Source organism: Bombina bombina, chromosome 1, assembly GCF_027579735.1.
Source record: "Bombina bombina isolate aBomBom1 chromosome 1, aBomBom1.pri, whole genome shotgun sequence".
Classification (NCBI taxonomy): Eukaryota; Metazoa; Chordata; class Amphibia; order Anura; family Bombinatoridae; genus Bombina; species Bombina bombina.
Window position 1 is genome coordinate 1,129,612,652 of NC_069499.1, and position 72,089 is coordinate 1,129,684,740.

At 36.2% G+C, this 72,089-nt stretch overlaps 2 protein-coding genes across 2 annotated transcripts; both read right to left on the bottom strand.

Annotated features, from left to right (window-relative positions):
• Positions 1–524: 524 nt before the first annotated feature.
• LOC128641544 (keratin, type I cytoskeletal 10-like) lies at positions 525–8,377 on the bottom strand. Its single transcript, XM_053694104.1, has 8 exons — positions 7,828–8,377; positions 6,479–6,561; positions 3,896–4,049; positions 2,701–2,862; positions 2,495–2,620; positions 1,888–2,102; positions 1,304–1,407; positions 525–1,135 (listed from the first exon to the last, which is right to left on the bottom strand). The coding sequence occupies exons 1-8, from the start codon at positions 8,341–8,343 to the stop codon at positions 1,107–1,109; spliced, it is 1,389 nt and encodes a 462-aa protein (XP_053550079.1). The 5' UTR covers positions 8,344–8,377; the 3' UTR covers positions 525–1,106.
• A 14,536-nt stretch (positions 8,378–22,913) lies between these two features.
• On the bottom strand, positions 22,914–31,261 carry LOC128641560 (keratin, type I cytoskeletal 10-like). Its single transcript, XM_053694105.1, has 8 exons — positions 30,713–31,261; positions 29,289–29,371; positions 26,739–26,892; positions 25,067–25,228; positions 24,861–24,986; positions 24,247–24,461; positions 23,697–23,797; positions 22,914–23,525 (listed from the first exon to the last, which is right to left on the bottom strand). Exons 1-8 carry the CDS (start codon positions 31,226–31,228, stop codon positions 23,497–23,499), a joined length of 1,386 nt encoding a protein of 461 aa, XP_053550080.1. The 5' UTR covers positions 31,229–31,261; the 3' UTR covers positions 22,914–23,496.
• Positions 31,262–72,089: the final 40,828 nt, after the last annotated feature.

Below are 72,089 nucleotides of genomic sequence, written 5' to 3' on the forward strand. Positions count from 1 at the left end.
ATACATACATGCAATTGCATGTGCTGGTATTACGAGTGGAGTGCAAATATCGTGCTTGTGAAAGCGCAATTTTGTGCTCCACTCGTTATCTGACCCTTTATGTTTACACCAGAAATTCTGTTTAACAGCATATTGTAAATATAGGGGCATATCTATCAAGCTCTGTATGGAGCTTGATGCCCGGTGTTTCTGGTGAGCCTTCAGACTTGCCAGAAACACAAGTTATGGAGCATCCTGCTCTGAGGGTTGATTGATACCCCCTGCCAGCGGCCGATTGGCCGTGAATCTGCAGGGGAGGTGTTGCACCAGCAGTTTACAAGAGCTGCTGGTGCAATGCTGAATGCGGAGAGCGTATTGCTCTCCGCATTCAGCGAGGTCTGTCGGACATGATCCGCAATGTCGGATCATGTCTGACAGGCCTTTCATAAATAGGCCCCATAGGATTTATTTGTTTTGAAAAAAATGTTGACATAAAGTTTAAGCAAAAGTTTATGCTTCCTGAAATAATTACTGTACACCAAGTATATCTTGCATCATGAAAAGTATTTATTGGGTAAATATTGCAGACAGAAGGACACCAAAATAACCTGAAAGTGCAATATATTGTATAAAGAAATACAAAAAAACAGAAGATGTAATCAAATTAGTATATAACATTTAAAACAGGGATGTTCAACCAAAGACACAGATCTATTTCATGTAGCTTGTTCTTTCTATATATGTGTGTTTGTGGCACTTATCTGGCCAATGAAGAGTTTGAGTACATTGAATTTTATATTTTGTTTGAAATTATATAACTTTTTTTAAATGTACTCACAGCCCTTCAAGTAGAAAAATTGCAATGTGTCCATCACTTGTAATAAATTGGACACCCCTGATTTAAACTGTTCTCCTTCACACCGATGTGCAGTAGAAGGGTAACCAGATGCTCTACCCAGGCTTCAAAGTAGTGTTCTTTTGTAATCTCTTTTATACTATGTGACCATATCACAGTGACATAAGATAAGAAACAAATTGGCTTAAGCAGAAATATTTGGCAGTTATGTAGCAGGTAACTCCATTCATCGCAATGACCTGTCAACATCAGATTTCCATCAACTGTGTCTTCAGTTCCTTGTGGTGGGTCTTTTAACTGCTACAATTAAACAAAATGATACACAATGTTATTGATTATAGAAACACAAACCATAATGATATGTGTGTGTCTGTTAATTATGGATCAAAAACAGATGTGTACGCAACATTTCAAACTTAATTCTACGGTTGGATTATGAAGCAACTTCTTTGCCTGAGCTTCCTTTACCTGGTCCAGTGGTATATCCTCCAGTACCAGGGTTGGTTTGTCCTGAACCAGTTCCTCTGGATCCTGAACCACTCTGCCCAGAGCCACCGCTTTGATCTGTTTTACTGTGATTATGAACAACAAAAAATATCATTTAAAAAACCTAGCATCAGGACAACTGAGTTATCATAGCGAAAATACAACTATTAAGCACAAAGCTGCAGAAATATGTTTTTTAAGTGTAATAAAAAATGTTACTACAAATTAGTTAACCAGAATGCAGCAAGTACTTCTTATGAATCTGGCTTGTTCTGTGTAAATAAATATTAAAGCTGAAGGGCACCTCTCTAGACAAAATTACTTCTACCCTACATTCAAGACCTCGCTTTGGTGTCAGATCAGTCTCAATGTAATGTTAGAAGCAGCAGTAGAATGTTATGAAACAAACCATGGCAATTAATAGGATATAATTCTCTCAGATAATTTAGGGCTTAGCGATTTGATGATACTGTACATTTACTCAGGAGATATTATGGATACATCCTATTCTAACTATACCACTTTATTGTACACTAAACTCAATTAAATAAAAAAACGGTCCTCACCCAAGTTCCTCGATCAGTTTGTTGTATGTGCTTATTTCTTGCTCTACCCTACTCTTGAGGTCAAGTAGGGACTCATACTCCGTAGTGTTGCACTCAGTTTCAGCTTTGATCTGCTCCAGTTGCTCCTCTAAGGCAGAGACTTGAGCCTGAAGCTGTGATAACTTCTGACAGTAACGGCCCTCTGTCTCTGCTATGGTTTCTTCCAGGGACTTTTTCTGTAATAATCAATACATGAAAATACTGTAAAGATTTAACATAACATTTTAATATACATTTTATAGCCCCTACAGTTTACTGTATATTATATCTTACAACAATTTTTCCTGTACAACAATTAACTTTCGATTATACCTTGCAATGTTTTTATATATATATATATATATATATATATATATATATATATATATATATATATATATATATATATATATGTATATATTTATATCTATCTTAAGACCCCATAATGGTTTTAATAGTGTACACTTATTCCAACACCTTCCAATGCTTTTTCTTTTCTTCCTAGCAAACATACACAGAAGGGAAAGGAACAAGTTTATAGTGCACTACTTAGGTGTAGGCTTAGTATCCATTGTGCAAGGTACTTTACCAAGGAAAGTTGTGACTGAAGTTCAATCTGCAATGTTTGAACTGTTTTCCTAAGTTCCGAAATTTCACTCTTGGTTGTTGTCACCACTTCAACTTCTTTAGTTATTTGTGCACTCAGTTCCTTGCTCTGAAAAACAGGGATTTGTTAAACTTTGACAAAGTATATCAGGTCTAATATAAAATAAAACTTGTGTGTTTCCATCTTACAATTTTGTTGAAGTTGTCTTCAGCTTCCTTCCTGTTTTTCTCAGCCAGGGCCTCATATTTTTCCCTCATGTCAGTCAGCACTTTGGTCAGATCGATACCTGGAGCTGCATTCATTTCCACTTTAACATCACCCACAGTGGTTTGTTGGGTATCAGTTGGCTCCTAAATAATTCATTTTCAAATAATGTGTTTAATTGAATTTGTAAAGTAACTGTCCTGCCAGTTAAACAGACATTTTGTATTTCAGATCCCGGCTAGCTTTAGGATTGACCACAATCTATCAACACGTCAACAGAATCACAATCATTCATTTCATTGCTTATTGGCTCCCCTTTTTACATTATAATTTGGTAAAAAAAAAACTGTCCCTATGCTTAACATTTGCTAGTCCTGTTTGTTCTGATCACAATGTAAATTCTCAATACTTAATGACACATGTTCATGTCCATTTTTACTAATGGATTTACACAACTAAAATAATCCACACACACAACACTCTTCGGCTTATTAACAATGTTCTCAAAATGTTTTTAATTGCCATGTTGGATGGCATTGGAAAGTCCCCAAATACATTTAAAGGCTACCGTTAGCATTACTAAACACTATTAAAAGAGATCAGTCTACATTAAGGACTTTTAGCTTGTGATGTTAATATAAACCCCTTGAATTTGCCATATAATTTGTTGTTAAATGAGTGCTTTTTTATAAATAATTTTTTTTTAGATATTTTGCAAGATTAAAAAGGCTAATAAGGATTTTGGGATATTAACGGCAGTGGCATTTTGAGATCGAGGCTGTAGGTGTTCAGAAATGGTTATCTCTAAAGAACAAGCACAAAAATGTTTCTCCACAATTGGACTTTACATATATGTTTAACCCCTCTCTGAGGGTTACAAATATAGGGGTTTTTCATCACAAGCATTGCAGTTCCCAAGCAGTCCACCAGGAACAGCAGTTACAAGAATTACCACACTCTATGCTCTACTTTGGAGCTGCAATGATTTTCATTCCTGAGCTGGACTTTACTTATATATTTAAATTTTTGTGGGGCTAAAAACATACTTATCTGGGGTCATTAGTGTAAAAAGTATATGCTGTAACAAATGAGAGCAAGTCATTTTTGCTTTAGATTGTCACTTTAAATAGTAACCCCTTAGAATACAGTGGAGATCACTCATATGCAAAGCAATGCTACCTGAAGGCTCTTCTTGAGAGAATCCAATTCCTCTTGCAGACTACCAACTTGACTTTCATAGTCAGACGTAGAAAGTTTCAGTTCATCCAGGACTTTGCGCAGACCATTAATATCAGCCTCCACTGTGTGGCGAAGAGTCAACTCATTCTCATACCTGAATAAAAAATATATATATGTAAATCATGAAAGAAAATTGCACTCACTGGGTTTAAATAAAAAAAAAATTACTATTGTGATGTTTTGGGTATATTAACTTTAATAATGGATTAATAATATTAATAATAGAGAATATAAGAAATGTTCAGTATCAAGAGGTAACTCAAAAAAATGAGTGCCTGGAATATAGTAAATCCATTGCAAATCAGTTTAAAATGATTTACAAACAGTTGATGTGAATGCTGTTTTGGTTTTATAAAAATATGCAGCACAGTAAAAAATAAAGAATCATTGCTTATATTTCATATTCTTCCTGCTAAACCATAACTAGGTCTACAGAATTAAATTAGTTAAATCTATTATGCTGAATTGTTAAGAATGAAATACATATATTTATCAATATTTTTGTTACACTATGACTCTTTAGTGACAAGTTCTAATACGTATGTATAATTATATGAGTGATATTTACTAATACACTTTTGTTGATATCTTTCTTTCATAAGCATATACACAAGAAGGAAGATCTTCCTTCCCAATAATTAAGCATCTGTTTACAATACATATATACGAGTATATCCTTTAATGTTTGGATATTGTATCCTTTCTTTATATTGTTTTTTAATTAGGTTAAAAGTAGCAAGGTTTGTTTTAGAAAAATGTCATTTTGTGCATCTGTTGTCATGGAGAGGGGAGGAGCAGGGTCTCCTTTTAGAGTGACCATCTATTCTTGGGATCATTGTGATTGTGGAGGAATCCTCCTCCGTTCATTTACTGCCACCTATCAGAATGCTTTTTTTTCAGCTCTTAAGGCAGTAGCTGGCTAAGGCAATGTGAAGCCGTACCATACAGGCCATTGCAAATAATGGGTGTGCATTACCGGGCCTTAGGGAAACCACAGGAAAAGATTTCATTGGAGTTAATGAACATGCCAGGTGCATGAGTAATATTCCATGTATAGAGCGGGTAAGCCGGCTTTATATGTCACTGAACTTCAGAAAGAAATAGGAAGGGTACAATACAGTAGGAAATATATAATTAAATATTTAAAAAAGCTAAAATGTTAAACATAAAATAGAAGCTTTTTGGTTTGCTAAGAAGAGTATATAGGCAACATTTCGAAACTGTTTATTTACCACCACTTTAAATAGATATTTCAATACTGGTGAATTGTTAAAGCAAAAAATGTAGATTTTAAGATCTGTAAATGAGAATCTTAAAGGGATATTAAACACTAAATAAATGCTAGATAGTATGATGCATTCCAAGAAAGGATTATTCAGAGAATAACATGTAAATGTATTTTTTAAAGTTTCATTAGTTGTTTAAATATTGACAAAATAAGTTTAAAGTTTAAGTGTCTATAAAACAATGAGAGCTGCCATGTTGTAACTTAGGTTACCTTCTCTGCTGTGGCCAATTAGGGACCATTATAAATAGATCACTAGAGTGTGCAGCCAATCTTACACTTCTATTTTTAACAGGAACTGAAAAGCTCACAGAATGGAATTACAGGAAAAAGGGACAAAATAAATAAAGTATACACAGTGTATATGTATGATTTATCAATTTACATTACTATCTCAAAGTGTTTAATGTCCCTTTAAAGGGACAGTAAACCTCAAAAATAATGTTATATAATTCTGCACACAGTGCAGAATTATATAACATTATATTAGCCTTATCTTTATAAAACATAATATTCCCTTTGATTTTTTTAAAACAATGGCTGTTTTTCACACAGCGCATCGGGCCAGCTGTATAGTCACAGCCCGGCCCGACCGCGCCATTATACACAGTGCAGCTCGCTCCTGCTCTGTCTGACAGCGTGCACGTGTCTGCTGCACCATATGCCAGCAGTTTTTGCAAGAATATTATCCATTTGCAAGAGCACTAGATTGCAGGACTATTTCCTGCCATGTAGTGCTCTAGACACATATCTCGGTATCTCTTAACCCTTTCGTGACAGGGTTAAAGTGCCTACATCGGAACAACTGTTCCGATGTAGACAAATTGAAACTACGCGATCGTGCATACGATCGCGAGATTTCAATTATTGGATCGCATCTGGGGGGCGTCCCTACAATCCTAGGAACGCCCTCCAGACCGCGATTAAATCCCTGAAGCACAGAAGGCTTCAGGACAGCCGTTAGTTATGACGTTCCATTCCGTCATAACGGCTTTAAAGCCCAGTCTAATTATGACGGAATGGAACGGCATAACGGCTTTAAAAGGTTAAACAAAGAATTCCATGGGAACGAAGCAAATTTGATAATAGAAGTAAAATGGAAACTTTTTTAAATTTGTATGCTCCGTCTTAATCACAAACAACCTTTTGTGTTTTATACAGCTTTAGATTGAAGCATAGCAGTTTAATAGGTTGCAATATAATTGCCATAAACATATTATACATTGAAACAAACTCACTTCAGTTTGAAGTCATCAGCAGCCAGACGGGAATTATCAATCACTAGGATTATAGATGCATTGTCACTGGTAGCTTTAAGGATCTGTAGAAAAAAAAAATATATATATATATAGAGGAAGTCATAGGAAACTGTTTAGCCTTTTATTATAGAATACAACAAATAATACTACTGCATTCTACATGAGGAATATTTAATGCTTCAGTTTGCTATTGTGTTTTATATAAGTGATTTAATGCTTCCTTTTTGTAAATGTTCATTGATTGATTATATGGGATCTTAACTGCGCAGAAAAGGATAATTTAGGCAGAAATTACTATGCAGAGTTTAGCAAATGAATCAAAGATTCAAAATTAAACTGCTTCCTATAACAGTACTTAAGATCAACTTTGATGAATTTGCAGTTGCCAATAAATCATATAATTTTATTTTATGTGCCATTCCACCAGCACCTATAAATAATTACTGTGAAATCTAGTATAAAAATATATATATATGTGTGTGTATTTATATGCAAAGAAACTGAAATCTAAACTGATAAAATCTTACATTTAATAAAGTATTTTTTTCCACCTGATGAAATAGATCTTAACCCCCTTAAGGACCAGCGACGTACCCTGTATGTCGCTGGCCTTTTTTTGGGACTTGTTTGTTTTATAGTGCGGTCTTGCCACCAGCGTTGAGACTGCTCTATTCCACAAAGCCTGCTGGAGGGATGGCATTAATAGCGTGTTCTTGCTAGACTTGTGCTATTATGCCCTGAACAAACCCTTAACGACCAGTGACATACAGGATACATTGTGGTCATTAAGGGGTTAACCTAAAATGTACCCATTAGTGAGATATAGAGCTTTTAAAATACAATTTCCTCTCATCAAATGCTGTGAGGGACCACATAATTCTATCTTGCAGGCTTGCAGGCATTAATTAGCTGAGTGAATTGCCTCAGGAGAAAATACACTGATGGATTCCTCCATAACTTGGGAGAGATGTTATAGGTAACTCGGCATCATAGTATTTTTGCAGCAGTAAAAACTATTCTCTGCTATCAGCTGTGAATAGCAAATTAACTGCAAATTGTTTTCTAAACACTTTGACTATTTAAAAACTCCAACTGAGCTTGTGTGCTGCAGCAAAACAGATGTGATTACTACAGTATACAAAAAAAATCAACCCTATTTTTTAACAGCTGGAAAAATTCTGTTTTACAGGCAAAAGATATGTAAGCATAAGGATGCTAGGAATATTCTTTTTTATTCACACTTTTAGCAAACTAAATAAATGTAACATGTTTTCTAGTTTAGTAAATTGTAGTAAATTGTTATGACTTACTGTAGTTTTTAATCATACCTGAGCTTGTAGATCTTCAATTGTTTTAAAATATTTGCTGTAGTCAATTTTTTCCCCTGTGCTGCTGGTGCCAGGACTCTGCTTGTCATACCATTCCTTAATCTTGCGCTCAAGTTCAGCATTTGCCTGCTCTAAAGCTCGAACTTTGTCCAGGTAGGAGGCCAAGCGGTCATTGAGATTCTGCAATGTTTGTTTTCCATTGCCAGACAAGATACTGTCACCACCACCAAAACTACCACCAAAGCCAGCATTGCCACCAAAGCCAGCATTGCCACCAAAGCCAGCATTGCCACCAAATCCACCTCCATAAGAACCACCACCATATCCAGCTACACCTCCAGAGCTTTCTCCGAAACCACCATAGCAACCTCCAGATCCACCACCTGCACTACCACCATATTGACCTCCCCAACTGTCACCTCCTCCCATACCACATTCTCCATAGTTCCCTCCACTAACACTGCCATAACCCCTAGAAACAGTTTTCTGACATGACTGTTTATAGCTGAAAGACATGATAAATGATGACACTCTTTACAGGTATAGAGAATGGAGACTCAAGAAAAGAGTGTGATAGATTAGTAATCTTTATTCCCTATATATAGATGATTGAAAGGGTGTGCCTTTTTAATAACATATTTGTTTGCCAACTAATTTAGCTTCTGGTTTCAGCACCCCTCAGATGAAACTAACATGGTTACAGGGTGGAGTTCCAAAAATTGTTCCTCATGTATTCAACATGCTTGATTAAAACAAATGACATATTTCAGAATATTAGCAATAATAGTAGTAGTTAATCTATGTCTGTTAAAATTATAAGTCAATAAGAAGCCTGATGTAAATAAATAAAATGTGATAAAAAATTAGATTACAGATCATGTACTTTTTTATTTTTGAGGACAGGTAGGTTTTTACATCTTTTAGAAAGTAAATTTTTTAATTTTAGAGACATCCATATATGGAAAATGGAAATTTAACAGCATAGTGGTATTTAATAACAATATCTGTACAATTTCTGCAATTCCTCCAAAATGGTGAAGAAATGGGAAGCAGGCTTTCTCAGTCACCAATCTCTTAATCCATTGGAATGATGTTTTCAACTAGATTGAAGATCAATGGTGTCTACCTGCAATGGATCTGATGGCTTCTCCTCATTTGAACAACAAACTTCCCAGGTATTTTTCAAGATCCAGGGATCCTCAGACAGAGTTTTAAATGCTCTAGCAGCTCCATGATCACCGCTACTTGCTTAAATATTTCTTCTAACTGTTTTGCTTTCATGAGTGATAGCTCACATTAAACAAGAGCTCTCATCAGTAATTCTGATTGCTCCTTTTGGCCATGCAGAACTTGGTTTCCAGATCTGGTTCAGATATTCAATTCTCTTCTGTTGTTTATTCCATTACGACACAACCTGTTATCTCTAGGTCCCTTCTTTCATCAAAATCTTAAGTCTTACAACTTCAAGGTTCCGAGGTTGAACGCATAATTTCAAAACATAATGGGTTTATTTTATGTGGTTGTTGAAATCTTATTTCAGGCCTGAAAGCCTATTATGAGAAAGATCTATCACAAGATTTGGAAATTTTTCTTTCCTGGTATAGTAAACAAGAATTTAGCTGACATTCTTTTAGAATTCCTAGAGTTTTTCAATTTTTACAAGAGGACTTAGATAAGGTTTTATCTGCTATCTCTTTAAGAGGTCAGATTTCAGTGCTTTCTGTGTTATCTCACAAGAAAATATACTAATATTAAGAGCTTTGTTCTAGCTTTAGTCAAGATACATTTAGTAAGGCTAGGTCTATTCATAGCTTGGACATTCAGCTCCTGTCTTGGAAGGTATTGCTTCTTTCAGAAATATCTTCTGCTAGAAGTATTTCTAAATTGTTTGTTCTTTCTTGCCATTTGACATTTATAAAAAAAAAAAATTCTTCTTTTTATCTAATAACTGAGTTGTTTCTAGGTCCATAATTTTATTTAAAATTAAGAACTATTTGTTACTTTGAAAACATAAAGTTTTGGGGCAAACAAGCACAAGCTGTTTTACTGTTGTGTGGTCATTTTTTTCTCTGGCTGTGGAAATATTTCTAAATCTTGGAAATGAGTTTAACTTCATGCCAGTGGCCATTAAATATAACTCTATCACTTCCCAGTTAGGCAGAATGATTTTGTTTAAGATAATTAGCTCAGTTTTGATTATGCTGACCAGGTGTGGAACTACCATAGGTGCAGCAGGTGCAGTCACACCAGCCCCCATGTGCTAGGGGGCCCTTAGCAGCCAGTCTATACATATGCATGTGCCTGTATATAGATAATCATAATCATTATACTGTACAGGATACTCTTAAGTGTATAAATGCATCATTATACAGTGCAACATGTTCACTATTAGTGTAAAGATATTTCATTGTTGTAAAACGCAGCATATTCAGAGTATACAGTATATATTCATTAAATATATACAGAGCAAAGTGCTCATCAGGGTATAGAAACTTACATCATTATACAGTGTATGTATATATATATATATATATATATATATATATATATATATATATGAGCTATGATTATGGCCTAGTGCCGAAAAATGTCAGCAGTGCACACGCTGTGTCTCTGTGTTTTACTTGCTTTATGATGTACCCCATGGATTTTTAATTAAGTTTGGAATAAACATTGAAGATTTTAAAAGATGCCTTCTCTTCCACCTTCTTCTTTGGAACTATGTGTATATATATATATATATATATATATATACATGGGGGGTCTAAAAATGTTTTGCACCAGGGCCCTTTGTTGACTAGCTACGCTACTGCTCCAGGTAGCAGTGTCAGTTACCTGATAAATTAATATCTTTCTTGGAGGGGAGAGACCACAAGGCCTGCCCGAGTTTATTAAATTATTTTTTTCTGGTGGCAGTTCTAGTTTGCACCTCATTTTCCCTGCTTTGTCCTTTTCTTTCTTTATGTAAGACTAACATACCAGAGAAGTGGGAGTGATTAAGTACTTATGGTCACTAAATTATCTTGCCAGCTGTATGCAGGTGAAGTTTGCTCAAAATTCACAATACACTTATTTAAGTGACAGAAAAGTAATATACACTAAACTATAGGCAAAAGCAAGTTAAATCATAGTGAAAACATTTCAGTTTAATTTGTAATTGATGCAAATTGATGGCCAGATTACGAGTTTTGCGGTAAGAGGGGTGCGTTGCTAACTTGCACATTATTGTCACCACTCACTTACCTACAGCGCTGGTATTACAGGTTTTTATAAACCCGGCGTTAAAAGACAAGAAGTGAGCATAGAGCAAAATTGTGCTCCATACCGCACTCTAATACCAGCGCTGCTTAAGTCAGCGGTGAGCTGGTTGTACGTGCTAGTGCACGATTTCCCCATAGACATCAATGGGGAGAGCCGGCTGAGAAAAAGTCTAACACCTGCAATAAAGGAGCGTAAAGCTCTGTAACGCAGCCCCTTTGATTCCTATGGGGAAACAAATTTTATATTTACACCTAACACCCTAACATGAATCCGAGTCTAAACACCCCTAATCTTACACTTATTAACCCCTAATCTGCTGCCTCCGACATCGCTGACACCTACATTATACTTATTAACCCCTAATCTGCCGCTCTGGACATCGCCGCCACTATAATAAACATATTAACCCCTAAACCGCCATACTACTGCATGGCAAACACTAGTTAAATAGTATTAACCCCTAATCTGCGGCCCCTAACATCGCTGCCACTATACTAAAGTTATTAACCCCTATGCCTAAGTCTAACCCTAACACCCCCTAACTTAAATATAATTAAATTAAATCTAAATAAAACCTACTATTAATAACTAAATAATTCCTATTTAAAATTAAATACCTATAAAATTAACCCTAAGCTAGCTACAATGTAAATAATAGTTACATTGTATCTAACTTAGGGTTTATTTTTATTTTACAGGCAAGTTTGTATTTATTTTAACAAGGTAGAATAGTTAATAAATAGTTATTAACTATTTACTAACTACCTAGCTAAAATAAATACAAATTTACCTGTAAAATAAAACCTAACCTGAGTTACACTAACACCTAGCCTTACACTACAATAAAATACATTACCTAATACAATTAACTAATTCAATACAATTAGCTAAATTACAAAAAAACAAACACTAAATTACAGAAAATAAAAAACAAATTACAAGATCTTTAAACTAATTACAACTAATCTAATAGCCCTATCAAAATAAAAAAAAAACACCCAAAATAAAAAAAAAACCTAGCCTAAACTACCAATAGCCCTTAAAAGGGCCTTTTGTGGGGCATTGCCCCAAAGAAATCAGCCCTTTTACCTGTAAAAAAAAATACAAACAACCCCCCCAAAAGTAAAACCCACCACCCACACAACCAACCCCCCAAATAAAAGCCTAACTAAAAAAAACTAATCTCCCCATTGCCCTGAAAAGGGCATTTTGATGGGCATTGTCCTTAAAAGGGCATTTAGCTCTTTTGCAGTCCAAACCCCTAATCTAAAAATAATACCCACCCAATAAACCCTTTAAAAATCCTATCACTAACCCCGAAGATCCCCTTACAATTTTGAAGAGCAGACATCCATCGTCAACGAAGCCGGGAGAAGTCTTTATCCAAGTGGCAAGATGTCCTCAACAAAGCCGGCAGAAGTGGTCCTCCAGATTGAGCTTGCATTCTATTGGCTGATTGGAACAGCCAATAGAATGTGACCTCAATCCTATTGGCTGATTGGATCCATGCTGGATGTCTTGAAGATGGAGCCGCTCCATGCCAGATGGACGAAGATAGAAGATGCCATCTGGGTGAAGATTTCTGCCCGTCTGGAGGACCACTTCTGCCGGCTTCATTGAGGACTTCTTGCCACTTGGATGAAGACATCTTCCGGCTTCGTTGATGATGGATGTCGGCCCTTCACAACTGTAAGTGGATCTTTGGAGGTTAGTGTTAGGATTATTTAAGGGTGTATTGGGTGGGTTTTATTTTTAGATTAGGGGTTTGAGTTGCAAAAGAGCTAAATGCCATTTTAAGGGCAATGCCCATCCAAATGCCCCTTCAGGGCAATGGGGAGATCATGGTTTTTTTAGTTAGGCTTTTATTTGGGGGTTTGGTGGGTTTTACTACTGGGGGTGTTTGCATTTTTTTTTACAGGTAAAAGAGCTGATTTCTTTGGGGCAATGCCCCGCAAAAGGCCCTTTTAAGGGCTATTGGTAGTTTAGTTTAGACTAGGGTTTTTTATTTTTTATTTTGATAGGGCTATTAGATTAGGTTTTTTTTTTTTGGGGGGGGGCTTTTTTTATTTTGATAGGGCTATTAGATTAGATGTAATTAGTTTAAAAATCTTGTCATTTGTTTTTTATTTTGTGTAATTTAGTGTTTGTTTGTTTGTTTTTTTGTAATTTAGGTAATTGTATTGAATTTATTTAATTATATTTAATTTAGGTAATTTAATTTAGGTAATTTAATTGTAGTGTAAGGTTAGGTTTTATTGTAAGGCAGGTTAGGTTTTATTATACAGGTAAATTTGTATTTATTTTAGCTAGGTAGTTAGTAAATAGTTAATAACTATTTAGTAACTATTCTACCTAGTTAAAATAAATACAAACTTGCCTGTAAAATAAAAATAAACCCTAAGTTGGATACAATGTAATTATTAGCTATATTGTAGCTAGCTTAGGGTTTTATTTTAGGTAAGTATTTAGTTTTAAATAGGTATAATTTAGTTATTAATAGTAGGTTTTATTTAGATTTATTATAATTATATTTAAGTTAGGGGGTGTTAGGGTTAGGGTTAGACTTAGGTTTAGGGGTTAATAAATTTTAGTATAGTGGCGGCGACGTTGGGGTGGCAGATTAGGGGTTAATAAATGAAGATAGGTGGCCACGAAGTAAGGGCGGCAGATTAGGGGTCAATAATATTTAACTAGTGTTTGCGAGGCGGAAGTGCGGCGGTTTATGGGTTAATATGTTTATTATAGTGGCGGCGATGTCCAGAGTGGCAGATTAGGGGTTAATAATTTTATTTTAGTGTTTGCAATGCGTGAGGGCCTTGGTTTAGTGATTAACAGGTTGATTATGGGTGTTAGTGTACTTTTTAGCACTTTAGTTATGACTTTTATGCTATAGCTTTGTAGTGTAAAACTCATAACTACTGACTTTAGAATGCATTACGAATCTTGACGGGATAGGGTGTACCGCTCACTTTTTGGCCTCCCAGGACAAGCTTGGAATACCGGCCCTATTAAAATCCCATTGAAAAAAGACTTTACGCAATTTGCGTAAGTTTATTTGTGTTGTCTAAAAAAGTGTGCGGTGCCCCTAAACCTGCAAGACTCGTAATAGCAGAGGTAGTGAAAAAGCAGCCTTATAACCTGATAACGCTGCTTTTTGACCTTAATGCAAAGCTCATAATCTAGCCGTGAGATTTTAAATCAGCCCCAAGTTTTCTCCAGTTACCTTCTCTCTCCCGTGGTACATTCTGTATCCTAGAGAGCTCCATTACTTTATGGAGAACATATTTCATCTCTCTGGGACTTCTAGGTTCCGCCCTTTTTCGTATAGAATATCAGACTAGAGAATCTTTGCTGATTGCCTACATAAAGTAATGAAGCTCTCTGGGATACTGAAGCTGTCAGTTATTCAGTTTTATTTTAAATACAAGAAAAACAAAGGGCAATGTAATTTGTAAAATATACTCATAAATATACAAAGTATGATCCTAATTTGGCAAATTTACCCAGAAACTGTGAAAGCATAATCAGAATTTGTAAAATCGCAATCCTAAATACACTGCTGTATACAAAATAAAATACAAAATAGAAAGTGCAAAGTTTAATGTAGTAAATTTTAATCTGAAGTGTAAAGTAATATAAAATACAAAGCACAAAGTACTATATTGCCCTGGGTTTGTCTCTCCTTCACATACAGAAATGCAGGGAACACCCATTGAAAAAGTTTACCAAAATCTGCCTTTTGAGTTCTACAGAATCATTTGACATTGTCTAATCTGAGAGGAGAGTTTTAGATCATTAGGCCCTTTTTCTTCTCCCCAGAAACCTTATACAGCTGTGTGTAATGAACCATAAGAAGCAGTTTGTTACCTAAGGGTGCTGACAAATATTGCTGCAGTGTTGCTTAATGGTAAAAATATGTTTCAAAGAAGCTTAGCAACAGTATTATAACACGTGATAAAATATTCCAAATGGATCCAGTACTCCCACCAGACAATAAGAGCAGTATAGATAAAATATAAAGCATAGTACAAATGCATTATAGTCACTTCCCGTATTTGTAGAACAAAAAAATAATAAACAATAACAAATTTTGATTTAATTTTTTTTGCTATTAATCCATATTTTTGTGCATATTATTGAGGATCTATATATACAGTATAGCTATTTTTCCTTTTGTTTATAAGTCTGTCTTTCTATATGAGTATGTAAGTGTTTTCTTTCTTTAAATGTGTGTGTCTTAGAAGTTTTTCTTTGAGTCTGAAGTTTTTTAGTGTGTGTGTTAGTATTTCTGAGTGTTTGTTAGTGTGCACATGTTTCTGTGTTTCTGTGAGTATTTCTATGTGTCTGTGAGTGTGTGTGTGCCTTTTAATGTTTTTGTTTTCGAGTGTCTATGAGTGTTTGTGTGTTTACCTTTGAGTGTTTTTGTTTTTGTGTGCCTGAGTGTATCTCTATCCAACAATTGAACCTCTATCAGATTCATATGTGTGTTTATCTGGCTCTGATACTAGCCGGTGCCTCACCAGCCACTACCCTTAACGCAAATCACATCACATCTCCCCCAGTGTCTTGTTACTTCCCTGACTGAGAGCCAAGTGAATCTAACCCTGCTTGCAAGAGCTGCCTTATATAGCCCTCTAACTTTTCTCAGCTTTTGCTATATGGCTTCTTGTTGCCTGCCTGTTACAGCTTTACAGCATTTTGCTTCTTTCAGAATGGTATATTTCCCTGTAGAGAAACTAAAGGGACAGTCAACACCAGAATTTTTGTTGTTTAAAAAGAAAGATAATCCCTTTATTACCCATTCCCCAGTTTTGCATATCCAACACAGTTATAATAATACACGTTTTACCTCTGTAATTATCTTGTATCTAAGCCTCTGCTGACTGCCCCCTTATTTCAGTTCTTTTGACAGACATGCAGTTTAGCCAATCAGTGCTCACTCTTAGGTCACTTTACGTGCATGAGCTCAATGTTATCTATATGAAACATGTGAACTAATGCCCTCTAGTGGTCAAAATATATTCAGATTAGAGACAGTCTTCAAGGTCTAAGAAATTAGCATATGAATCTCCGAGGTTTAGCTTTCAACTAAGAATACCAAGAGAACAAAGCAAAATTGGTGATAAAAGTAAATTTGGAAGTTGTTTAAAATTGCATGTCCTATTTAAATCATGAAAGTTTTTTTTGGACTTGACTGTCCCTTTAACCCTTTCTACAGGAATGTGTTTATAAACTCCATTACATCCTCTAATGAGTATCTGTCTATCTTCATTTAGTTGTATTTGTTTATTTTGATAATACAGGGAGTGCAGAATTATTAGGCAAGTTGTATTTTTGAGGATTAATTTTATTATTGAACAACAACCATGTTCTCAATGAACCCAAAAAACTCATTAATATCAAAGCTGAACAGTTTTGGAAGTAGTTTTTAGTTTGTTTTTAGTTATAGCTATTTTAGGGGGATATCTGTGTGTGCAGGTGACTATTACTGTGCATAATTATTAGGCAACTTAACAAAAAACAAATATATACCCATTTCAATTATTTATTTTTACCAGTGAAACCAATATAACATCTCAACATTCACAAATATACATTTCTGACATTCAAAAACAAAACAAAAACAAATCAGTGACCAATATAGCCACCTTTCTTTGCAAGGACACTCAAAAGCCTGCCATCCATGGATTCTGTCAGTGTTTTGATCTGTTCACCATCAACATTGCGTGCAGCAGCAACCACAGCCTCCCAGACACTGTTCAGAGAGGTGTACTGTTTTCCCTCCTTGTAAATCTCACATTTGATGATGGACCACAGGTTCCCAATGGGGTTCAGATCAGGTGAACAAGGAGGCCATGTCATTAGATTTTCTTCTTTTATACCCTTTCTTGCCAGCCACGCTGTGGAGTACTTGGACGCGTGTGATGGAGCATTGTCCTGCATGAAAATCATGTTTTTCTTGAAGGATGCAGACTTCTTCCTGTACCACTGCTTGAAGAAGGTGTCTTCCAGAAACTGGCAGTAGGACTGGGAGTTGAGCTTGACTCCATCCTCAACCCGAAAAGGCCCCACAAGCTCATCTTTGATGATACCAGCCCAAACCAGTACTCCACCTCCACCTTGCTGGCGTCTGAGTTGGACTGGAGCTCTCTGCCCTTTACCAATCCAGCCACGGGCCCATCCATCTGGCCCATCAAGACTCACTCTCATTTCATCAGTCCATAAAACCTTAGAAAAATCAGTCTTGAGATATTTCTTGGCCCAGTCTTGACGTTTCAGCTTGTGTGTCTTGTTCAGTGGTGGTCGTCTTTCAGCCTTTCTTACCTTGGCCATGTCTCTGAGTATTGCACACCTTGTGCTTTTGGGCACTCCAGTGATGTTGCAGCTCTGAAATATGGCCAAACTGGTGGCAAGTGGCATCTTGGCAGCTGCACGCTTGACTTTTCTCAGTTCATGGGCAGTTATTTTGCGCCTTGGTTTTTCCACACGCTTCTTGCAACCCTGTTTACTATTTTGAATGAAATGCTTGATTGTTCGATGATCACGCTTCAGAAGCTTTGCAATTTTAAGAGTGCTGCATCCCTCTGCAAGATATCTCACTATTTTTGACTTTTCTGAGCCTGTCAAGTCCTTCTTTTGACCCATTTTGCCAAAGGAAAGGAAGTTGCCTAATAATTATGATGCACACCTGATATAGGGTGTTGATGTCATTAGACCACACCCCTTCTCATTACAGAGATGCACATCACCTAATATGCTTAATTGGTAGTAGGCTTTCGAGCCTATACAGCTTGGAGTAAGACAACATGCATAAAGAGGATGATGTGGTCAAAATACTCATTTGCCTAATAATTCTGCACTCCCTTTATAGTATGGCTGAGATATAATTACCTTTCCCTGAGAGACGCATTTCTAAGGACGCCCATGACTGAATACATTTATAATATTGATGTAGATAACATCACAATACACTTTTGTTTTCTCTTTTTCACAAGTTACAGTTCATGTTCCCCAGGTTAGAAAGTATCATGAGGAGGTAAGAAGTAAAATTTGTATGTGATGAAGTCACAGTTGTGAGTAAAGTTATCTATGAGAGACACTCAGATTGTAATTTATAAACTACATAGAAAAAATTGTTGTGAGAAGAAATGCTAGGAATAGTTTTATTTGAGTCTGCACACCTTTATAGCAGGCACAGTTTACTTATGCATCTTCATAGCAAGTGCATTCATTAAAGTGTCAATATGTCAGTCACTTATTGATTTTATATGTGAGTATCCTACTCTGGGCTCGTTTCCATTGAGCTGTAATTCGGCTTGCGTGCACTCGCAAACCAATAAATATGCTGTCTGAAGGAATATAGTTTATCGACTGCTTCCCACGGCCCATTATAACCCAATTTCGGCAACTGGAACAGCCAATGGGATTTCAGTAGCTCTCATCCTATTGGCTGATTTGAATTTGAAGAATCAAATCAGCCAATAGGAATGCAAGGAACGTCATATTTAATTGCGTACCTTAAATTCACTATTCAGTGTACGGCGGCGATCGTATGAAGAGGATCCTTCACACTCCATGGTTCTGCGGTCACCGGTCTTCAGTTCCGCAGCCGCCGTTCTACAGTTCTGCGGTCCTGGATAAAGATAGAAGAGGTTGCCACTTGGAAGAAGACTTCACCGCCGGACTTCTGGAACCGTGAGTACCTATATGGGGGTTAGAGTTAGGCTTTGTTTAAATTTAATTATTTTTTTTATTTTTTAGATTAGGGATTTGGGCGCTGAAAAAGAGCTGAATGCCCTTTTAAGGACAGTAAAAGAGCTGAATGCCATTTTAAGGGCAATGCCCATACAAGTGCCCCTGTAGGGGCAATGGGTAGTTTAGGATTTTTTAGTGTTAGTTTATTTTTATTTTGGGGGGGGTGGGTTTTACTGCTAGAGGGGGGACTTAGTACTTTTTAAGGTAGAAGAGATGTTTAACTTAGGGCAATGCCCTACAAAAGGCCCTTTTAAGGGCTATTGGTAGTTTAGTATTAGATTAGGGGGTGTTTTTATTTTGGGGAGCTTTTTTCTTTTCATAGGGATTAAGTTTAAATTTTTTATTTTTGTATAATTTTGTTTATTGTTTTATGTAATGTTAGACTTTTTTATTTTCTGTAATTTTATCTTAATGTAAACTTAGTTGTTATTTTTTTAAGTAATGTTAGCTTTTTATTTTAATTGTAATTTTGTATTATTTTAATTTATGTAATGGGGTTAATTTAGGGGGTGTTAGGTTAGGGGGCTTAGTGATTAGTTATTTGCATTGTGGTGTTCGGTGGTTTATGGGTTAATAGATTTATTAGGTTAATTGTGATGTGGGTTAATGGTGGATTAGGGGTTAATAGTTTAAATAGATAGTTTGCGTTGTGAGTGTAGGGTAATTTTGTTTGTTTCTTAGCTCTGGCTGATAAGGGTGCAGCATACGTTCTCTTCAGGGCCCTGGAAAATTAGCAAGAATGACACAGGCACAAAGTCTCTCTCACTAATTTTGTTTATTCACAATATGAACAAAGAATATATAGTAAATGATACGTCATGCAAGAGGCCACAGGAAATATATAAAAAACGTAGTTAGCTTCACATCTGGGTAAGGGGTCCACAGGAAATAAGGTATAGGAACAGAATATGCCCATATAAGCATTTGTAGAGAGGATCTTATATTAGAACCATATGTTACAATTTATACAAAAGAAACTTGTGGAATGCTACTATAGAATACTGTGTGCTGCATTATAAACATTTGATACAAGATTTAAGGCTACCCTCAATATGCTTAATATGTGTGTTTCAAATTACCCATATAACATAATATATATAATATATACCCATCAGTAAGGGCATGGCGGATTAGGGGTTAATAGCTTTAATAGATAGTTTGCATTGTGGGGGGATGGCGTTTAGAGGTTAATAACTTTGATAGATACTTTGTGGTATGGGGGTTGGCGGATTAGGGGTTAGTGCATTAGTTATTGAGGGTGGGGGGTTGCAGTTGAGAGGTAGATATCGCGCATGCATTAGGTGTTTGATTTTATTTTAGCAGCAAGCTACGGGTAAAATATACAGCGCCACAATTATATGCGGCACCGTATATGCGATCGAGTGTAGTGTAAGGTCGGGTTACCATAGTAACTTATTAATGTTTTAGAAATCCGGCATAGGGTGGAAATGTTAACACAATGCTAACTTACACCTTCATGAAAAGAGCGACCGCTCACAAAGCGGAAAACTTTTCAATGGAAGCCTGGCACTAAAATGGAGCCGTAAATTACTTTTAGCTGTCGGCTGCATCAGTAGCTTACGGCTCCATTTTTAATGGCTCAATGGAAGCAAGCTCAATGTTGTGTAATGACACAGTAGTTGATTCACAATAACATTTTTTTTGTTCGGTAGAGCAAAGTGGAAAAGAGGCATTAAATGAGTCTGGTTATTTAGCATTAACATTTAAATGTAAAAAATACAATGCATTTTATTTTGAAATAAATCTCTGTATGTTTAGCTTCTTCAATATACTGTAGAGTCCCATTTGCACTCCTGGAACACCTCCAATTTACTCAATATGAAGATACCCGGTAATTGGAGCTTACACATACATGCATGCTTCTAATTTGCTGACCATCTATATCTTCCTCTAGAGTGGCACAAGAACAATAATAATATGCCCCTTAACGACCAAGGACGTGCAGGGTACATCCTAGAAAAACTGGTAGTTAATGACCAAGGACGTACCCTGCACATCTTCAGGGGTTTCAATCACTGGAAGTGATCGTGATCACTTCCTGCCGCTTTCAGGGTATTGCAGTAATGCCTCTATATTGAGGCATCCTGCAATACCCTTTTTTAGCCACCGATGCAGAGAGAGCCACTCTATGGCCCTCTATGCATCAGCCAGTGATGGTGCCGATCATTGGTGGGTGGGAGCCATAGCAGGGAGGTGAGAGGGCGGCCCATTGCTGGATCAGTTCCAGTTTGATGTCTGGTGAGTGCGCGAGGGAGACCGGAGTGCACGGGGGGGGGACGCACACGCCTTCTTAGGGAATGAGGGAGAGGGATGGAGAGGGAGGAGGGAATAAAGAGTTATTAGTGTTGGGAAAGGAATCTGGGAGGGGTCGGATATTGAGGGGGCAGCTATACTACTAAAGAAATTGTTGGGTCTTTTTATTTTATTTTAAAAATAAAGCACATTTTGAGCAAACTGGGTACTGGCAGACAGCTTCCAGTACCCAAGATGGCGCCAAATTGGTAGAGGGGGGAGGGTAAGAGAGCTGTTTTGGTGGGATCAGGGAGGTTGGGGGCTAAGGGGGGATCCAACACTGCAGAATAAATATTAAAAAAAAATGATTTTCATTTAGTACTGGCAGACTATTTGCCAGTACTTAAGATGGTGGTGACAATTGTTTGGTGGGGAGGAAAGAGAGCTGTTTTGAGGGGGGTCAGGGAGGGATAGGGGGTGGGATGTGTCAGGTGGGAGTCTGATCTCTACACTAAAGCTAAAATTAAGCCTACAAGTTACCTATTTAACCCCATCACTGATGGGCAAAATACAAGTGTGGTGCGCAGCGGCATTTAGCTGCCTTCTAATTAGCAAAAAGCAATGCCAAAGCCATATATGCCTGCTATTTCTGAACGAAGGGGATCCCAGAGAAGCATTTACAACCATTTGTGCCATAATTGCACAAGCTGTTTGTAAATAATTTCAGTGAGAATTTTTTTTTTTATCGCATTTGGCGATTAAATGGTGGCATGAAATCTACCAAAATGGGCCTAGATCAATACTTTGGGCTGTCTACTAAAAAAAAATATACATGTGAAGGGTCATTCAGGGATTCCTGACAGATATCATTGTTACAATTTAAATATCGCTAATTTTGAAAAAAAAATGGTTTGGAAATAGCAAAGTGCTACTTGTACTTATTGCCCTATAACTTGCAAAAAAAGCAAAAATCATGTAAACATTGGGTATTTCTAAACTCAGGATAAAATTTAGAAACTATTTAGCATGGGTGTTTTTTTGGTAGTTGTAAACAGATTTTGGGGGTCAAATTTAGAAAAAGTGTGTTTTTTCATTTTTTTCATCATATTTTATATTTTTTAAAGTAAATTATAAGATATGATAAAAATAATAGTATTTTTAAAAAGTCAATTTAATGGCGAGAAGAACGGTATATAATATGCGTGGGTACAGTAAATGAGTAAGAGGAAAATTACAGCTAAACACAAACACATCAGAAATGTAAAAATAGCTCTGGTCCTTAACGGTAAAATAATTGAAAAATGGCCCGGTCACTAAGGTGTTAAAGCCCTTTGCAGGGAAGAAAAATGTAATAAAAGAAAGTGATATGCTTGAAAAGAGACAGAACCTTTTGGGCTAGATTACAAGTGGAGCATTTACGCGCACCATAAACAACCAGCCATTACAAGTTATTGCTAACGTGAGCTTGTGGTTGCAATTAGTGCTCCTAAAATTAACCAGAGGTCAGACCTCTGGTTAATTTAAAAAATGTGCCACACATATTTACACAAATATACAGTATATATATATATATATATAAAAATATATATATATATATATATATACACATACACACACAATTGCGTATGCTGGTATTATAAGTTGAGCACAAATATTGTGCAATTTTGTGCTCCATTCATATTCTGGCCCTTTATGTTTACACCAGAAATTTCGTTTAACAGCATATTGTATATAGAGGATTGATTTGTTTAGAAATTGTTGACATAAAGTTTAAACAAAAGTTTATGCTTCCTGAAATAATTACTATACACCAAGTATATTTTGCATCATAAAAAGTATTTATTGGGTAAATATTGCAGACAGAAGGACACAAAAATAACCTGGAAGTATTTTTATTGTATAAAGAAAATACAAAAAAAACAGAAGATGTAATCAAATTAGTATAAAACATTTAAAACAGGGATGTTCAACCAAAGACACAGATCTATTTCATGTAGCTTGTTCTTTCTATATATGTGTGTTTGTGGCACTTATCTGGCCAATGAAGCGTTTGAGTACATTGAATTACATATTTTGTTTGAAATGATATAACTTTTTTTAAATGTACTCACAGCCCTTCAAGTGGAAAAATTGCAATGTGTCCATCACTTTAAATAAATTGGACACCCCTGATTTAAACTGTTCTCCTTCACACCGATGTGCTGTAGAAGGGTAACCAGATGCTCTACCCAGGCTTCAAAGTAGTGTACTTTTGTAATCTCTTTTATACTATGTGACCATATCACAGTGACATAAGATAAGAAACAAATTGGCTTAAGCAGAAATATGTGGCAGTTATGTAGCAGGTAACTCCATTCATCGCAATGACCTGTCAACATCAGATTTCCATCAACTGTGTCTTCAGCTCCTTGTGGTGGGTCTTTTAGCTCCTACAATAAAACAAAATGAGACACAAAGTTATTGATTATAGAAACACAAACCATAATGATATGTGTGTGTTTGTTGCTTATGGATAAAAAACATATGAGTGTACCCTACCCAACAATACAAACTTAATTCTATGGTTCGATTGTAAAGTTCTTTGTCTGAGCTTCCCTTACCTGGTCCAGTAGATCCTCCAGTACCAGGGTTGGTTTGTCCTGAACCAGTTCCTCTGGATCCTGAACTACCTTGTCCAGAGCCACCACTTTGATCTGTTTTACTGTGATTATGAACAACAAAACATATAATAAAAAATCTAGTATCAGGATAACAGAGTTATCATATCGACAATACAACTATTAGCATAAAGCTGCAGAAATATGTGTTTTAAGTGTTATAAAAAAATGTTTCTACAAATTAGTTAACCAGAATGCAGCAAGTACGTCCTATGAATCTGGCTTGTTCTGTGCAAATAAATATTAAAGCTGAAGGGCAGATCAGTCTCAATGTAATGTTAGAAGCAGCAGTAGAATGCTATGAAACAAACCATGGCAATTAATAGGATATAATTCTCTCAGATAATTTAGGGCTTAGCGATTTGATGATACTGTACATTTACTCAGGAGATATTGTGGATACATCAAATTCTAACTAATACATGTGTACAAACTATGTTACTATTTTATTGTACTCTAAATTGAATTAAATTTAAAAAAAAATAGTCCTCACCCAAGTTCCTCGATCAGTTTGTTGTATGTGCTTATTTCTTGCTCTACCCTACTCTTGAGGTCAAGTAGGGACTCGTACTCCGAAGTGTTGCACTCAGTTTCAGCTTTGATCTGCTCCAGTTGCTCCTCTAAGGCAGAGACTTGAGCCTGAAGCTGTGATAACTTCTGACAGTAACGGCCCTCTGTCTCTGCTATGGTTTCTTCCAGGGACTTTTTCTGTAATAATCAATGCATGAAAATACTGTAAAGATTTAACATAACATTTTAATATACATTTTATAGCCCCTACAGTTTACTGTATGTTATATCTTACAACAATGTTTCCTGTACAACAATTAACTTTCAATTATACCTTGCATTGTTTTTATATATATATATATATATATATATATATATATATATATATATATATATATATATATATATATATATATATATATATATATATATTATATATATTAAGACCCCACAATGGGTTTAATAGTGTACACTTATTCCAACACCTTCCAATGCTTTTTCTTTTCTTCCTAGCAAACATACACAGAAGGGAAAGGAACAAGTTTATAGTGCACTACTTAGGTGTAGGCTTAGTATCCAAAGTGCAAGGTACTTTACCAAGGAAAGTTGTGACTGAAGTTCAATCTGCAATGTTTGAACTGTTTTCCTAAGTTCAGAAATTTCACTCTTGGTTGTTGTCACCACTTCAACTTCTTTAGTTATTTGTGCACTCAGTTCCTTGCTCTGAAAAACAGGGATTTGTTAAACTTTGACAAAGTATATCAGGTCTAATATAAAATAAAAATTGTGTGTTTCCATCTTACAATTTTGTTGAAGTTGTCTTCAGCTTCCTTCCTGTTCTTCTCAGCCAGGGCCTCATATTTTTCCCTCATGTCAGTCAGTACTTTGGTCAGATCGATACCCGGAGCTGCATTCATTTCCACTGTGACATCACCCACAGTGGTTTGTTGGGTATCAGTAGGCTCCTAAATCATTCATTTAGAAATAAATTAGTTTAATCAGCATAACTTTGAATTTGTAAAGTAACTGTCCTGCCAGTTAAACAGACATTCTAATGTCAACATTACATGCTTTAAAGGGACAGTCTACTTGAAATGTTTTATTGTTTACAAAGATAGATAATCCCTTTAGTACTCCCTCCCCAGTTTTGCAACCTAAATCATTCATTTAGAAATAAATTAGTTTAATCAGCATAACTTTGAATTTGTAAAGTAACTGTCCTGCCAGTTAAACAGACATTCTAATGTCAACATTACATGCTTTAAAGGGACAGTCTACTTGAAATGTTTTATTGTTTACAAAGATAGATAATCCCTTTAGTACTCCCTCCCCAGTTTTGCATCCTAAATCATTCATTTAGAAATAAATTAGTTTAATCAGCATAACTTTGAATTTGTAAAGTAACTGACCTGCCTGTTAAACAGACATTCTAATGTAAACATTACATGCTTTAAAGGGACAGTCTACTTGAAAATTGGTATTGTTTACAAAGATAGATAATCCCTTTATTACCCACTCCCCGATTTTGCTTAACCAACACTGTTATATATTTTTTACTAATGAAATTCCACAACTAAGATAATCCACAGACAATCTTCTGCTTATTAACAATGTTCTCAAAAAGTTCTTAATTGCCATGTTAGATGGCATTAGGAAGTCACCAAATACATATAAAGTCTACCTGTTCAATCAAGTATAGTAAAATAATATTAATAGGTACTTTTATACTAATAATATTAGCAAAATCAATAAACCAGCTAATTTATATGCACACTGTACCCCTAATGCTCCTGTTCGAATATCTTAAAAAGACATACACACATATCTCTGTAGATTCAGAAACAAGAGGATAATTGACACTTGTTAGCATCACTACACACAATTAAAAGAGATCAGCCTACAGTCAGTACTTTTTTTAACCTGTGATGTTATTGATAAACTCCCTGAATTTGGAATTTTATTTGTTGTTAAACGGGTGCTTTTTTATAATAAAAAATGTGATATTGCGAGATTAACAAGGCAAATAGTGATTTTGTAAGGGATATTAACGGCAGAGGCATTTTGTGATTTTGACTGCTGGTGTTTAGAAATTGTTATCTGCTAAAAACATGCACAAGAATGTGTCTCCAGAGTTGGACTTTACCTATATGTTTAACCTCTTTAAGAGGGTTACACATATAGGGGTTGTTCATCACAAACATTACAGTTCCCAATCAGCCCACCAGGAACAGCAGTTACAAGAGCTACCACAGTCTATGTTCTATTTTTTTTAGCTGCAATGATTTTCACCCCTGAGTTTGACTTTACCTATGTATTTAAACTTTTGTGGGGTTAAAACATACTTATCTAGGGTCAGTAGTGTTAAAAGTATATGCTGTAACAAATGAGAGCAAGACATTTTTGCTTTGGATTGTCACTTTAAATAGTAACCCCTTATAATACAGTGGGGATCACCCCTATGCCAAGCAATGCTACCTGAAGGCTCTTCTTGAGAGAATCCAATTCTTCTTGCAGACTTTTAACTTGACTTTCATAGTCAGACTTAGTAAATGTTAGTTCATTCAGGACATTCTGCAGACCTTTAATATCAACCTCCACAGTGTGGCGAAGAGCCAACTCATTCTCATACCTGAATAAAAAAAATATAGATGTAAATATTAACTTTAATAATGGATTATTAATATTAATTATGAAGAATATAATAAATGTTTAGTATCAAGAGCTAACAAAAAAAATGAATGCCTTGAATATAGTAAATGCATTGCAAATCAGTTTTAAATGATTTACAAACAGTAGAATGCTGTTTTTTTTTTGTTTTTGTTTTAAAAAATAAACAGAACAAGTAGTAAAAAAAAAAAAATCCTGCCTATATTTCATTATGCTTCCTGTTGCCTATCAGGTCAATTGATTATATATATGTATATTTTGTGCACCTGTATGTCATAGAGAGGGGAGGAGCGGGTTCTCCTTTTTCTTTGCGCCCCTGTTCACCCACCGATATCTTTGAGAAAGCACCAAGAAGGTGTGAAACGCGTTAGCTGACGTCTGCCTTTTTACGTTTGTACCTGTAGTACTCTGTCCTGTGATTGTTTTTTATTTTAACTGTTTGAATAAACTTGGATATTTTATCTATTTACTTGTGCTCCTTATTTATCTATTTACTTGTGCTCCGTGTATATATACGATGACCGTCAATTCTTAGGATTAATGTAATTTTGGATGAATCTTCCTACGTTCATTTACAGTCACCTATCAGAATGCTTTTTTTCAGCTCTTATGCAGTAGCAGTCAGGGGCAATATAAAGCTGTGCCACAGAGGCCATTGCAAATAATGGGTGTTCATTATCTCAGGGAGACCACAGGAAGAAATTACTTTAGAGTTAATGCACATGCCAGGAGCATGAGTAATATTCCATGTATAGAGTGGGTAAGAAGGCTTTATATGTCACTGAACTTCAGAAAGGAATGGAAAGGGGTATAAAGCAGTAGAAAATATACAATTAAATGTTTAGAAAATACTGTAATATTTGAAACATAAAATAGAAGCTTTTTGGTTAGCTAAAAAGGGTATATAGGCGAAATCTCTAAACTGTTTTATTTACCACCATTCTTAATAAGTACTTCAATACTGGGGAATTGTTGAAGCATAAAAATCAGTTTTTAAGATCTGTAAATGAGAATCTTAAAAGGACATTAAACACTAAAAAAATGCTAAATAGTATGATGCATTCAAAGAAAAGTTTAGTCTGAGAATAACATGTAGATGTATTTTTTAAAAGGTCATTAGCTGTTTAAATATTGACAAAATAAGTGTAAAGTTTTAGTGTCTATAAAACAATGGGCGCTGCCATGTTGTAACTTAGGTTACCTTCTCTGCTGTGGCCAATTAGAGACAGCTATATAAATAGGTCACTAGAGTGTGCAGCCAATGGATGTATGGAATATAACCGTGTTCTGCACGTCTATTTCTTTATTAGGAACTGTAAAGCTCACAATTTCAGAATGGAATTACAGGAAAAGGGGACAACATGAATAAAGTATATTACAGATTATATGTATATATATATATATATATATATTTATATATATATATATATATATATATATATATATACATTATATATATATATATATATATATATATATATATATATATATATATATATATATATAAAGTATATATGATTTATCAATTTACATTACCATCTCCCAAGTGTTTACTGTCCCTTTAAGGCCACCTACTAAAAACTGATAAATGTCAATAAGAATGCATGTTGCATACAAACGTATGCTCTCCATTTCATTTGTATGGTTTATTGTATGGTATAGCAGTTGCTCTCATTAACACCTCTTCTCGGCTACCTGGGAGTAAATGTATTTAATTATCTGCATGGGCCAGGCCTCCAAATTCATTGTTGGTGAATAACTTTTGTAATAATTAACATATAACTTTATTAAAATGATCTCAGTTTCTAAACTATCAAATCAAAACAAAATATATTTTATTGCTTTTTCCCCACCATTAAATATGTTATAGTAATTTATTATGTCTTCTATATCCATTTAATACTTAAAGGGACATGAATCCCAACAATTTTCTTTCATGATTCAGATAGAGAATGCAATTTTAAAAACTTTCTTATTCACTTCTAATTTTTCTTTGTTCTCTTGGTATCTTTAGTTGAAAATCGGGGATGTAAGCTTAGTAGCGTGCATGTGTCTGCTGCACCATATGCCAGCAGTTTTTGCAAGAATATTATCCATTTGCAAGAGCATTAGATTGCAGGACTATTTCCTGCCATGTAGTGCTCATGACACATATCTAGGTATCTCTTAAACAAAGAATTCCATGGGAACGAAGCAAATTTGATAATAGAAGTAAAATGGAAACATATTTAAATTTGTATGCTCCGTCTTAATCACACACAACCTTTTGTGTTTTATACAGCTTTAGATTAAAGCATAGCGGTTTAATAGGTTGCAATATAATTGCCATTAACATATTATACATTGAAACAAACTCACTTCAGTTTGAAGTCATCAGCAGCCAGACGGGCATTATCAATCTGTAGGATTACAGTTGCATTGTCACTGGTAGCTTTAAGGATCTGTAGAAAAAAAAAATATATATATATATAGAGGAAGTCATAGGAAACTGTTTAGCCTTTTATTATAGAATACAACAAATAATACTACTGCATTCTACATGAGGAATATTTAATGCTTCAGTTTGCTATTGTGTTTTATATAAGTGATTTAATGCTTCCTTTTTGTAAATGTTCATTGATTGATTATATGGGATCTTAACTGCGCAGAAAAGGATCATTTAGGCAGAAATTACTATGCAGAGTTTAGCAAATGAATCAAAGGTTCAAAATTAAACTGCTTCCTATAACAGTACTTAAGATCAACTTTGATGAATTTGCAGTTGCCAATAAATTATATAATTTTATTTTATGTGCCATTCCACCAGTACCTATAAATAATTACTGTGAAATCTAGTATAAAAAGTGCATTGCCACTTAATCTTTCTCTGTAATAAAATGTGTAATTACTGTATTATCTTGCAACTAGTTTACTCGAGTGCTGCTCTTCTAGATTTGTATATATGATTTTTGTATGAGGTCGGCAAATTTGTCTTACAAACACCCTCACTGACTGAGAAATAATAACACTGGTCAGGTCTGTAGAGGTAAAGCACATATCATTTTATATGTGAAACAATACAAAATAAAAAAAATGTAAATACATAAATATATATATATATATATATATATATATATATATATATATATATATATATATATATATATATATATATATGTGTGTGTATTTATATGCAATGAAACTGAAATCTAAACTGATAAAATCTTACATTTAATAAAGTATTTTTTCCACCTGATTAAATGGATCTTAACCTAAAATGTACCCATTAGTAAGATATAGAGCTTTTAAAAATACAATTTCCTCTCATCAAATGCTGTGAGGGACCACATAATTCTATCTTGCAGGCTTGCAAGCATTAATTAGCTGAGTGAATTGCCTCAGGAGAAAATACACTGATGGATTCCTCCATAACTTGGGAGAGATGTTATAGGTAACTCGGCATCATAGTATTTTTGCAGCAGTAAAAACTCTTCTCTGCTATCAGCTGTGAATAGCAAATGAACTGCAAATTCTTTTCTAAACACTTTGACTATTTAAAAACTCCAACTGAGCTTGTGTGCTGCAGCAAAACAGATGTGATTACTACAGTATACAAAATAAATCAACCCTATTTTTTAACAGCTGGAAAAATTCTGTTTTACAGGCAAAAGATATGTAAGCATAAGGATGCTAGGAATATTCTTTTTTATTCACACTTTTAGCAAACTAAATAAATGTAACATGTTTTCTAGTTTAGTAAATTGTAGTAAATTGTTATGACTTACTGTAGTTTTTAATCATACCTGAGCTTGTAGATCTTCAATTGTTTTAAAATATTTGCTGTAGTCAATTTTTTCCCCTGTGCTGCTGGTGCCAGGACTCTGCTTGTCATACCATTCCTTAATCTTGCGCTCAAGTTCAGCATTTGCCTGCTCTAAAGCTCGAACTTTGTCCAGGTAGGAGGCCAAGCGGTCATTGAGATTCTGCAATGTTTGTTTTCCATTGCCAGACAAGATACTGTCACCACCACCAAAACTACCACCAAAACCAGCATTGCCACCAAAGCCAGCATTGCCACCAAAGCCAGCATTGCCACCAAATCCACCTCCATAAGAACCGCCACCATATCCAGCTACACCTCCAGAGCTTTCTCCGAAACCACCATAGCAACCTCCAGATCCACCACCTGCACTACCACCATATTGACCTCCCCAACTGTCACCTCCTCCCATACCACATTCTCCATAGTTCCCTCCACTAACACTGCCATAACCCCTAGAAACTGTTTTCTGACATGACTGTTTATAGCTGAAAGACATGATAAATGATGACACTCTTTACAGGTATAGAGAATGGAGACTCAAGGAAAGAGTGTGATAGATTAGTAATCTTTATTCCCTATATATAGATGATTGAAAGGGTGTGCCTTTTTAATAACATATTTGTTTGCCAACTAATTTAGCTTCTGGTTTCAGCACCCCTCAGATGAAACTAACATGGTTACAGGGTGGAGTTCCAAGAATTGTTCCTCACATTGCTCCCATATCAATTTATTGGTATTACCATTTATTATTCAACATGCTTGATTAAAACAAATGACATATTTCAAAATATTAGCAAAAATTGGGGGTTATTAGAGTAATTAATGTATGGCTATTAGAAAGAAACTTTTATAATTTTAGAGACATCCATGTATGGAAAATGGAAATTTAAAAGCATAGTGGTATTTAATAATTCATTGTGTACTAGGATTACAGCTCATTCTCTTCAATAGGGAAGTAGCAATACCAATTAGCACAATATAATGTATGAGTTAGAATCAGAAATGCAGTACAGGATATAAAGAAATAGAATAGGATACAATATTTTAAGGTACTTTACAGGTAGATAAGTGTAGATTTTTTTTAACTATATTATTACGTGAGTTTATGCTTCCTGCTCATACACTTCACGCCATTCCATCCCTTATTAAAACTCTGAATATATCATGGATGCTTTAAGGGTCAGTCCAGCCAAAATTTGTATCCACATGAAGGCATTTCAGTTTTGAATAAAAACATTTTTGTAAGATACATGTATTAGCAAAATGCTTCTAACAAAAGCAATAGTTGTTTCAAAAGTGTATTTGAGTATGCTCTGTGCACCAGCATTTTAAACACATCAGTTGCTCAGAGAGCCTATGGCGCTTGTACAATTTGGTATTTACTCAATTAGTTGATTGCTGACATGATACAAGCCCCACTGGCGCTCTGAGCAGCTGTAATATTTGCTGGTGCACTGAGAATTTCTAGCTATGCATCACGTGCAGGCGCAGAGAAAAATGTTAACACTAAAACAGTGATAGCATTTACTAGAAGCATTTTTGCCAAAACATGCATATTGTGAAAATGTTTCTATTCAAAGATGTCATTCATCTAGGTGTTTTTACATTTTGACAGAATGTCCCTTTAAGTCCCTTTAAGTGGGAATTGAATATGTGTGCACATACGCATATTGTCTGTGTTTATGGACATGCAAATATTTCACATTATAGTTGTAAACTTTAAATCATTTTTACTAATTCAGAAATGTTGGAAAGAAACTAATGTATTTGAAATAAACTGCTGTCTTTTTTAAATACAGGTTTTATATAGATTAAACTATTAGCTTACAATGGAGTTCTGTTTTTTTAAATACAATGTTTTATATATAAAAAGGGCATAGCATTTCCACAAATTAAATGTGGAGGACAAGTTAGAAAGTTAACTTTTTCCTGTCTTTAACAATGAGTGGACTATTAACTTTTCTCTCTGGGCTAGTAGCTGGCCGCTGTATTGGAGATGAGATTGTAAACCCCATGGACAAATGATAGATATTAGCAAGTTCTTTGTAAATCACCCACAGTTTGGAAATATTTTTTTAGAAGGAAATAAGATATGTGCTGTTGCTAATATTAATTTATGCAGATCAAAGTACAATATAGATCTATACATTTATTTGTCACACCCTTTGTTTTTTTCCATTTAATATATTTCACAATACCTATCTTGTTCTGTTTAGAAATCTGTGACATTTAGCATATTGATTATCTTAATCTATTGCATGTGAGTTAACCTCTTTATTGCTGAGTTGTTTTACATCCCTGTGGTAAGGTCTTTTAGCAATCACTGCATTAAAACATCAGTTTTAGTTTTTCTGTAGGGCTACCACACAGATAATATTTATTTTTCAGCAGGCCAAGTACTTAAGTTTGTAGAAATACAAATATATGGGAAAAAGCACCATATAAAATGTAAAAAAAAAAAGCTACATTATTGTGTAATTTTCTATCGGTAGTCTAAAGCATATTTCTTAATTACTTTAACCCTTTTTGGTTAGCTATTTAGAGCAAGTTCACCTTTCCTAACCCAGCCAGCAAGACTTGCATATACTGTATGTTTGAAACAGTCACATGACTTTCCTTGTGTGCTGCAAATTTAAAAAGGTTAGATGCAGTGCCAAATAAGTAACAGTATTTTATACTCTTTTTATTTTTACATAGACCAGAAGCACAAAAGCAAACAAGAATGAAAATATCTCAATAAGCAGGTGTAGGAGAAATCATATTCAGGGTAACAACAAAACTCTTAATCTCCTTGCTCTGCGTCCTACTGCAAGAAACTCCCTCCGAACATTAATTTAACCATTTATTACCTGTTTTGCCTCATACTACTGTAGAAACAGAGCACTAGGACTGGAAGTGAGGCAGTGGTGCCAGTTAATGCTATAACAACCAGCACCTCTGCAATGTGGAGGTCCCAAACAAAAAATGAATTGTTTGTCCATTATAACTGCAGCTTCACTAGCCCATGACGGCACTTGCCACTCTGACGCCCCCAGCCCAGTATGTACCTGGAGCCTTAAACTGCAGCCAAGATTGTAATGGAGCAGGAAGGGGTCCTGGGTGAGCTTGATCTGAGGTTTAAAAGAGGCATCAGCCACAACAACTTCTCTTTGAGGAAGGTGTTTTAAGGAAAGTGTGTTTGTATGTGTATCCCTGGGAGAATTGTTATTTACTTATCAACACCAGGGGTCTCTCTGATGATTGTAGGGTTCTAGCAAGAGATACAGTTTCTCTCTTTGTGCATCTAGTCATTGAATGTTTGCCATGACTCTCTCATAAGCAATGGCATCATGTACAACTTTATCAGGATTTGTATTGATTATCTCATTTCTATGTGATATTTCATACAAGAGTTATGAGCAATTGAAAGCTTTGGTTAATAATGCACCCTTTGATTGAACCCCAAATAAGTGCCTTGCTGTGAATCCATAATATATGCAGTGTAAACAAGGGCACTTAAAGACTTACGGGTAGATTTATTAAGCTGCAAATGCAGCTGTTTCCGCGTGAGCCTTGAGGCTTGCTGGAAACAAAAGTTAAGAAGCAGCCGCTCCTTAACTCATCTGCCACCTCTGAGGTGACGGAAAGCAATCATCCCAATTGCATCTGATCGGGATGATTGACACCCCTTGCTTGCGGCCGATTTTCTGCAAATGTGCAGGGGGAGCATTGCACAAGCATCTCACAATAAATGCTTGTGCAATGATAACTGCTGACAGCGTATAATGTCGGCATTTAGCAATGTCGGGCCGACATGTTCGCCACAGCGAATCATGTCCGTCCGACATTACATAAACCTACCCCTTATAGTAAATTCCCTTAGAGTCTTCTTCAGTAAATCCAAGGTCTGGAGTTTCTTCATTTCCTAGGTTAATAACTCTCCATTATAAAGCTCCAAATAGTAATGTATGAACTTGCAGAGGCTAGAAATGGGTCTTAGTGAATCTTTTGCTTTGTTTCAGTACCTTACTTACATATATAATATATTACACTTGGTGGAAACAATATGAATGAAAAAGAAAACTATCCAAAACAGGACAAAGCATTAAGTAACACATTTTGGGAAATAGGGTCACATACACATTACATACATGTTTTTAATATATTAGGTAAGATGATTACTTATGAGAATTGCTGTATTGGCCTACAGTTTCCTATTTGGTGTGTATATTACATATGTAAAAAAACACTTTTTCAGGCTTTAAAATGATTTAATAGTGCAAAAGGACATATAGTTGTCATTTGTATATATAGTACTGTGCAAAAGTCTTAGGCCACCATTAGATTTGTCATTTTAATAATGGTACAATGACCATATATAATTATTTCTAAGTCTCTTTATTAGAATACAACCAGAAAATACAGAATATGTGTGTGCAGAAAGAAGAAAGAAGAAAAATAGACAAAAAGCAGAAAAACTGCTTCTATAGGCTAAAGTGGCAAGTATTTAGTGTGACCTCCCCCTTACACTTGAGCAATAGCAGGAACCTGGCTCTCGTAAACCTAGATGGAATGGAACCCTAATTTATGTCATTGCTTACACCTGTATTTGTCCTACTATTTCATGTCAAAATGACTGCTGTGAAAAAAGGTTTCATACTTTTGCATCAGCAAGGCCACTCTCAAAAGGAAATCAGCAAACAAACTGGATACCGCTATACATGCTGTTATAAAGAAATTTGAAGAATAAGGAGAAGTCAAGGACAAAAAAAGTCTGGAAGGTCAAGAAAACCTTCAAAATCTAATCAGAAATGTTTCAGGGTTTCTTCTTTGAGAGACCGGGAGAACCTGACTCAGCATCTGGCAACTTCATCGGAATGCCAAGTTCACCCTTCTTCTGAAGAAGCTTGATTAGGAATTGCCTTTATGAAAGGGTAGCAGCCAAGAAACCACATTTTCGGAAGGGGAACAAGGGAAGGCTAAGGTATGTTAAAACTTACAAAGCTTGGAATGAAGATCAGTGAAAAAGAGTATTATGGAGTGACAAGTCTAAGTTTGAAATTTTTGGGTCAAATGGTCAACAATATGTGAGAAGAAGAGTTGGAGAGAGATGTAAGACAGTGGGTCTTGGAGGTCTGTAGCTGCTTAGATGCCTGAGATACCGGCTTCTAAGCAACATGCCCCCTGCTCCTATAGTTAACATTGTTAAGTATAAATAAAGTTGCGTGGTGACATCATCACGTCATTGCGCGTAACGTCACCATGCATCACGTGAAGCCCCGGCGATGCCTGTCACTATGCAGGCCCGATCGCCGGGGTAGGAGCGGTTGGGAATCCCAAATCTCCCTCAAGGTGGGAGAATGCTAATGATGGCTCTGAGCCATCATTAGCACAAAAGTGGGAAACACTGTGACGTCATTAGCACTGAAAGGGTTTAAAAAAACACCTACCTACGAAAATTATTAACCCCTAAATCCACCAACCCCAACATTGCAAACTACATAATACATCTATTAACCTCTAAACTGCCATTAACCCACATCGATAATTAACCTAATAAATCTATTAATCCCTAAGTCGCCAAAACCCACAACGCAAATAACTAATCACTAACCCCCCTAAACTAACATCCCCTAAATTAACACCATTACATAAATTTAAATAATGCTAAATTACAATTAAAAAAAACACCTAACATTACTTTAAAAATAAACAGCTAGATTACGAGTTTGGCGTTATGAGTGAAAAAGCAGCGTTATGCTTCAGAACACTGCTTTTTCCCTACCGTTGCTATTAGAAGTCTTGCAGGTAAAGGAGTACCGCACACTTTTTTGGCCATCATGCAATGTCAGTACCGCACTTTTAAAAAAGTCCTTTTTCAATGGGACTTCCATAGCGCCAGTATGACGAGTTTTGCCTGGGAGGCCAAAAAGTGAGCGGTACACCCTATACCGACAAGATTTGTACCGCCATCTAAAGTCAGTAGTTATGAGTTTTATGTTACAGAGCTGTACCATAAAACTCATAACTAAAGTGTTAAAAATTACACTAACACCCATAAACTACCTATTAACCCCTAAACCGAGGCCCTCTCGCATCGCAAACACTAAAATAAAATTATTAACCCCTAATCTGCCGCTCCGGACATCGCCGCCACTTAAAAAATTACTAACCCCTATTCCGCCGCTCCCCGACATCGTCACCACTATAATAAAATTATTAACCTCAAAACCACGCCCTCCCACATCAAAAACACTATTTAAATATAATTAACCCATAATCTGCCATCCGCCCACTCCGCCGCTATAATAAACCTATTAACCCCTAAACCTAACCCTAACACCCCCTAACTTAAATATAATTAAAATAAATCTTAATAAAACCTACTATTAATAACTAAATAATTCCTATTTAAAACTAAATACTTACTTACCTGTAAAATAAACCCTAAGCTAGCTACAATATAACTAATAGTTACATCGTAGCTATCTTAGGTTTTATTTTTATTTCACAGCTAAGTTTGTATTTATTTTAGCTAGGTAGACTAGTTAGTAAATAGTTATTAACTATTTACTAGCTACCTAGTTAAGATAAATACAAATTTACCTGTAAATGTGATTACGAGTCTTGTATTAGGGTTAAAAAGCAGCGTTGAGAGGTCCCAACGCTGATTTTTAATGCCCGCTGGTATTACGAGTCTTGCAGGTACAGGTGTACCGCTCACTTTTTTTTCGCGACTCGAAAATACCGCAAATCCACTTACGTCAATTGCGTGTCCTATCTTTTCAATGGGATTTTCCTAACACCAGTATTACGAATCTTCCTAAAAGTGAGCGGTACACCCTCTCCTGTCAAGACTCCTACCGCATTTAAAAGTCAGTAGTTAAGAGTTTTATGGGCTAACGCCATAGTATAAAACTCTTAACTAAAGTGTTAAAAAGTACACTAACACCCATAAACTACCTATTAACCCCTAAACCACCACACTCCCGCCTCGCAAACAATAGTTACATTTTATTAACCCCTAATCTGCAGGCCCTAACATCGCTGACACCTACCTACATTTATTAACCCCTAATCTGCCACCCCCAACGTCGCCGCCACTATATTAAATGTATTAACCCTTAAATCTAAGTCTAACCCTAACACTCCCCTAACTTAGATATTATTTAAATAAATCTAAATAAAATAACTACAATTAAATAAATTATTCCTATTTAAAACTAAATGTACTTACCAAAAAAATAAACCATAATCTAGCTACAATATAACTAATAATTACATTGTAGCTATCTTAGGGTTTATTTTTATTTTACAGGCAACTTTGTATTTATTTTAACTAGGTACAATAGTTATTAAATAGTTATTAACTATTTAATAGCTACCTAGTTAAAATAAATACAAAAGTACCTGTAAAATAAAACCCTAACCTAACTTACAATTACACCTAATACTACACTATAATTAAGTAAATTACCTACATTAACTACAATTAAATTAAATTAATTACAATTAAAAAAAAAAAACTAAAGTACAAAAAAAATAAACACTAAATTACAGAAAATAATAAAATAATTACAAGTTTTTAAACTAATTACACCTAACCTAATCCCCCTAATAAAATAAAAAAGCGCCCCAAAATAATAAAAATCCCTACCCTATACTAAATTACAAATAGCCCTTAAAAGGGCCTTTTGCGGGGCATTGCCCCAAAGTAATCAGCTCTTTTACCTGTAAAAAAAATTAAAACACCTACCACCCACAGTATTTAATTTTAAATAGGAATTACTTAGGCCTAGATTTAGAGTTTGGCGTTAGCCGTGAAAACCAGCGTTACAGGCTCCTAACGCTGGTTTTAGGCTACCTCCGGTATTTGGAGTCACTCAAAAAAGGGTCTAACGCTCACTTTTCACCCGCGACTTTTCCATACCGCAGATCCCCTTACGTAAATTGCGTATCCTATCTTTTCAATGGGATTTTTCTAACTCCGGTATTTAGAGTCGTGTCTGAAGTGATCGTTAGAAATCTAACGACAAAACTCCAGCCGCAGGAAAAAAAGTCAGTAGTTAAGAGCTTTCTGGGCTAACGCCGGTTTATAAAGCTCTTAACTACTGTACTATAAAGTACACTAACACCCATAAACTACCTATGTACCCCTAAACCGAGGCCCCCCCACATCGCCGCAACTCGATTCAATTTTTTTAACCCCTAATCTGCCGACCGCCAACTACGTTATCCTTATGTACCCCTAATCTGCTGCCCCTAACACCGCCGACCCCTATATTATATTTATTAACCCCTAATCTGCCCCCCACAACGTCGCCGCCAGCTACCTACAATAATTAACCCCTAATCTGCCGACCGCAAAGAGCCGCCAGCTACATTATAGCTATGTACCCCTAATCTGCTGCCCCTAACACCGCCGACCCCTATATTATATTTATTAACCCCTAATCTGCCCCCCTCAACGTCGCCTCCACCTGCCTACACTTATTAACCCCTAATCTGCCGAGCGGACCGCACCGCTATTATTATAAAGTTATTAACCCCTAATCCGCCTCACTAACCCTATAATAAATAGTATTAACCCCTAATCTGCCCTCCCTAACATCGCCGACACCTAACTTCAAACATTAACCCCTAATCTGCCGACTAGAGCTCACCGCTATTCTAATAAATGTATTAACCCCTAAAGCTAAGTCTAACCCTAACACTAACACCCCCTAAATTAAATATAATTTTAATCTAACGAAATTAATTAACTCTTATTAAATAAATTATTCCTATTTAAAGTTAAATACTTACCTGTAAAATAAATCCTAATATAGCTACAATATAAATTATAATTATATTATAGCTATTTTAGGATTAATATTTATTTTACAGGTAACTTTGTATTTATTTTAACCAGGTACAATAGCTATTAAATAGTTAAGAACTATTTAATAGCTAAAATAGTTAAAATAATTACAAATTTACCTGTAAAATAAATCCTAACCTAAGTTACATTTAAACCTAACACTACACTATCAATAAATTAATTAAATAAAATACCTACAATTACCTACAATTAAACCTAACACTACACTATCAATAAATAAATTAAATACAATACCTACAAATAACTACAATGAAATAAACTAACTAAAGTACAAAAAATAAAAAAGAACTAAGTTACAAAAAATAAAAAAATATTTACAAACATAAGAAAAATATTACAACAATTTTAAACTAATTACACCTACTCTAAGCCCCCTAATAAAATAACAAAGCCCCCCAAAATAAAAAAATGCCCTACCCTATTCTAAATTACTAAAGTTCAAAGCTCTTTTACCTTACCAGCCCTGAACAGGGCCCTTTGCGGGGCATGCCCCAAGAAGTTCAGCTCTTTTGCCTGTAAAAAAAAACATACAATACCCTCCCCCCCAACATTACAACCCACCACCCACATACCCCTAATCTAACCCAAACCCCCCTTAAATAAACCTAACACTAAGCCCCTGAAGATCATCCTACCTTGTCTTCACCTCACCGGGTATCACACCGATCCGTCCTGGCTCCGATATCTTCATCCAACCCAAGCGGGGGCTAGACATCCACTGAAGAAGTCCAGAAGAGGGTCCAAAGTCTTCATCCTATCTGGGAAGAAGAGTAGATCCGGACCGGCAACCATCATCTTCCAAGCGGCATCTTCTATCTTCATCCGATGAGGACCGGCTCCATCCTGAAGACCTCCACCGCGGACCCATCTTCATCCGGCGACGTCCAACTGAAGAATGACGGCTCCTTTAAGGGACGTCATCCAAGATGGCGTCCCTCGAATTCCGATTGGCTGATAGGATTCTATCAGCCAATCGGAATTAAGGTAGGAATATTCTGATTGGCTGATGGAATCAGCCAATCAGAATCAAGATCAATCCGATTTGCTGATCCAATCAGCCAATCAGATTGAGCTTGCATTCTATTGGCTGATCGGAACAGCCAATAGAATGCAAGCTCAATCTGATTGGCTGATTGGATCAGCCAATCGGATTGAACTTGATTCTGATTGGCTGATTCCATCAGCCAATCAGAATATTCCTACCTTAATTACGATTGGCTGATAGAATCCTATCAGCCAATCGGAATTCGAGGGACGCCATCTTGGATGACATCCCTTAAAGGAACCGTCATTCTTCAGTTGGACGTCGCCGGATGAAGATGGGTCCGCGGTGGAGGTCTTCAGGATTGAGCCGGTCCTCATCGGATGAAGATAGAAGATGCCGCTTGGAAGATGATGGTTGCCGGTCCGGATCTACTCTTCTTCCGGATAGGATGAAGACTTTGGACCCTCTTCTGGACTTCTTCAGTGGATGTCTAGCCCCCGCTCTGGTTGGATAAAGATATCGGAGCCAGGATGGATCGGTGTGATACCCGGTGAGGTGAAGACAAGGTAGGATGATCTTCAGGGGCTTAGTGTTAGGTTTATTTAAGGGGGGTTTGGGTTAGATTAGGGGTATGTGGGTGGTGGGTTGTAATGTTGGGGGGGGGGTATTGTATGTTTTCTTTACAGGCAAAAGAGCTGAACTTCTTGGGGCATGCCCCGCAAAGGGCCCTGTTCAGGGCTGGTAAGGTAAAAGAGCTTTGAACTTTAGTAATTTAGAATAGGGTAGGGAATTTTTTATTTTGGGGGGCTTTGTTATTTTATTAGGGGGCTTAGAGTAGGTGTAATTAGTTTAAAATTGTTGTAATATTTTTCTTATGTTTGTAAATATTTTTTTATTTTTTGTAACAGTTCTTTTTTATTTTTTGTACTTTTGTTAGTTTATTTCATTGTAGTTATTTGTAGATATTGTATTTAATTAATGTATTGATAGTGTAGTGTTAGGTTTAATTGTAGGTAGTTGTAGATATTTTATTTAATTAATTTAATGATAGTGTAGTGTTAGGTTTAATTGTAATTTAGGTTAGGATTTATTTTACAGGTAATTTTGTTATTATTTTAACTAGGTAACTATTAAATAGTTCTTAACTATTTGATAGCTATTGTACCTGGTTAAAATAATTACAAAGTTACCTGTAAAATAAATATTAATCCTAAAATAGCTATAATATAATTATAATTTATAGTGTAGCTATATTAGGATTTATTTTACAGGTAAGTATTTAGCTTTAAATAGGAATAATTTATTTAATAAGAGATAATTAATTTCGTTAGATGTAAATTATATTTAATTTAGGGGGGTGTTAGTGTTAGGGTTAGACTTAGCTTTAGGGGTTAATACATTTATTAGAATAGCGGTGAGCTCCAGTCGGCAGATTAGGGGTTAATAATTGAAGTTGGGTGTCGGAGATGTTAGGGAGGGCAGATTAGGGGTTAATACTATTTATTATAGGGTTAGTGAGGCGGATTAGGGGTTAATAACTTTATTATAGTAGCGCTCAGGTCCGCTCAGCAGATTAGGGGTTAATAAGTGTAGGCAGGTGGAGGCGACGTTGTGGGGGGCAGATTAGGGGTTAATAAATATAATATAGGGGTCGGCGATGTTAGGGCAGCAGATTAGGGTTACATAGGGATAATGTAAGTAGCGGCAGTTTACGGAGCGGCAGATTAGGGGTTAATAATAATATGCAGGGGTCAGCGATAGCGGGGGGGGGGGCGGCAGATTAGGGGTTAATAAGTGTAAGGCTAGGGGTGTTTAGACTCGGGGTACATGTTAGAGTGTTAGGTGCAGACGTAGGAAGTGTTTCCGCATAGCAAGCAATGGGGCTGCGTTAGGAGCTGAACGCGGCTTTTTTGCAGGTGTTAGGTTTTTTTTCAGCTCAAACAGCCCCATTGTTTTCTATGGGGGAATCGTGCACGAGCACGTTTTTGAGGCTGGCCGCGTCCGTAAGCAACTCTGGTATCGAGAGTTGAAGCTGCGTTAAATATGCTCTACGCTCCTTTTTTGGAGCCTAACGCAGCCTTTATGTGGACTCTCAATTCCAGAGTTATTTTTATGGTGCGGCCAGAAAAAAGCCGGCGTTAGCTTTTCGGGTCGTTACCGACAAAACTCTAAATCTAGCCGTTAGTTATTAAAGGGACATGAAACCCAAATTTTTTCTTTCATGATTTAGAAAGAGCATACAATTATAATCAACTTTCTAGTTTACTTCTATTATCTATTTTGTTTCATTCTCTTGATATTCTTTGCTGAAAAGCATATTTAGATATGCTTAGTAGCTGCTGATTGATAGCTACACATAGATGCCTCCTGTGATTGGTTCACTGTGTGCATTGCTATTTCTTCATTAAAATATATCTAAAGAATAAAGCAAATTAGGTAATAGAAGTAAATTGGAATTTTGTTTAAAATTATATTCTCTACCTTAATCATGAAAGAAAATGTTTGGGTATAGTGTCCCTTTAATAGTAAGTTTTATTTAGAATTATTTTAATTATATTAAAGTTAGGGGGGGTTAAGGTTACAATAGGGTTAGACTTAGGGTTACGATATTGGTTAATATATTTATTTAGTGTTAGTGATGTGGGAGGCCAGAGGTTTAGGGGTTAATAACTTTAGTATAGTGGTGGCATTGGGGGAGGCAGGTTAGGGGTTAATAAATTTATGTAGGTGGCTGCGACGTTGGGGACGGCAGCTTAGGGGTTATTAAGTGTAGGTAGGAGGAGGCGGCATTGGGGACGGCAGGTTAGGGGTTAATAAGTGTAGGTAGGTGACAGCAACATTGGGGGGGGCGGCAGCTTAGGGGTTATTAAGTGTAGGTAGGTGGCGGCGGCATTGGGGACGGCAGGTTAGGGGTTAATAAGTGTAGGTAGGTGGCGGCGACATTGGGGCAGCAGATTAGGGGTTAATAAATTTATGTAGGTGGCGGGGAAATTGGGGAGCAGCAGATTAGGGGTTAATAAGTGTAATGTAAGTGGGCGATGTTGGGGATGGCAGATTAGGGGTGTTTAGACTCGGGGTTTATGTTAGGGTGTTAGGTTTAAACATACATTTTTTCCCCCATAGACATCAATGGGGCTGTGTTACGCAGCTTTACGCTCCGCAATTGCAGGTGTTTGGCTTTTTTTAGCTGTCTCTCCTCATTGATGTCTATGGGAAAATCATGCACGAGCACATCAAAACACTGCTTGTATTTGGGTGCGGTATGGAGCTCAACGCAACCATATCGCCCGCACAAGCCGTTTTTTTTGCAAACCTGTAATAGCAGCGCTATTAAAGGTGAGCGGTGAAAATAACTTGCAAGTTATTAGCGAGCCAATTATAACACAAAACTCGTAATCTGATTGAAAAAAAAATAAATTTAAACTAATCTAAAATTACAAAAAATAAAAAAATTCTAACATTGCATACAATAAAAAAGTCTAACATTACACAAAATAATAAACAACATTATCCAAAATAAAAAAAATAAACCTAATCCCTATGAGAAAAGGGCTTTTTGTAGGGCATTACCCTAAAGAAATCAGCTCTTTTACATTAAAAATAAACCAAGTCCCCCCTAACAGTAAAACCCAACCCACCCACCAAACCCCCCAAAAATAAAAAAATCCTAAACATAAAAAACCTAAACTACCCATTGCCCCTAAAGGTGCATTTTTACATGCATTGCCCTTAAAAGGGCACTCAGCTCTTTTTCAAATTGCCCCACAAAAACAAATTAAAAAAAAAAATAATTAAAAAATTAAAAAAAACTAACACTAAAGCCCCAAATAGGTACTCACGGTTCCTGAAGTCCGGCGGAGAAGGTCTTTTTCCAGGCAGGTCTATCATCTTCATCCACAGCTAAGGCGGCGCAGAGCGGCACGGAGCGGAGATGCAGAGCGGTGTTCCCAGATGTGGTGATCCTCGGGGGCAGCGAAGGTCCTTGGGAGTGGTCCCCGCCGGCTGCGCTGCTCTGTGGCATGAAGGATCCTCTTCATATTAGTTTAATTTTCAGCACTTGCTTAAAGGCACAGCCTTTGCTGATTTTTTAAATCTTTGTAATTGTGTGAGGTTTTTTCTTAGACATTATGTCTGACATAGATGAGGGTTCAGTTCAGTTGAACCCCTGTCTGTTGTGTTTAGATGCACAAATTGCAGCTGCCATGCAATTTTGTTCCTCATGTGTCAAGCAGACATTGCAAGGGAAAGAAAGATTTTTCAATATTGAGCCTAATGTTTCTCAGGAGGATGCTGTCCAGGTTTTACCAGGGCCATCTCCTATATTGTCCCAAACCTCTATGGCATCACATACTGTGTCCTGTGGTTTCTCGCTAACTTCCAGTGGAGTTTTTTTAAGAGCTGAGATTGCTGTGCAGGTATCCTCGGTGGTATCTGCTGCTTTAGCCGAATTTCCCAGGATTCAGGGAAAGCGTAAGAGGAAACTCAAGAGTTCAGATAGTAAGGTATCTGTTCCAAATTCTGAGTCCCAAGTTTCTCATAAGTCTGAGGAAGAGGGTGAGTCCCCTTCTGAGGGTGAAATTTCAGATTCGGACAGAATAATTCCTTCTTCTGACACTGAAGGGGCATCCTTCAGATTTAAGCTTGCACACCTTTGTATAATTTTAAAGGAGGTCTTAGCTAAGAAATCTAGTAAGTTAAATAGTTTCTTTGATGTTCCTTCATCTATGAAAGTTTTTCCTGTGCCATACCGTGCTAGGGAGATTATATCTCAGGAATGGGAGAAGCCAGGAGTGACTTTTACTCCGTCTCCTATTTTTAAGAAGTTGTTTCCTGTGGATGCTTCTATCAAGGATCCCTTTTCTATGGTTCCTAAGGTTGAAGGAGCCATTTCTACGCTGGCTAAGAGAACCACTATTTTTTATTAAGGATAGTTGTTCTTTCAAGGATCCAATGGACAAAAAGATGGAGGCTTACTTGAAAAAGATTGGTATGTATTGCCACAGTGACTAGTGCACAATCCTACTGGTTTGACGCATTGGTTTGATGCATTGTCTGATTCTCTTTAGGAAGAGATGCCTTTAGACAAGATTCAAGATAGGATTAAGGCTCTTAAGCTAGCCAATTATTTTATTGTTAATGTTGTTCTGCAGGTCCTATGACTGGGAGCTAAGGCTTCTAGTTTTGCAGTACTAGCTAGAAGGGCATTATGGCTGATGTCTCGGTCAGCAGATGTTTCCTCCAAGGTCAAGCTTCTGGCACTTCCTTACAAACAGACCCTGTTTGGACCCGGGTTGGCGGAGATCATTCCTGATATCACCGATTGGAAGGAGTCTTTTCTGCCTCAAGATAAAAAGACCAGACCCAAAGGTCATTAAAGTATTTTTCGTTCCTTTTGCAACTTCAGAGGGAAGCCGTCCTCTTCTTCAGCTAAGCAGGACTATGCCAAGTCTTCCTGGAAACTAAATCAGTCTTGGAACAAGGAAAAATTGTCTAAGAAGCCCGCGGCTGAGTATAAATCAGCATGAAGGGTTTGCCCCCAATCCAGGCTCGGATCAAGTAGGGGGCAGACTTTTTCCATTTTCTCAGGCCTGGATAAGAGATGTTCCAGATCCCTGGGCTGTTGAGATTGTATCCCAGGGTTGCAAGTTGGATATCAAGACTTGTCCTCCCAGGGGCAGGTTCCACCTATCAAGATTATCTGCAGACCAGATAAAAAGAGAGGCATTCTTGAAGTGCATTCAGGATCTCTCTTCTCTGGGAGTAATTGTTCCAGTTCCATCACTGGAACAGGGTCTAGGGTTTTATTTAAACTTATTTGTGGTTTCCAAGAAAGAGGGAACTTTCTGTCCAAGTCTTGACCTGAAATGCCTAAACAAATTTCTCAGAGTACCATCCTTCAAGATGGAGACTATTCGCACTATTCTTCCTTTAGTTCAAGAGGGTCAATTAATGATGACCTTAGATCTAAAGGATGCGTACCTTCATGTTCTCATTCACAGGGACCATCACAAGTTTCTGAGGTTTGCCTTTCTTGATCAACATTTCCAGTTTGTGGCCCTTCCGTTTGGTCTTGCCACAGATCCCAGAATATTTTCAAAGGTTTTGGGGGCTCTCTAGGCTGTGATCTGATCCAAGGGAATTGCTGTGGCTTTCTATTTGGACGACATATTGATTCCAGCGCCATCTTTTCCACAAGCAGAATCTCACACAGAGATACTGTTGTCTTTTCTTCGTTCTCATGGATGGAAAGTGAATTTGGAAAAAAGCTCCCTGGTTCCAGCTACAAGGGTAGTTTTCCTAGGGACAATAATAGATTCCGTTCTCATGAAGATTTTTCTGACAGGGGTCAGAAGGGTAAAGATTCTTTCCTCTTGCCGGTCTCTTCAGGCTGTGGTTCAACTGTCAGTAGCTCAATGTATGGAAGTAATTAACCTGATAGTGACTTCCATGTGTTGAAAATAATAAGCAATATCTGTCTATATGATGCTTGTGTCCCATGACCAACATAACTCTGCACTGCAGTTGGAGATGAAATTCACCCGACTAAATCATATTGCTGTATAATGCTATTGTCACAGAGTTTAACAGCATCAGAGGAGGGACTGTTGAAAATATTAAGCAATATATGTCTCTGTTTTTTGCAGTGCCTAGTGAGGTCTGAATGGGTTAATTTGTATGCGGGCATTATTAGTTAGGAGAGGCCAGTCTTGCTTAATGGGGCTATACAATGTAGCTAGTTCTGAGTGTATGTCTGTTTATTTTTTCTAAATCTAACCTCTTTCTATCCTTGTTTAAATTATTGCATTCCAGCTAGTATCAGTGAACACTTAAGTTATTTGGTATCTAGATAGGCCAAATATATGTATGTAAACCATAAATTAAGTAAGCTTGCAGAATCGTATGCATTTTACACAACTCTCTTTTGAAACATAAAGAATGTCTCGGAAAAGCAGACATTAGTTCATCCCTGACCTTTGCCCTTTTTGATATATGGTCAGACACAGTAAAACCTACAATTCTAGTGACTAAAATTTAGTGACTAAAATTGTGTAGAACTGTTATTTACTTATGTTGTAACCATATTTGGTAAAACCTTTGCATTTTGTTAGCTAGCCAATCATGAACTGTATTAGCCTAGATATGGAGTTCAAGAATGCCCTATCCCCTGTGTATAAATACCTGGGATGGGGACTGACCCCCCCAGAGAAAACCTTGTATTATTTCTCTCCTCACTGTTGTGTGCATGTTTTCAATAAATGAACCCTCTACACTGAATGAATCTGAAGAGTTATTCAGTCCAGGGTGAATATCACCAACACATGGCATCACGAACAGGATAGCAAAATCTCAGACACCAGTCAAAGTGGAAAAGACTTTCTGCTCCACGGGCACTCAATTAAGACCGGTCTTCTGAATGGTAAGAGCATTTTCTGTATTTAGTGTAACAGTAATTGAGTGTCTCTGGATAAGGGTCAGAGTTGTTTGGCGTTCTGGGTGACGCTATCCTAAGAGGCTCCGTTTATTGATTCATTAATGTTGTGTGTTGTGTTGTGTAAATTGTTTTTGTAAATGTCAAAACTAGTGACCTAGGAGGGTGTCTATTTAAAGGCAATTGGGATTAGGAGACTGGGTTTACAGTTCTAGCCACCCCAAACTGACTGCAAGTCCCACTGGACATTAACCAGTCAGTGTTTGAATGCAAGCGGAACTGTGACAAACCCATATCCGAAAATGTGACCTGGCAGACACCCTAAGAGGACACATAGTTTTCTGTTATCTGATTATTTGTTTAGGAAAACCTCCTGGATAAGCCCTGATTAGACAGCTTCATTTCTTGTATGAGCACTGAAGAAAATATTGTTTGTCTTGGTGAAGAGCTATCCTGGGTAGATGTAAGACTGCAGCAGTCATATAAGGGCAGACACGTGGTGTAGTGTTGCCAGTTGGGGTAAAGGTTTCCCTGATACAATACAATTCTCTTTTGTTCTGTTTTGTTGGTTTTGTTGTTTTAGTTTGTTAGAATTTGTGGTAATTGTAAGTAAAACCCTAAGTGACATTTAAAAAAAATAGTAAAAAGTAAAAGGTCAATTTAAAATGGGACATATTTCCTCTAAAGGCTGTTCCAATAATCCTAAATGATCAAAGGGTTCCCCAGCAGAATATATGAATCAACACAATGGCCCTTTTTGTAATAAGTATCATACTAAATAGTCCTGAATAACTCAAATTAAAGGGTCCAATATATGACCAGAGGGTGGCTCTTGGAACCTAGATAAGATAAATACCCTAAGTAATGTTTTAACAGATGTTTAAAAAAAAAAAGACACCCGTACATCAGAAGAGTGAAAAGCATATTTTAAATGAATACTGATTCAGTAAAAAGACAGTGTGAGTCATTAAAGGCTTCACTAGAGGATAATTATCAAAAAGAAATAAAAAAATTGAATTAAATCTCCCAGCAAGGGGTAAAATAATAAAATCTTCCAAATGTGGATAGGAGGGACACATGAAAAAAGATTGTTGGTCACTCCAGCAGCAAACAAACACAGACACAAGAGCTGCAAGTAAGAGGGAGAGGTATAGGAATACTGATAGATGGACTGGTAAAAGTATGTGGTAGAAAAGTTTGTGTTTTAATGATTAAAATATTAAGTAATAAATTAAAACTGTGCTTTATATTCCTTAATTGACATTTTAAGTAGGGTAAATCATGTTTTAGTGTTTGTTATCAGGGAATACCGATGGACAAAGCAATGGTATATTATACAATTTTGTGAAATGGGAATAATTGAGAGGAAATGTATTTCTTTGTTAGATGATTCAAAATGTAGTGCTCATGAAAATGTGTATAAATATTGAAGAGGTGCTGGAGGTATGTAAGGAGATATTAGAAGTTTGTATGGTAGGTTTTCCACCTTAGGAGTGAATATTTTTTAAGTTTTAATTAGTGGTCGATTGTCAGTGTTCAATGTGTCTCTGCTGTATGATTTTGTCAGAGCAATAGTGTACAATGTGTAGTTGAAGGTAAATGTATTTTGAACTTTTGTGTGTATAAGGTTTATTATGTTCTCCACTGAAATTACACAGAATTATTGATGGTAAATTATTTGCCACAAATTTTCTTATATACATATTGTCTTGTATTGATTTGCAGAACTGGCCAGCTGCAGTAAATATGCAAAGAAAATATTTAGTTTAAATAATATTTAGTGGATGAATACAATTAAACCAGGTATAATCTTAATAAAGACATTTGTATATAGTTGTTTAACTTATTTTACTTAATTTTTTGAGTGGAATAAAATGTTTTAACTCTAGAAAAATGTGACACAGATAAGACTTTGAACAGTCAAACAGTAAAAACCCAGGAGCTGCAGTGCTATAAGAAAAGGGAGGGGAAGAGGGGACTGTTAAACCCCAAGAAGAATGCAGACTCTGACTGACTGCCAGTTCTTGTTAGACAAAGCACATAGCCCCTTGTAAATATAGCTAAAAGCTTTAATGATTACTGGAGTTGAGAATAAGGGTATATCATACCACATATCAGAACCTTTGAGTGTAACTGTAGGTCCTGAAACAGAATGACATGTTCCAAAACTGTCCAATAATTTAATTAGGAAAGACTTACTGTGTAAACAAGGGAAAGTTTTCCTTAATGTATCTGGAGGGGAGAAAGAAAGTGTATACCTGACTTGGAGTGATAATTGCAGAATCTATGTGTTAAAGATTTGTGACATTGACATTTTTTATTGTTTTAAAAAAGATAGATAGTCCCTTTGTTACCCATTCCCCAGTTTTACATAATCAACACGGTTGTAATAAACATTTTTTACAGCTGTGATTACTTTGTATCCAAATCTCTGCAGACTGCCCACTTATGTAAGTGTTTTTTTTACAAACTTGCAATTTGGCCAATTAGTGCTGACTCAGTCAGTGAATGTTGTATATGTAGCACAGTTAAACTAGCAGTGCATTAATTGGCCTAAAACAGCCAGACAGTGAAATAAGAGGCAGCCTACAAGTTCTTAGAAATCAGCCTATGAGCCTACCTAATTTTAGCCTTTGACAAAGAATGCCAAGCGAGCAAGGCAAATTTGATGATAGAGGTAGATTTGAGAGGTGTTTGGAATTGCATGCCCTATCTAAATCATTAAAGTTTAATTTTATTGACCCTTTAAAGAGAAACATAAATTACCCTGTATTTTCCAATATCCACTGTGTAAAATGCTGATGACTATTAGTTTAACATTGCTCAGAAACAGGCTGTAAACATAACACCTGTGATGATGATTTTAGAGACTATAACATACAACTAACATCAATGCTTAAGTCTTTCCATATCCAGTTACATGCTGCACAGTTACATAATGATAATGGAGTAGTGCATGCCATCTCACCTGGTGATCTTATAATGGTTAAGTCTTTCCATATCCAGGTACATGCTGCACAGTTACATAATGATAATCGTGTAGTGCAGGTCATCTCACCTGGTGATCTTATAATGGTTAAGTCTTTCCATATCCAGGTACATGCTGCACAGTTACAGAATGATAATGGTGTAGTGCATGTCATCTCACCTGGTGATCTTATAATGGTTAAGTCTTTCCATATCCAGGTACATGCTGCACAGTTACATAATGATAATGGTGCAGTGCAGGTCATCTCACCTGGTGATCTTATAATGGTTAAGTCTTTCCATATCCAGGTACAGGCTGCTCAGTTACAGGATGATAATCATGTAGTGCATGTCATCTCACCTGGTGATCTTATAATGGTTAAGTCTTTCCATATCCATGTACATGCTGCACAGTTACATAATGATAATGGTGTAGTGCAGGTCATCTCACCTGGTGATCATAAAATGGTTAAGTCTTTCCATATCCAGGTACATGCTGCACAGTTACAGAATTATAATGGTGTAGTGCATGTCATCTCACCTGGTGATCTTATAATGGTTAAGTCTTTCCATATCCATGTACATGCTGCACAGTTACAGAATTATAATGGTGTAGTGCATGTCATCTCACCTGGTGATCTTATAATGGTTAAGTCTTTCCATATCCATGTACATGCTGCACAGTTACATAATGATAATGGTGTAGTGCAGGTCATCTCACCTGGTGAGCTTAAAATGGTTAAGTCTTTCCATATCCATGTACATGCTGCACAGTTACAGAATTATAATGGTGTAGTGCATGTCATCTCACCTGGTGATCTTATAATGCTTAAGTCTTTCCATATCCATGTACATGCTGCACAGTTACATAATGATAATGGTGTAGTGCATGCCATCTCACCTGGTGATCTTATAATGGTTAAATCTTTCCATATCCAGGTACAGGCTGCACAGTTACAGAATGATAATCGTGTAGTGCATGTCATCTCACCTGGTGATCTTATAATGGTTAAGTCTTTCCATATTCAGGTACATGCTGCACAGTTACAGAATGATAATGGTGTAGTGCATGTCATCTCACCTGGTGATCTTATAATGGTTAAATCTTTCCATATCCAGGTACAGGCTGCACAGTTACATAATGATAATCGTGTAGTGCATGTCATCTCACCTGGTGATCTTATAATGGTTAAGTCTTTCCATATCCATGTACATGCTGCACAGTTACAGAATTATAATGGAGTAGTGCATGTCATCTCACCTGGTGATCTTATAATGGTTAAGTCTTTCCATATCCATGTACATGCTACACAGTTACATAATGATAATCGTGTAGTGCATGCCATCTCACCTGGTGATCTTATAATGGTTAAGTCTTTCCATATCCAGGTACATGCTGCACAGTTACAGAATGATAATGGTGTAGTGCATGTCATCTCACCTGGTGATCTTATAATGCTTAAGTCTTTCCATATCCAGGTACATGCTGCACAGTTACATAATGATAATGGTGTAGTCCATGCCATCTCACCTGGTGATCTTATAATGGTTAAGTCTTTCCATATCCAGGTACAGGCTGCTCAGTTACAGAATGATAATGGTGTAGTGCATGCCATCTCACCTGGTGATCTTATAATGGTTAAGTCTTTCCATATCCAGGTACATGCTGCACAGTTACAGAATGATAATGGTGTAGTGCATGTCATCTCACCTGGTGATCTTATAATGGTTAAGTCTTTCCATATCCATGTACATGCTACACAGTTACATAATGATAATCGTGTAGTGCATGTCATCTCACCTGGTGATCTTATAATGCTTAAGTCTTTCCATATCCAGGTACATGCTGCACAGTTACATAATGATAATCGTGTAGTGCATGCCATCTCACCTGGTGATCTTATAATGCTTAAGTCTTTCCATATCCAGGTACATGCTGCACAGTTACATAATGATAATCGTGTAGTGCATGTCATCTCACCTGGTGATCTTATAATGGTTGAAAGTTTTTCCAGAAAAATAGTTCTAGAGCCAAAGGGACTTTTCCGAGTACTACTTATCACGCATACAGCCATTAAAGTTACAGAATTTAAATCGTGGATCCACGTATCTCATTGTAAATTGGTGCCACCACAGACTGATCCTATCAAGGAAATCCTAAAAGACTGAACCTTTGGGAAGTATTATTATCTGACAATGTTTGGCTATTTCCTGAGTTTGGACTCATTTTTTTTACTTGTTATTATTCCTGTATGCTGCATTTACACAATTCATTTTGGTATAATTTGTTTATTCTATCACTGTGTAATTGTGTTATATGTATATCAAACTCATCATGTATCCTTCCATATTTTTTGGGTATTATTTTATTATTATTATTATATTTTATTTATGAAGCGCCAACATATTCTGCAGCGCTGTCCATGGGTACAATTCATTTAAATAAAACAATACAAGACTTGTAAGAGACAGGACAAAATTTACAAACACATACAGGAGGGATTGAGGGCCCTATTCCCGTGGGAACTTACAATCTAGAAGGTATTCTCAATGTTCCCAGTTATGTCTGCCATACCACCCCATGGGAAAAAGACAATGCATTTATTGTTACTGACACACTGATGGTACAGGTGCCTGTTGGATCTGTGGTTTCATACCACATAGCCATGAGTCTGGTACCTCTGTATTAATGTTCTTTTAGTTAAAATACTATAAAATACTATTAAATTAGGCATTTCAACAATGTATACAATGTTACACTATTGACAACAAAATATTACTATATATGTATTTTTATTTTGCTTCATTTTTTGTAAAGTACAAATAAAAATTGTACTTGTTCAATTTTCTCCCAGCGATGATTGGGTTAATTAGTTTAGCTAATGTAACTGTGAAGTTTTGTTTATTGCTCCTTTCCCACATTCTCTATTTATTTTTGATTATTTTTAGATGGATTATCAGTTTTGTATTCATTTCAATAGCAGTGAGCATTCACGGTAGTTTAGGTGTTAATATAATTGTGCATACATACGTATATACTTATGTTTAGCTATTAGAGATTACAAAGCAATATACTGTATGCCTGTGGCAACCCCAGTCTCTTAAAGGGAGAGTACACTGTACAATTGTTTTTATATTAATCTATTTTAGACTTGTTATAAATCACAGCCTATTACAATGTGTTTAGTTTCAGGTAATGCCATATTTCATTATGTTATCACTTTGTTTACACACACTTGCTTCCTTATCTTTTATTTATGTGGAAAACCAAAGCTCAATACTTAGAAAGAACAATTTTATTACTTAGCTATCCTGGATGATACTTAGTTGAGTGTTTTGGATTTTGATTTGACTCTTGGCCTGTCAGGAGGGCTGGGTGAATTAGGTGTAAAGATACTGCAAGGCTTGCCAATCTTTGTCATACTAATTGTTTTTCTTTCTCTCGTAGTAACTTGTCTCAAACTAATGCTACATAAGCTCTGTAACCTCATCACCCCAGCAACCAGCAGACTGATGCCCGCCTGTGAAGCTCAAGCCTCGCTTGTGTCCCATGACCAACATAACTCTGCACTGCAGTTGGAGATGAAATTCACCCGACTAAATCATATTGCTGTATAATGCTATTGTCACAGAGTTTAACAGCATCAGAGGAGGGACTGTTGAAAATAATAAGCAATATATGTCTCTGTTTTTTGCAGTGCCTAGTGAGGTCTGAATGGGTTAATTTGTATGCGCGCATTATTAGTCAGGAGAGGCCAGTCTTGTTAAATGGGGCTATACAATGTAGCTAGTTCGGAGTGTATAGTATGTCTGTTTATTTTTTCAAAATCTAATCTATTTCTATCCTTGTTTAAATTCTTGCATTGAAGCTAGTATCAGTGAACACTTAAGTTATTTGGTATCTTGATAGGCCAAATATATGTATGTATACCATAAATTAAGTAAGTGTACAGAATCATATGCTTTTTACACAACTCTCTTTTGAAACATAAGGAATGTCTCAGAAAAGCAGACATTAGTTCATCCCTGACCTTTGCCTTTTTGATATATGGTCAGACACACTAAAACCTACAATTCTGATGAATAAAACTAATGACTAAAATTGTGTAGAACTGTTATTTACTTATGTTGTAACCATATTTGGTAAAACCCTTGCATTTTGTTAGCTAACCAATTATGAACTGTATTAGCCTAGATATCGAGTTCAGGAATGCCCTGTCTCCTGTGTATAAATAACTGGGATGGGGACTGACCCCCCCCCCCCCAGAGAAAACCTTGTATTCTTTCTCTCCTCACTGCAGTGTGTGTGTTTTCAATAAATGAACCCTCTTTAAACTGTCATGGTCTGAAGAGTTATTCAGTCTAGGGTGAATATCACCAACACATGGATATTATCCCATTTGCTCAATTTCATCTAAGAGCTCTGCAGTTGTGCATGCTCAGACACTGGAATGGAGATTATGGGGATCTGTCTCAGAGAATAGTTCTAGATCAGGTGATGAAAGACTCTCTCCCATGGTGGATCTCTCAGGAGCACCTGTCTCAAGGCACTTGTTTTCCGAGACCCTCCTAGGTGATTGTGACCATGGATGCCAACTTGTTGGGCTGGGGAGCAGTCTGGCACTCCTTAAAGGCGCAGGGACTTTGGACTCGGGAGGAGTCTGCTCTCTCTATCAACATTCTGGAGTTGAGGGTGATTTACAATGCTCTGGCTTGGCCCCAACTATCTTTAGCCCAGGGCATCAGATTGTAGTCAGACAATATAACCTCAGTGGTTTAGATCAACCACCAGGGAGGAACTTGGAGTTCTTTAGCCATGTAGGAGGTGGCATGGATTATTCAGTGGGCGGAAGCTCACAATTGCTGTCTATCTGCCATTCACATCCCAGGAGTGAATAACTGGGAAGCAGATTTCAAGAGCAGACAGATCTTTCACCCCGGGGAGTGGGAACTCCATCTGGAGCAGACAGATCTTTCCCCCCGGGGAGGGGGAACTCCATCAGGGTAGGTTCTGGAGTTAGATCTGATGGCGTCTCGACAGAATGCCAAGCTTCCACAGTACGGTTCAAGGTCAAGGGATCCTCAGGCCTTCCTGATAGATGCATTGGCAGTTCCTTGGAACTTCAGGATGTCATACCTGTTTGTTCTACTCCCACGAGTCATTGCTCGTATCAAGCAGGAGAGAGCATCAGTGATTCTAATTGCTCCGGCTTGGCCTCTGAGAATCTAGTTGCAGATCTAGTGGACATGTCGTCTCAGTCTCTGTGGAGACTACCCATGAGGAAGGACCTTCTACTTCAGGGTCCTTGACTTCATCCAAATATAATTTCTTTGAAGCTGACTGCTTGGAGATTGAACGCTTGATTCTGTCTAAGCGTGGTTTTTCTGAGTCGTTCGTTGAAACTATGAGTCAGGCTTTTAAGCCTGTTACTCGAAAGATTTACCATAAGATATTTGTCTTTTCTCCAGGAGGGTCTGGAGAAAGGGTTATCTGTTAGTATACTGAAAGATCATATTTTGGCTTTGTCTGTTTTGTTGCATAAGTGTTTGGAGGATGTGCCAGATGTACAATCCTTTTGTCAGGCTTTTGTCAGGATCAGCCTGTGTTTAAGTCTGTTGCTCCACCTTGGAGCCTTAACCTTGTTCTTAGAGTTTTGCAGCAGGCTCCGTTTGAGCCTTTACATGCCATCGATATTAAGTAGTTATCTTTGAAGGGTTTATTTTTCTTTTGGCTATTTCTTCTGCATGAAGAGTCTAGGAACTCTCAGCTTTGCAGTGTGATTCCCATTATCTTATTTTTCATGCTGATAAGGTCATTATTCGTCCAAAGTTAGGTTTCCTTCCTAAGGTGGTTTCTACGAAAAATATTAATCAGTAGATTCTTGGTCCCTCTTTGTGCCTGAAGCGTTCTTTAGTTAAAGAACGTCTGATGCACAATTTGAATGTGGTTCGTGCTCTTAAGTTTTATTTGGAGGCGACTAAGGATTTTCGCCAATCTTTTGCTCTTTTTGTCTGTTTCGCTGGGAAGCATAAAGGGCAGAAGGCTACTGCTTCTACTCTTTCTTTTTGGTTGCAAAGTGTGATTAGTCTAGTATATGAGTTTGCTGGTAAGCAACCTCCTGAGAGAATTACGGCTCATTCCATTAGGGCTGTTGCCTCTTCTTGGGCTTTTAAAAATTAAGCTTCCATGGAACAAATTTGCAAGGCTATAACTTAGTCTTCTTTGCATACTTTTCCAAATTTTATAAATTTTATACTTTTGCTTCAGCTGAGGCTGTTTTTGGGAGAAAGGTTCTTCAAGCAGTTGTGCCTTCAGTTTAGGTCTGTCTGTCTTGTCCCTCCCTATGCATCTGTGTACTCTAGCTTGGGTATTGGTTCCCAACAGTAATTAAGATGAACCTGTGGACTCACCATACCTTAGGATGAAAACAAAATGTATGCTTACCTGCTAAATGTATTTTTTCCAGATATGGTGAGTCCACAGACCCACCCTTTTTGTTTTAAGAAAGTTTTTTTACTAAACCTCAGACACCTCCGCACCTTGTGTTACTCTCTTTTCTCCATTCCCTTTTGGTCGGATGACTGGGGGTTGTGGGTAAGGGAGTGATACTTAACAGCTTTACTATGGTGCTCTTTGCCTCCTCCTGCTGGTCAGGTGTGATATTCCCTACAGTAATTAAGATGAACCCGTGGACTCACCATATCTGGAAGAAATAATTTTATCAGGTAAGCATAAATTTTGTTTTTGCATGCCTTGTTGTTTCCGTTTAATGTTAATAGGATGGTGAGTGGGTTTGTGTACAAAATGGGTGGTCGGAGTATTAGGCATGTGGAATTTGAGGGGGATCAGGTAAGTGTTTTTGCCATAAGGTTAGTTTCCATCTCAATGGGGTGGGGGATAGGATTAAAAAGGCCTTGACCTGGTTAGCCATGCTCACCCTTAAGCCTAGCTTTGGTGGGTGCTTGCCTGTTTGTTGGATGGTCAATCATATGAGCATAACATGTGTAGGAGAGATCATTCTTCTAAGAGGCATGACTGGCTGGGTCAACTGGCACGTGTGTTTTGACAAGCAATTTTATATGTCAGTTATTATGTACTTTATGTGTTATTTATTTGTTAAAATGTTAATTGTCATTAAAGTAGCTGTAGTCTTTTCAACCCAACTTTTGGTATCCATTGTTTTTATGAATCAGGTGGACACTAAGGGGTCAAGTAATTAAACTCCTTACAGTTACTTATCTACAAAGTTAGCATTTCCAGGACTCAATATTTCCACTGGCAGCTTGTCTTCAAAACATTCTCTTTTATCCTGTAATAAAAAAACTTTATGATAATAGTGGTTAAATTATTATTTCTGCTGTTATTATTATTATTATTATTAATAATAATAATATCATCTTTATTTCTAACACGCCTGCAGATTCTGCAGCACTGCACAAGAGGTACAATACATTATTTGTACGGCAAACGGGGTCAAAAGCATTACTGGGTTCTACTCCATAGAGTGTTTACATACTGTATGTGTGTGTATGTATGTATGTATGTATGCTATGTATGTATCTATCTATCTATCTATCTATCTATCTATCTATCTATTTATCTATCTATCATCTATTTATCTATCTATTTATCCATCTATCTATCTATCTATCTATCTATCTATCTATCTATCTATCTATATTATTTATCTATCGATCATCTATCTATCTTTCTTTCTGTCTGTGTGTGAATGTGTGTGTTTACCCCTCTTTTAAAAGGAGGGGGTCACATTACCAGATGCTTGTTATGAGGGCAATATCACACCCAGTAGAACATTATGGATATTTATTTAAAATTAATAGAGCATCCTACTGTTGCTAAAGGAATACATATTTTCTAAAACATTTAGCTAAAATATGTTCAATTTGCTTTAAATAAAAAATATATTCTTGGTTTAGTACTTCCATGTTTAATCCTGTGGTACACTTAAAGGGACTGTATACACCAATTTTTATATAGCTGCATGTAATAGACACTATTATAAAGAAGAATATGCACATATATTAATAGAAAAAATCCAGTATAAAACCTTTTAAAAACTTACTTAGAAGCACCCAATTTAGCACTGTTGATGAAATTAGCCTGGGACACCCACTGAAATGGGCTGATAGCAGAACCTCCCCTGCAAATGAAAAGACCCATTACACTAACAGAAGCTGTCTGTATACATCAGTATGTATCTAAAACTTTGGGTTTTGATTAGGAGTCTGAAAATAAGCACAATCGGCTAGATTACGAGTTTTGCGGTAAGAGCTGCTCAGTGCTAACTTGCAAGTTATTGCACCGCTCACTTACCTACAGCACTGGTATTACAGGTTTATAAAAACCCGGCGTTAGCAGGCAAGAAGTTAGCGTAGAGGAAAATTGAGCTCCATACCGCACTCCAATACCAGCGCTGCTTAAAGCCGCGGTGAGCTAGTTTTACGTGCTCGTGCACGATTTTCCCATAGACATCAATGGGGAGAGCTGGCTGAAAAAAAGTCTAACACCTTCAAAAATGCAGCGTAAAGCTCCGTAACGCAGCCCCATTGATTTCTATGGGGAAACAAAATGTATGTTTACACCTAACACCCTAACATGAACCCCGAGTCTAAACACCCCTAATCTTTCACTTATTAACCCCTAATCTGCCAATCCCAACATCGCCGACACCTACATTACTACTTATTAACCTATATTCGCCACTATAATAAAAATATTAACCCTTAAACCGCCGCACTCCCGCATCACAAACACTAGTTAAATATTATTAACCCCTAATCTGCCGCCCCCAAAGTTGCCGCAACCTACCTACACTTATTAACCCCTAATCTGCCGCCCCCAACGTCGCTCCCACTATACTAAATTTATTAACCCCTAAACCTAAGTCTAACCCTAACACCCCCTAACATAAATATAATTAAAATAAATCTAAATAAAACCTACTATCATTACCCTTTTAAGGGCAATGCCCATCCAAATGCCCTTTTCAGGGCAATGGGGAGCTTAGATTTTTTTAGTTAGGATTTTATTTGGGGGTTTGGTTGTGTGGGTGGTGGGTTTTACTATTGGGGGTTGTTTGTATTTTTTTTTACAGGTAAAAGAGCTGATTTCTTTGGTGCAATGCCCCGCAAAAGGCCCTTTTAAGGGCTATTGGTAGTTTAGTTTAGGCTAGGGTTTTTTTATTTTGGGGGGCTTTTTTTATTTTGATAGGGCTATTAGATTAGGTGTAATTAGTTTAAATATCTGATTATTTCTTTTTTTATTTTGTGTAATTTAGTGTTTGTTTGTTTGTTTTTTGTAATTTAGGTAATTGTATTTAATTTATGTAATTGATTTAATTGTAGTCTAAGGTTAGGTGTTAGTGAAACTTAGGTTAGGTTTTATTTTACAGGTAAATTTATATTTATTTTAGCTAGGTAGTTAGTAAATAGTTAATAACTATTTAGTAACTATTCTACTTAGTTAAAATAAATACAAACTTGCCTGTAAAATAAAAATAAACCCTAAGCTAGCTACAATGTATCTATTAGTTATATTGTAGCTAGCTTAAGGTTTATTTTACAGTTTTAAATAGGAATTATTTAGGTAATGATAGTAGGTTTTATTTAGATTTATTTTAATTATATTTAAGTTAGGGGGGTGTTAGGGTTAGGATTAGACTTAGGTTTAGGGGTTAATAAATTTACTATAGTGACGGCGACATTGGGGGTGGCAGATTAGGGGTTAATAATTGTAGGTAGGTTGCGGCGACATTGGGGGTGGCAGATTAGGGGTTAATAATATTTATCTAGTGTTTGTAATGCGGGAGTGCGGCGGTTTAGGGGTTAATATGTTTATTATAGTGGCTGCAATGTCCGGAGCAGCAGATTAGGGGTTAAGAAATGTATTATAGTATTTGCGATGCGGGAGGGCCTCGGTTTAGGGGTTAATAGGTAGTTTATGGGTGTTAGTGTACTTTTTTGCACTTTAGTTATGAGTTTTATGTTACGGCGTTGTAGCATAAAACCCATAACTACTGACTTTCAGTTTACGTTATGAATCTTGACGTTTTAGGCTGTACCGCTCACTTTTTGGCCTCCCAGGCAGACTTGTAATACCGGCGCAAAGGAAGTCTCATTGTAAAAGGTCTTTTTGAAAGCTGTGGTAATTACGTTGCGTTGTGGCCAAAAAAGTGTACGGTGCCCCTAAACCTGCAAGAATCGTAATACCAGTGGTAGTGAAAATGCAGTGTTATGACCCATAAAGCTGCTTTTTCACTCATTACGCAAAACTCGTAATCTAGCCGAATGTTATTTAAAAATAAGCAAAACTATACATTTTTACAAAAACACACCCAGATGGGCTATATAAATGGATCATCTACAAAACATTTATCAAAGAAAAACCTAGTGTACAATGTCCCTTTAATCCTAAAATGCACTCCCTAACACTGCTGTTCAAGTATTTTTTATTGCATCAAGAGTCTATGTAAATATGTACTTAAAGGTACATGAAACCCAAAAGTTTTCTTTCACGATTCAGATAGAGAATACAATTTTAAACAACTTTCTAATTTACTTCTATCATCTAATCTGTTTCATTCTCTTGGTATCATTTGTTGAAGGAGCAGCAATGCACTACTAGTTTCTAACTGAACACATGGGTGAGCCAATCACATTCAATATATATATATATTATATATATATATATATATATATATATGCAGCCACCAATCAACAGCTAGAAGCTAGGTTCTCTGCTGCTCATGAACTTGCATAGATAAACCTTTCAGCAAATGATAAGTTATATAACAAGAGAAGGAAGCAAATTAAATAATAGAAGTAAATTGGAGTTGTTTAAAATTGTATTCTCTATCTGAATCATGAAAGAAAAAATGTGGGTTCCATGTCCCTTTAATAACATTAGGCATTTTATATATTCAGTTTAAAAGGGCAAACATACCTGTTTGTTTGCATTCCAAGTACTTATATGGACATAATTTAAAGCTATTAACGTCTGTAAGTTATCATCTTCTATTTATTTATAATTCCTGTAATTTCCTATTTTTGTCATCTTGAACATTTAAATGCTCCTTTTATACTCAGCAGAGGGCAGGAGGTACAACATTTCAATGCTAAATTTGTTTAAAGGAAATTAAACTCATAACTTATATCAGCAATTGAGCACTGTATGGCAAAATAAATATATTACACTCATTTAACATTATCATTTTGTTAGACTAATTTGCAAGGTTTGGCAAATAAAGAGTAGTTGAGGTATATGATACCTACCAACATTGCCCAGAAGCTTCATGGGATGGAGAAAGTTAAAGAACTTGTGGCTCATTGGCAGTTGTGGGTAGTGTTGCAGACAGGTCATGGGCAAGGCTGGAATGGATGATGGACATGGTTGTGTGGGCTGGAGATGGTCATTCCTTTAAAACCAGGACACAGAGTGGCTACAGGTGGGAAGAGGGCCAGAACACCCAACCCGTGAAAATCATGCAGGATAAATGACAGTTGAGGGACATGGTATACACATCTTAAAAAGTGTAGTAGCCTTTAATTTTACAATTTTTGTCTATGAAAGTGATTTTTTTTTGTGAACTATGCACAGAAGCAATTAGCTATTTTTTCATAGTCCTTTAAGTTGATAAAAACAGCAATTGTGTCTAGCTATATTTTATTCAAGATATGTTTCCATAGGGATAAAAACAACAAACAAAAGTTTAAGCCATTGGTGCACACAATAGCTCCTCCCCAAATCCCCATGCTTTACTCCGCCCATCCTATGCTCTGCCATATATATTTCTCACAAACTGATTTTATATTTCTTGGCTATTACTAATAGAAAATAATGAAGCTTAGAGGAATGGAGAAACTCACTGAGGAAAATGCATGTTACAGGAAGCACCTCACAGTACTGACAAGACTACTTAGAAAATGTTGGTCCTTTTTAAATCATCAGGCTCTGAGTAGTTTATCCCATTTCATGCTAGAATTGCATACAGCTTTTTCTGAACGGTACCAGGATAAGATTTCAGTGTAACAACTGTTAACACAAGCGAACAGGGTGTTAGAAAGGCAGATTTAGATGTCATCATCATAAAAATGACATCCCAAAGGACATAATGGGGCCGATTTATCAAGGGGCGAATGGCCCCTGATGCCCATGTTTCCGTGCGAGCCTTCAGGCTTGCCAGAAATGGCAGTTTTGAAACAGCGGTCTTAAGACTGCTGCCCCTTAACTGGTCCGCCTGCTCTGAGGCTGTGAGCATCAATTTGCCCGCTTTCATATGATCGGCTGATTGACACCCCCTGCTAGCGTAATAATAACCAATAGGAATACATTAGAAAGCTGCTTAAAATTGTATTTTCTTTCTGAATCATGAAAGATAAAATTTGGGTTCAGTGTCCCTCTAACTGGTTGCCGGTTTGATTTCTATATTGTCAGCACCTGTTAATTGATACAGGTGAGTTTAATTACAAGTTACAGGAGCATCACAAACTTGTAATGCAATTATTTCTTACAATTTTGAGAAGGTGCCAACAATTTTGTCCAGTCCTTTTTTAGAGTTTTGCGTGGAATGTGTGATAGTTGTTTTTTTTGTTTTTTTTCACTTTTTAGTGTCATACCAACACAAACAAAAGAAATAAACATGAGATTACCTAAAGATTTGTAATTGGAGCAATTTTCTGGGTGAAGTTTTGCATTATCTGACAGAAATGTGAGGCAAGATAATACATGCTTCTATAGTTATGTGTGTTTTTTATATGTATGTATATGTATGAATCCATATTTGTGTGTGTGTGATTGTGTTATTGCATTAGTCACCAATATGTCCTAAATATTTCCAAAAATATTTTTTCTGGTCCTTTGACCTCACTTCAACATGAACACATGTTTAATATATTACCAGTTTTACAGAACTTACAAAAAAGTTTAAACTTTGCATGATTTTTAAATATTACATTTATTATATCTATCTATTTATAAATATAAATAAATATTTAAATATTTTTATATATATATATATATATATATATATATATATATATATATATATATATATATATATATATATATATATAGAGAGAGAGAGAGAGAGAGAGAGAGAGAGAGAGAGAGAGGGAGAGAGAGAGAGAGAGAGAGAGAGAGAGAGAGAGAGAGAGAGAATTTGTCAGACATGACAAAGTTAGAAAATGGACCTATTTCAGGTTTGCTTGGAGGACAAAATTAATTTATTATATTTGTTACAGATATAGTCTATACCAAAGAGAGGATAGAGACTAGAAGGATGCACTTAGGTAGCACTTCTGTTCCCAAAAATATGAATCATAATTAGAATGAAAACTTCATTGAATACCATCAAAAACCAAAGGGTTGAAAATTAAAACATAACTTTTATTAACACTTACAATGAATAAAAAGTATAATATGTGAGTGTGTGCACTTTAAAAACACATAACAACTCGACCAATAATGGGGATGGCTTTGGGTATCTGGTTGGTAAAATTACCTAGGACCTTAAATACTGCTGAAGTGTGTGGATATTGAATAAATATTGAGTATTTGGGTCTATTGGGTAAATACTCTAATCTTGTCCATCAAGATTACACACCAAACAATAATTCAATATCTCCACATTAGGATTAATATCTTTTAGATTGGAGAAACCGTAAAGTGGGTTTATATTTGTTAGATATGGGGATTATTAGAGAGAATATACCTTCTGAAAGGATAGTGGTTTCTATCTCTTATTGATATTCCCTTAAATCGTAAGATTGTCTCACACTCATTAACAGCTGTTAGTATAGGGACTTGTGTCCCAGGAGAATAATCCTGACTATCACATTAAATTACACTGGTTTAGGGCAATATCTTGAAAGGTTGAATATATATATATAAGCCTTTCTCTCTTGCGATTGGAATATTGACCCCAAATAATTGTGAATTCTATGTACGGATTAACTTCACTTATGGTTTCTCATTACTAATTATACAGTAAAATTGTACTGTTTGTACATATATGGAGTAATGATGTATACTTATAATTCTATTATTTTGTTTGGTGGGGTTTTTTTTCCCACTGCTAAAGTAAACTGAATATATACATGTATGTAAAATATATTTGAGTATAATTTCAGCATATATTGTTGTAAGTTAATTGTTGTATAACATGCAACAGTGCTTGGTGTACATCAACCCAGAATATCTTCTGAGATAGGGAGTTTATATTGTTATCAGAGATAATGTTCAATTTTCACTGGTTTTTAAACTCGAGAGATAATGACCTAGCTTAACACTAGTGTACAGTTGCTCCCATAAATGAGAAAATTAAAGCTGATGACATAAGTTTTCAGGCTGTAATAATCGGCTATTGCATTTAATAGCCCTGCACGGTAATTTCGTTATTGCTGATATTTGTTCATTGCTTGACTTAGGATTGAAAAACACAAAATCTTTTTTATTATAATTCATAGAGTTTGTGTTTCTTATGCTACAGATATTGGGGTGGTGTTATACTTAAATTTAATAATCACCGAAGAGTTTCAAATATTATTAGATTGCCTTTAATTATGGCTGTCAGCTCTTATATTGCGATTTTTCAGGTGCTATAATTAGAACAGCTTATGTGAGACAAATTCACCGCTGTCGTGTATAACCCACCTAAGTAACTCGCCGCTAGACAGTGCGGCATTCAACTTTGGATATAAGAAACACTCAGAAATATATGCTTAGTTAATAGATTGTGAAAATTCAGATCCTGTGTATCTTTCTGTGTTGATCGGCTAAAGTATCAGATAGTCACAGATATTGGCCCACTAATTTGCTACGGGTTGCATGTAGCAGAGTTAGTAGCACATAGTATCAGTGCTTATAAGTAAACATTATTTACAAATAAATTTGGAGTACTCTATTTGTGCTTATAATAGCCCGCATAAATACACATGCCTGCAAATAATCGTTTTGAGCAATCAGCTATACGTAATGATGTTACCAATGCTATGGCTGCAAACAGCCAAAAATAAATAACTAGCCGTTATAGTTTTTTTACCATACATAAGTAACTAGCCCTTAACATATGCTTCTATCAGCTTATTGACTAAACAACAATTAAAGTATTTATCTGGTCCTTATATTAACCATGCCAACATTAAATAAATAGAATTATTCGGGTTGTTATGCCATTTTAAAACAAACTAAACAGGGTATTAAGCGATACCCATCCCTAACATGTTTCGCCAATAGCGTTTCGGCTTTTTCACATGTTAAGGGCTAGTTACTTATGTATGGTAAAAAAACTATAACGGCTAGTTATTTATTTTTGGCTGTTTGCAGCCATAGCATTGGTAACATCATTACGTATAGCTGATTGCTCAAAACGATTATTTGCAGGCATGTGTATTTATGCGGGCTATTATAAGCACAAATAGAGTACTCCAAATTTATTTGTAAATAATGTTTACTTATAAGCACTGATACTATGTGCTACTAACTCTGCTACATGCAATCTGTAGCAAATTAGTGGGCCAATATCTGTGACTATCTGATACTTTAGCCGATCAACACAGAAAGATACACAGGATCTGAATTTTCACAATCTATTAACTAAACATATATTTCTGAGTGTTTCTTATATCCAAAGTTGAATGCCGCACTGTCTAGCGGCGAGTTACTTAGGTGGGTTATACACGACTGCTGTCATGATTTTCCGTTCATCGCCGTGTCACCGCGGCTCCCGGATCTTCTCAGTGTGTATGACGTCACGTTGCTTAGCAACGTGACGCATCCTCTGACACACCCCTCTGATTACGTCGCCACTCCTGCCTTTAAACCCCGGCGGGAGATCTTACTCGGGGCCCGTTTGTTTGATTCCTCTGGCGTTTGTGAGTACTTTACCAGTATCTGTTTCTATACTTGTGTACCGACTACTGCCTGTCTGACCTAGCTTTTGCCTTAACCCTGCTACTGATGTTTGGATACCGACTACTGCCTGCCTGACCTAGCTTTTGCCTTAACCCTGCTACTGATGTTTGGATACCGACTTCTTATTTTTATTTTCCTATTTACTACCTGCTTAAAGGGACATTTAATTTTACAATCTGCAAAAGAGAACTTTGTCTTTTTGTTTGTTACAAGCCTACTTAAAGGGACATTTACTTTTACAAGCTGCAAAAGAGAACTTTGTCTTTTTGTTTGTTACAAGCCTGCTTAAAGGGACATTTACTTTCACAAACTGCAAAAGAGAACTTTGTCTTTTTGTTTGTTACAAGCCTGCTTAAAGGGACATTTACTTTCACAAGCTGCAAAAGAGAACTTTGTCTTTTTGTTTGTTACAAGCCTGCTTAAAGGGACATTTACTTTTACAAGCTGCAAATAAGAGCATTATCTTTATATATTATTAACCTGCTTAAAGGGACGTTTTCACTTTTGTGGCTTTCCAGCGTACTGGAACAATTATTATTTTTTGAAACCAATCTTGTCTGTTTCCTGAGTGGGTCACGTCCTGGTTATTTCTCAGTGTGCTAGCGTGTGTTTTACTATTCACGCTAGCAGTTGGGTTGCACCCCGGACTGATTCCTAAACGGCTGACAACAGCGGTGAATTTGTCTCACATAAGCTGTTCTAATTATAGCACCTGAAAAATCGCAATATAAGAGCTGACAGCCATAATTAAAGGCGATCTAATAATATTTGAAACTCTTGGGTGATTATTAAATTTAAGTATAACACCACCCCAATATCTGTAGCATAAGAAACACAAACTCTATGAATTATAATAAAAAAGATTTTGTGTTTTTCAATCCTAAGCCAAGCAATGAACAAATATCAGCAATAACGAAATTACCGTGCAGGGCTATTAAATGCAATAGCCGATTATTACAGCCTGAAAACTTATGTCATCAGCTTTAATTTTCTCATTTATGGGAGCAACTGTACACTAGTGTTAAGCTAGGTCATTATCTCTCGAGTTTAAAAACCAGTGAAAATTGAACATTATCTCTGATAACAATATAAACTCCCTATCTCAGAAGATATTCTGGGTTGATGTACACCAAGCACTGTTGCATGTTATACAACAATTAACTTACAACAATACATGCTGAAATTATACTCAAATATATTTTACATACATGTATATATTCAGTTTACTTTAGCAGTGGGAAAAAAAACCCCACCAAACAAAATAATAGAATTATAAGTATACATCATTACTCCATATATGTACAAACAGTACAATTTTACTGTATAATTAGTAATGAGAAACCATAAGTGAAGTTAATCCGTACATAGAATTCACAATTATTTGGGGTCAATATTCCAATCGCAAGAGAGAAAGGCTTATATATATATATTCAACCTTTCAAGATATTGTAATTTAATGTGATATTCAGGATTATTCTCCTGGGACACAAGTCCCTATACTAACAGCTGTTAATGAATGTGAGACAATCTTATGATTTAAGGGAATATCAATAAGAGATAGAAACCACTATCCTTTCAGAAGGTATATTCTCTCCAATAATCCCCATATCTAACAAATATAAACCCACTTTACGGTTTCTCCAATCTAAAAGATATTAATCCTAGTGTGGAGATATTGAATTATTGTTTGGTGTGTAATCTTGATGGACAAGATTAGAGTATTTACCCAATAGACCCAAATACTCAATATTTATTCAATATCCACACACTTCAGCAGTATTTAAGGTCCTAGGTAATTTTACCAACCAGATACACAAAGCCATCCCCATTATTGGTCGAGTTGTTATGTGTTTTTAAAGTGCACACACTCACATATTATACTTTTTATTCATTGTAAGTGTTAATAAAAGTTATGTTTTAATTTTCTACATCAACCCTTTGGTTTTTGATGGTATTCAATGAAGTTTTCATTCTAATTATGATTCATATTTTTGGGAACAGAAGTGCTACCTAAGTGCATCCTTCTAGTCTCTATCCTCTCTTTGGTATAGACTATATCTGTAACAAGTGTGTTTTTTTGCACAAGCACTCAAGCTCACAAGGTATAAAATCACGTGCCCATTAAATATATATTTGTATAGACAATACATACATATACAGGGATACACAGATATTAAAGAATTTAAACTAATACATACTTAGATACCAAATTTGAGCGTTCCTTCTTTACCTGTGTAGTTCTTTTGCTATCTTTTGCTAAATGAATTTATTATATGTTTGACATCCAAAAAATTTGAAAATGATCAGCAGAATAATTGCTGCTGATGAGTACATTTGAATGTCTATTGTTTATGGACACCAAAACAATACACCATTGCAGATAAATGCACTTATTAGTATCATGTGACAGCCCTGTTCAAAGTGACCACAACCCAAAATTAACACATTTGAGGGTTGAGAACAGCTAAAAGTACTTGATAAAATCCCTAAACTGGTAATTTTGGCATTTTTTGTTTTAGAGTATGCCAAAACATTTTTTAATGAACCGTTGGTTTTGAGCACTTTTAGTTGTGCCTACCATCTAATGCATAACAAAATTATATTACTAAAATGATTTGGGGTAAATTAGGGGGTGTTAGGTTTAAGGGTTAAGATGTTAGTGGGCTACTTCTGTGCATGTAAGCAAGTGTCTGTGTGTATTTGTGTTTGTGTGAGAATGTACTGTATATGTGTTTGTGTGAGAGTATACTGCATATGTGTTTGTATGAGAGTATACTGTATATGTGTTTGTGTGAGAGTTTACTGTATATGTGTTTGTGTGAGAGTATACTGTATATGTGTTTGTATGAGAGTATACTGTATATGTGTTTGTGTGAGAGTTTACTGTATATGTGTTTGTGTGAGAGTATACTGCATATGTGTTTGTATGAGAGTATACTGTATATGTGTTTGTGTGAGAGTTTACTGTATATGTGTTTGTGTGAGAGTATACTGTATATGTGTTTGTGTGAGAGTGTACTGTATATGTGTTTGTGTGAGAGTATACTGTAAATGTGTTTGTGTGAGAGTGAACTGTATATGTGTTTGTGTGAGAGTGTACTGTATATGTGTTTGTGTGAGAGTATGCTGCATATGTGTTTGTATGAGAGTATACTGTATATGTGTTTGTGTGAGAGTTTACTGTATATGTGTTTGTGTGAGAGTATACTGTATATGTGTTTGTGTGAGAGTGTACTGTATATGTGTTTGTGTGAGAGTATACTGTAAATGTGTTTGTGTGAGAGTGAACTGTATATGTGTTTGTGTGAGAGTGTACTGTATATGTGTTTGTGTGAGAGTGTACTGTATATGTGTTTGTATGAGATTGTACTGTATATGTGTTTGTGTGAGAGTATACTGTATATGTGTTTAAGGGTTAAGATGTTAGTGGGCTACTTCTGTGCATGTAAGCAAGTGTCTGTGTGAGAATGTACTGTATATGTGTTAATGTGAGAGTGTACTGTATATGTGTTTGTATGAGATTGTACTGTATATGTGTTTGTGTGAGAGTATACTGTATATGTGTTTAAGGGTTAAGATGTTAGTGGGCTATTTCTGTGAATGTAAACAAGTGTCTGTGTGAGAATGTACTGTATATGTGTTTGTGTGAGAGTATACTGCATATGTGTTTGTGTGAGAGTATACTGTATATGTGTTTGTGTGAGAGTTTACTGTATATGTGTTTGTGTGAGAGTATACTGTATATGAGTTTGTGTGAGAGTGTACTGTATATGTGTTTATGTGAGAGTATACTGTATATGTGTTTGTGTGAGAGTATACTGTATATGTGTTTGTGTGAGAGTATACTGTATATATATTTGTGTGAGAGTGCACTGTATATTTGTTTGTGTGAGAGTATACTGTATATGTGTTTGTGTGAGAGTGTACTGTATATGTGTTTGTGTGAGAGTATACTGCATATGTGTTTGTGTGAGAGTGTACTGTATATGTGTTTATGTGAGAGTATACTGTATATGTGTTTGTGTGAGAGTATACTGTATATATATTTGCGTGAGAGTGCACTGTATATTTGTTTGTGTGAGAGTATACTGTATATGTGTTTGTGTGAGAGTGTACTGTATATGTGTTTGTGTGAGAGTGTACTGTATATGTGTTTGTGTGAGAGTATACTGCATATGTGTTTGTGTGAGAGTGAACTGTATATGTGTTTGTGTGAGAGTGTATTTTTGTTTGTGTAGAAGACTGTGCCTGTGTGTGTATCAAAATCATGCTTTTTTATGGGGGTGGGCCCTTCATAGATTCTTGCACTGGGATTTCTAGTTACGCCTTTGATTGACTTCTATGGGGATGTGCAGTAAAACTCCTTTAGGATTTTATTTGAGTGCTAAGCTGATGGCGTGCTTAGCCATGGGTACAGTAAGCTAATGATGCACAAGTAATGGTGTTTTTTTTCTATGTAGTTCTTTTGCTATACTAATAATAATAATCAATTCAAAAGCTAAGTGAATAACACCTAGAGAGGTGGCACACTGATATTATATAATAAGTAAATAAAATAATTGATAATAAAAAAAGATACAAATGTTGTCTACATTATTAAACTCACCTTTACAAAGGTACATTCCTGTTTAGAAGTTCAAAAATGTAGGTGCTAGCTCTCTGAAATGCACTGTTGTGCTTGTGTTTGGACTTGTGTGTGAATACTTGTCCCCTATAAAAACTTGGTCACAAAGGTTGTTTTATTTTCTACTAGACAGATACAATGTTGCAATGGAGAAGGCTAACGGTTTACAGTTTCAGTACTGTTAAAATCTAATATAAGAAGATATCAAAAATCATTTTAATAGAACTCAGTAGTTGTTATATTGTTTTAAGATCACACCAAAATGAAAACGGTCCTTTAACAAACAATCGGCTAGATTACGAGTTTTGCGTTATGAGCAGCTCGGTGCTAACTTGCAAGTAATTGCCACCGCTCACCTCCCTATAGTGCTGCTATTACAGGTTTGCATAAACCCGGCGTTAGCAGGCAATATTGCAGCATTGAGCAAAATTGAGCTCCATACCGAACACAAATACCAGCGCTGCTTTGAGCTGGTTTTAGGTGCTCGTGCACAATTTCCCCATACACATCAATGGGGATAGCCTGGTAAAAAAAAGCCTAACACCTGCAATAAAGGAGCGT

Excerpts from the sequence above, each read along its gene's own strand:
- LOC128641560 (XM_053694105.1), bottom strand. The coding sequence starts at position 31,228 with ATGTCTTTCAGCTATAAACAGTCATGTCAGAAAACAGTTTCTAGGGGT. Across the intron at positions 24,462-24,860 it reads TTCAGTCACAACTTTCCTTG|AAAAAGTCCCTGGAAGAAAC; the intron begins GTAAAGTACCTT and ends TGATTATTACAG. Across the intron at positions 23,526-23,696 it reads TGGAGGATCTACTGGACCAG|GAGCTAAAAGACCCACCACA; the intron begins GTAAGGGAAGCT and ends GTTTTATTGTAG.
- LOC128641544 (XM_053694104.1), bottom strand. The coding sequence starts at position 8,343 with ATGTCTTTCAGCTATAAACAGTCATGTCAGAAAACTGTTTCTAGGGGT. Across the intron at positions 6,562-7,827 it reads TTGAAGATCTACAAGCTCAG|ATCCTTAAAGCTACCAGTGA; the intron begins GTATGATTAAAA and ends TTTTTTCTACAG. Across the intron at positions 2,863-3,895 it reads CTCTCAAGAAGAGCCTTCAG|GAGCCAACTGATACCCAACA; the intron begins GTAGCATTGCTT and ends TGAATTATTTAG.